This window comes from Nuphar pumila, chromosome 12, assembly GCF_984573655.1.
Source record: "Nuphar pumila chromosome 12, dmNupPumi1.hap1.1, whole genome shotgun sequence".
NCBI classification, from domain to species: Eukaryota; Viridiplantae; Streptophyta; class Magnoliopsida; order Nymphaeales; family Nymphaeaceae; genus Nuphar; species Nuphar pumila.
Window position 1 is genome coordinate 75,030,856 of NC_143260.1, and position 72,089 is coordinate 75,102,944.

The window sequence follows — 72,089 nt, forward strand, 5'->3', positions numbered from 1 at the left end:
CATCGCAGTTACAAGCAGAGAGAGTAAGGAATGGATTCTAAAAATCTGTTAGAAAGGGAGTTCAGGACATCAAAAGTGAGATCGATCACGCGATATACCAATTATTCAAAAGGATGATGGTTGAAATATTGTCTGAACAAGCTGAAGCCAATTGCAGAAAAGCTCCCACAGAAGGAAAGGCACCTGTCACTTTTCCCATGAATAAACACGACAATATCGGTATAGGAAATTCCAAAGCCAGCAGGAGCAAGAATCAATGCAACCAGGGCAACAACTTGAGAGAGTATAAAAGCCAGATTGGGAAATATTGTGAAAACTGTGATAGACCTCTTCAATACAGTCCTCAACAAAGAGGCAAGAAGCAAGAACAACCAAAGCGTAAGGATTGGAGCAAGGATCAAGATTTCACTCCTTTAGATGAACCGCTCGACAAAATCCTCGAATATATGATGTCTAGCAGATTACTCAGGCTCCCAAAAGCTGCCAACCCTTCCACAATCATGAGAAAATATATAGACCAGTTTTGCGGATACCATCGAGTAACAGGGCATGACACTAAGCACTGCTTTGATTTCAAGAATATAGTTCAAGACTGCCTTGATAAGAATCTCTTTGTCAAAAATGAAGAAGAAAAGCATCCAAATCTCCCAAGCATGCAAGCTCAGTCCAGATACTAGGCAGGGGTCAGCACTCAGCAGAAGTCAAGCAAGCCGAAGAAAGCAAAGCATAAAGGTTGGGGTTATGATCGTCAGTTTACTCCTCTAGGTCAGCCGATCGAAGAAGTTCTCCAATACCTGCTCGAGAAAGAAATGATCAAACTCCCAAAGCAGGATGATCCCTCTGTCACCAAAGGGAAATGGAAGAATCGCTTTTGCATGTTTCATCGAGCAAGGGGGCATGACACAGAGCGCTGTTTCGTCCTAAAAAACATTGTGCAAGATTACATTGATAAAGAGCTTTTGGTACCGGAGGAAAGAGAAGAGCAGACTGCAGTTCCGCCCGAACCATTTCCATACCACTCAGAGAGTTGAAAAATACCAAGAGTTTTTCGCTTTCATCCCTTTCTGTCAGTCGCTTTGCATGGGCAAGTCAACCCAGTCTTTGTGACTCTTTTTAGTTAAAATACTTGTAAATATTCAGTTTTGTTATCAACTTTTGCTCATCAATGAAATGTCGATTTTCTTTATATCTTTGATATTCAATACTTTCTTCTTTTTTTGCTATATTGGGGCATTAAATTTCTTTTTCAAAATTCGGGACAATCCTGACATCATTCATGAGAGAAATGATATTACCTATGAGGGTCTTTCAAAAATCATGAAAATTTTAGTTCAAATATTTTATTACAACCTTTTTCAAAGATCAACCCTTGTGTTGATCATATTTTTCTAACAAATTGATTTCAAATCATTGCATTTCAAAAATCAACCCTTGTGTTGATCATATTTTCCAAAGAATTGACTTCGAATCATTACATTCAAAGATCAACCTTTGTGTTGATCATATTTTCTAAAAATTAGTTTCGAACCATTACATTCAAAGATCAACCCTTGTGTTGATCTCATTTTCCAAAATTTGATTTCATTACATTCAAAGATCAACCCTCGTGTTGATCATATTTTTCTACAAATCGATTTCGAATCATTGCATTTCAAAGATCAACCCTTGTGTTGATCTCATTTTCCAAAAATTGATTTCATTACATTCAAACATCAACTCTTGTGTTGATCATATTTTCTAAAAAAATTGATTTCAAATCATTGCATTCAAAGATCAATCCTGGTGTTGATTATGTTTTCTAAAAATTGATTTCAAATCATTGCATACAAAGATCAACCCTTGCGTTGATCTTATTTTCTAAAAAATTGATTTTGAATCATTATATTCAAATATCAACCCTCGTGTTGATCATATTTTCTACAAATTGATTTTCAAATCATTGCTTCAAAAAATAACCCTCATGATGATCTCTCATGAATGATCCCCTTTCAAAGATTAGCTCTCGTGGTTAATCCTTCTTTCTAAAAATGATTTTCTCATCATCTTCTCTCATTTTAAAGATCCCACATGCAGGCAGGATCAAACTCTTTTTCTCAACTTTTATCAACCTTTTGTTTATCCATCTTTATCAATTTTATCAATTTTTTATTCATTTTATTAATTCTTCTTGATTCTTATTTTCAAAGATTTCCCTTTCAGGTTAAGGGATAAACCTGATGCCTCTTTCCCATGAGGTATTTCTTTTTCCTTCTTTGCCTCCCCCCTTTCAGGTTAAGGGATAAACTTGAAACCTCATCCTACGAGGTCTTTCTTTCTTCAGGATAAGGGATAATTCTGAATGTCTTTCTCTTTTAGAGCTTCATTAATCTTTACTAAATCTTTTTCTTCATTCAATTTTATCAGTTTTATTTCTTAATTAAGTTTTAATTCTTCCAATTCTTTATCAAAGCTTTTCATCAACTTTTGTCTAAATTTTATTCCTTTCCCATTCAGGATAAGGGATAATCCTGAAACCCCTCATAGGAGCAACAATGCTACCTGTGAGAATTCTTTTACAAAAATAATTTCCATAAAATTTCCTTGATTCTTCTCTTTTGTCAAATCTTCCATCAATTTCTATCTCTTCTCATCAATTCTTTTTTTTAATTTTTATTTTCCTCTCCAATCAAGATAAGGGGTAAACGTCTATAAGGTATTGTTGCATGTTGGAAATTACACAAGTTAGATATTGGTAAGTTGCATGTAATACAACTTATATGGAAATCAATATTACATACATGTTCATGCGAATGGCTTGGTTGCTTAGGGGTTGGTTGTTTCTTAGACATTTTCTTGCCAACCAATTCCAGTGCAACCTTTGTCCTTCGACGACGGCGATCAGAGGCAGGTTTTCTTTTGATACCCTTTGCTAGGTGAATATTTCTATCATAATCTACAATGTTTACTCTTGACTTGTCGAAGATGATGTTTACGCTTTGACACAACTTTTCATAAGGGTCAGAAGACACATGATTTTCACCTACGCTGTTAGATTCTATTTTCTTATATTAGTCTTCATGAGCTGCAACAGACTCATGGTGAATTAATTGCACTTTTTTAAGTAATTCCTTTGACACTTTTCTCATACATATATAGGATTCTTCGTTTTTTGATGCCAAATCTTCAACATGTATAAGTGACCTACATAGCTGTTGGTAATGGGAGGCTATGTGGCACTTTTCATCAACACTAGATGGACTGACATTATTTGTATTCAGCAGTTCAATCTTTGGTTGTTTCGTCCATCTTCGCATTAAATATGACTCAAGTATTTATTGTATCTTCTTTTGATTAAGTACCTTTAATGCATGATGACATAAAATACCTTTGAATTCAAACATTTTTTATGTATATTCAACTGTTCTGTTGTCAACATTGTACGTAACATGTGCTTCTTTCTTTTTTGGATGCTCTTCACCCTCCCATACAACATGATATTTGTGCATATTCTTATATTGCATACGTTCTTCTATGTTGCAATTCATGACCTGTATAACCTCCTTCTTAGTCCATTCAAATACAGTTAGTGTATACATATCTGTAGGTCGCGTCAATATTTTCATGTCCAAAGTTACAGGACGGGTGTTGAAGCATTTCACATCTTATTCAAATTCATTCTGTCTAAGACCGTCTACAAATAATTCATATTGTTCCATGAAGCGAAACATTGTTAAACATGAATACAAGGTTTTTTTTCAGTATGGCATGCATAGATTCATCTCTTTGTATGCTTATCATAGTTGCAAAAAAATATTGTCTTCCATATGCTAATGCCCACTTCTCTTTGTCTGCATATAAATGTTGTAACCACACACTGTCTTCAAGGTCGTACATCTGAATCATTTGCTCCCAATCAAACTTAAAGGTGACCTCATCTATGCTCTCAAGTACACACTTTCTAAACTTTTTATCAAACCCTGTATTCTGATTAAAAATGTAGCATATGTTCTTTGATGAATTTTAAAAGATATGCCACAAACATAGGCGATGATGTGCATATGGCCATACATAAGACACTGCAACCGTAATTGCATGATCACCATATGTAAGTACAACTCCAGGGTGCTTCCCATTAATTGCCTGTGTAAATACTCTGAACAACCACTCAAAGGTTTCCTTGGTCTGGTCATACAAAAAAGTGTCGCCTAATATGCAACTCAGTAAGTGATGGTTCACTCCGACAAACTGCACAAATGGCCACTATTTCGTATTAATCTTCACTGTCGTATAAAAAACAACCACATCATTGGAACATTTATAATCTACTCTTAACTTTGAATATGCCCAAAACATATTCACAACATACCCATCTTCATCTAGTTGTATTGCACTAAAGAAACCAGGGTCATTGCTTGAATTCTTCTGTAGGTAATCAACCAAAGAACATATTCCTTTATTCTTCATGTTGTTTGACCTCTTCCTTCTCAAGTGGTTTCTTAGATCCATAGGTGTGAATGGTACATTCTCGTGACCACCATCTATGTGCGTGTACAAATTGTATGTCTTTCTTGGTGCAATGCCGACGATATCAGCTATTTCAGCAATTGCAGCATGCACTTGAGTTACTTTAGAATGTGACCTTAATATAAGAGTCACAAATGCAGCAGCTAATTGATGGCTATGATCATTGATTAATGTATGAACTACATATTTTCCATTCAGAAGTGTTCTTAACATCATTCTCGTTGGACAACCACATCTTAAATCTGGCTTGCTCCTTGCTGAATTTTCACTTGACTTCTTCCAACCTTGTTTAGAACAAACATATGTCTTTACCACCATGACACCCTGTGCATTTTTTGCCCAAGAATACCTTTTAACACTGAAGCCAAGTTTTAAGGCATAATCATTTTAAAATTTGTATGCAGCTTTCTCATTATTAAAGTGCATTCCCTCTACGGGAACAGAGTCAAGTGTACTATCATGTAGACTTGAGGTGCCTGCACCTTTGTCAAGTGCACTATCATAATCGTCTACCTCATTATCGAATTGCATTTTGTCTGTTGGAATATTCAAGTCAAGAGTGAATCCAATGTCTGCAACCTTCTTATCATGTGCATCATTAGTGCACATATTCACTTCTTCAGGTGCATCGATAGTACGGATGTTCGTTGCTCCATGACTTTTCAATGATTGAGATACATCATCTTCACTGCAACTAGTTGATAAGCTCAACACTGTCATGAGCAAAATATCAATTTGTGTTAGCAAGCGCATACGTTTACTACAATTTATTCAAGATGCATATAACAACAACTACCGATTAGTTAAGCAAGTCAAAGAAATGATTGAATGAATCATAGTATCAAAGCAACAACATAATAGCTTACAAATTGATAATAACAGACAAAACCATATCTCACAAATTGACACTAGAAACCACATAATATCTTACAAATCGATATACGACAATTCAACATAATGTATTACAAATTGGTATAAGACAATTCAGCATAATATCTTATAAATCAATATACGACAAATCAGCATAATATATTATAAATTGATATTAACGACCAAAACAATATCTCACAAATCGATACTAGAAAATACATAATATCTTACAAATTGATATACGATAATTCAGCATAATATATTATAAATTGATATTAACAAACAAAACAATGTCTCACAACTCGACACTAGAAAATGCATAACATCTTACAAATCGATAGATAACAATTTAGCATAATATATTACAAATTGATATTAACAAACAAAACAATATCTCACAAATTGATACTAGAAAACACATAACATCTTACAAATTGATATACGACAATTCAACATAATATATTACAAATTGATATTAACAAACAAAATAATATCTCACAAATTGACACTAGAAAACACATAATATCTTACAAATCGATATACGATAATTCATCATAATATATTACAAATCGATATTAACAAACAAAACAATATCTCAGAAATCGATATACATGTTACTATAACCGCGATTTGCGTTACATTGCATATAGTGAGTGAATGGACGATACCAGATAGGGTAGAGACCCTTGCTCGCATCTGTAACCAAACATTCTTGTCAACAGATCCCACTGCCTTACAAATATCTTCAAGTTTCTAACCGTCAAAATGATAAAATCTACCTGCAATAACAAAACAATGCCTTAATGACACTGACAATGACATACGTTCTTCAACAATAGCATGATGACATGAAAAGGTACTTGATGATGCATGAAATGCACATCATGTTAACAAGTTTTTCATGCATTTTGTAATGAGTTTAAGGTTTTAAACCCATGTTTAGATGCATTTTGATAGTAAGGGGTTGTGGTTCGAATTTCAGAGAAATCAGAGTTAAAATGAGAGAGTTATGGCTATTTCAGTGTTCGGGCACAAATTTCAAGGTGGATCGGATCCATATCCGACCCAATTAGGCTGTTTGGACCTTGGATCAACATTTAAAAAGCCCAAAATCCAACCCACACGCATATCCATACCCATTTAGAAAACTTTTGCAGAAAACCCCCCTAAAAGTGGCGCAGAGAAATTATTTTTTTTATAACATTGTTTTTGCAAAATACCAAAAGTATAAATATACTTTTTCTCTCAGCCCTAGAGGTCTTTGGCATTGAGATTGGCACCCCCTACAGTGAATCTAGCTCCAGCCCCTTCTAATCTTCCATTCCACTCCATTGGCCATTGAAGATTAAGCTCATGCTTGCAATCCAAGCATTTTCTTATCTCCCTTTTCTATTCTTGTCGTTTCTTCTTCCTCCTTGCTGTGAGTACTCACCATTTTCTGTATTTTTGCAGATGTATCAGAGGTGGAGACCATCTATCTTGCTTGGAAGTGCGGAACACCCCAACAAGATGAGCCGACACTACCTCCATCCGGTTTTCTAAGCCCTCTGATCGCGAATCGGCACCCATTCCATCTTTGGTGGATCTCCAACGTGTTGCAGCTACAAAAGTACTGTTCGTGGTGACATTCCAGCATTCTCGAACCGTTCGGGACGTCAAACCAAGGTCATTGTCCGCTCTCTTCTTCCCCACGATCATCGGATCGCCCTTGAGGTAGGTCTTCTTCTATCTTTTCTTCTAGTTAAAGCCCAAAATCGTGTGTGCTGTTTTTCTTTTATTGTTTTCTGTGTGTTTGTTTTATTTTTATTGTTTTAGCCATAGTATAAAGCTCGTGCACAGACCAGCACGATAGATTAGGTTTATTTCATTGTTTTATTTGTTTGAATCTTGATTTCCAACGTTTTTCACCCAAAACGTGAAAATCGGCTAGATCCTTATCTAGCCGATTTTTCAAGTCTGTCCAGCGTGTTTTATAGTGTCTTTTTACAGAAAATCCAATAAAAAAATTTCATTTTGATTCGCTTGAATTGTTGGGTTTGATTGATTCTTGTTTCCATTGAAAAGAAAACAAAAATCGGCTAGAGTAAGTCTAGCCGATCTTTGGGTTTTAATCAGTTTAGAATCTGTAATTTTTTTCTGTGATTTTACTGTGTCATCTGCGTGTGTTCAATTGTTTCCAGTGTATTTTCTTCTCGTTTTAGGTGAAGTTGGATTTCTTATGTGTCGTATGAGAGCTTTTGTCAAAATCGTTGAGTGAATGTTTGAAGTCGTGTAAGTGCATGTGATTTCCTTGTGTACTTCATGTGGTTTACTGTTTGTTTCGCAGTTCACAGTTTCGTAAAGTTGCGTGAGTCAATTTCATTGTCGGAGGATCGTTTTAATTCTTGTTTTTGGTGTTTTCAAGTTTTAGGTGTTTTCTCTATATTGCAAAAATATAAAAATCGAGTTTTCTTGTGTTCTTGATTGTAGTGTTCAGCCGACTGTAGTTGTTCATTTAGTTCCAGTTTATTACATTAGCATAATTTGTTAATTAATATTTAGTTAAGATAAAATTTTATTTTGTGGTAACCGTGGTGGTAATTAGCTTCAATTCCTAGTGTTCTAGGTTATGCGTGTAGTTAGATTATTATTCCTGTTTCATGTAATGTTTAGTTCTAGTATTTTATTTAGTTAATGTGGGTTGCATTAGTATAATCATTTAAGTAAGGTTATTTGTTCAATTAGAATTGTCATTAGATTTTTATATTTACATAGTTTTAGATTTTGTTTTTTATTTATTTATTTAATAAATCGATTTTTTTTTAAGATCTTCTTCTTCCTTAAGGTGGGGCGTCAGCCATTGGAGCTCCATTAGAGCTCCACGGCTGTTTTTGGTAGGAATTAATTGCCATTAGGTAAGTGTATTAGGGTGTCTAGGTTCAATGTATTAGGTTTAATGCCTTAGACGTTTTTAGGATTTCATTTAGGTAATTCTTGAATTAGGTGTGGCATTTAAGTATTTTAGAAAGTTGTGTTGTCATTCAATTACTAACCTTTCACTACCCTAGGTTGAAATTAATTTAGTTAGCCTAGAACATCCTTAATTAGGTATTGGCATTTTTTTTAGAAGGAGGGTAATTAGGCAATTACAGTTGTGAAATGTTTTTTGGAAAAATTGAACTCCTCTAATTTCGTGAAAAGCAATTTAAGAAGGTTTGAATTTGGATATCCATCCAAAGTAGAGAGGATTTAATGTTTACAATTAATTCGGGAAACAAAATTTGAAGTTTCCAATTTCCTTCTAAAAGAGGTGCACACGATTTTGAGAAAGGAGTAAGAGCTATTTAAAGTTTTTTTTTGGAAGGCTAAAACCATGTGAGTCTCTAGGTTGGATTGTTTCAATTCCCAAATTTATTTGTAAAGCCAAAGAGGGAAACATATTAAATCCTTTGAGTTGGACGGATTTACTTTCTCCACTTTCCAAGTTGATTTTTAAATGTCATTAAAGAGAGCAATTCCTCTCTAGGCTGGATGTTTTTTGCCTCTTCAACTTTTTAAATTGATTTTTAATTGCAATTAAGGAGGGTGTTGGTTTTCCCAAATCCGTGTCTAGTCATTAAAGGGACCCTCTCTATAACCGTACCTAGTGAGCTAGCATAACTTAGAATTAAATAAATTAGTTAATGGTGTTAACCTTAGGTTAGTAAGTAGGTTATTAGTTAGGTAAGTTCTAATTAGGTTTTATATATTAGGCGTGTAAAGGGTATAGAGTCATTAGTGTTATTAATTAATTAGGTTTTAATTTTTAGGTTTTTATTATAGTTAGTCAAACCTAGTCTACTTAGTTGACCCAGTTAGCTAAGTCAAGACCTAACCTAAGTCTAGTCCTAGACTAAGTCAAGTCGAGCCAACCAAACCTAACCTAACCTAGTCAAGCTAAGTGACTTAGTTGGGTAAGTCGGGTAAACCTAGTCCAACCTTAAGTCAACCGAGCCTACCTATTCGAACCTAACCGAGTTAACCTATTTGACTTAGTTAGGCGTGTCATGTACCTAACCCAACTCAAGGCCCAGTCCAAATTAGAAACCTAGCCGAACCTAGCCTAAATCAACCCTTAAACCGCATCCCCTTTTGGTCTTTATTTGTGTAGTTAATTTTAGTTTAGTTAATATTAGATAGAAAGTTAGTTAGTTGAGTGGTTGTATGTTTACATTTCTTATATTTTATAAGTAGATGTTCCTTTGCATTATGAGTAGTTAGTGCATGTTTGTGGTTGGTTTCCCATTTAGCTAATCTGCATTTATTCTTAGTAATTACAGCTTCTCATTCATCTAGTTAGGTGTACACATTTAATTATATTAGTTGCATTTGCATCGGTAGTTAGCTTAGTTTTAGTCATAAATTGCATATCGTATTTCATTCATATTTCCTTTAGCATAATTGCATTCATCATCTGAATATACACTGTCATTTAGTGTCATTTAGGTTGCATTAGGTTTAAATTACATTGTTTAGTGTTTAAATAGATTTATAAAGTGAATAGTGCACTCAAAGAAAAATCTGATTTTTGCCCTATCGCACTGTCGTCATTTCATGTGCAAAAATTTCGAGTTTTCAAAATATTATTTTTCTATTCACTTTATTGGTGTGTTACTTGTCTGTAGACCAAATTTCAGCTCGATCCAAGTTGGTTTGGTTTGAGTTTTAAGCATTTTGTGAAAACCGCTTTTTCTGGTTTTTAAATTTCGGGACTTGCGATAGCCTAATTTTTCCCAGTTTTAAAACGCTTATATCTGAAGTTCCAGATATCATTTTTTCATTCTGTAAAAACTGTCAGATTTTTTAATCTTTTAGTTACATAACACAACAAATTTTGGGAAAATCGGACTTCGTTTGCCTTGTCAAACAATGGTTTTCCAAAGAGTTGTCAGAAGTCTATTTTACACTAGATAGGGGCATCTTGGTAATTTCATTCTTTTCAGCATTTTCGTACTGTTTTTAGTATTTTATGCATCTTAGGATCTGCATCTGCATCATACAGCATTGTTAGACTTAGGTTAGTTGGTTTTTGAATTAGTTTAATATTTTAATTAATTGCTTTATTGTAATTAGGAATTATTTTGCTAATTGCTTGAAAATTAGGTTTAGTTGCATTTTTTACTTGCATTATTAGAATAAATTCCTAATTCTTCATTTTACTTTGTTTTTAGGTTGAAAAGCATAATCATTTTCCAGGGTTATTGTCCAAGTGCGAAGAGTGGATAATTGGCGAAAGGACCAAAATACCCTTGGCGTGCAACTGAAGATTGAATTGCTTTTCCATTTTATTTTAGTGTTAATTTGTAATTGTAGTAGCTTTGTGATTGTAGACTGATATTTGTAATTAATAAATTAAATTTTTGAGAAATATTCTGAGTAATTCCTGTTCCCTGAGGATTCGACCCGTACTTACCACTTTGTGGAAAGTCGGTTATTTACTTTTGGTTGACGATTTTCCAAAGCTTTTATTTAAAATTATTGTTTTAAAAATACCATTTACAAAATATCAACCAGTACTCACCACACTTTAATGACATTTGTTGAAATGTTTGTTCGTCATTGCTTTTTTTCATATTGCCTAACGAAAATGAAGAAGAGAAGACTGTAAAATGAGATGGCCGACAAATCCCCCTATGACGCCCACCAATGATCGAACCAGTCGTTCAATGTATAGTTATCTCCATGAGGTAGGAACGAACCCAAAAAGGTTTTCTATCTAACACAAGGCAAAAACGAGAAGGCGGCCATGTGTTGTAACACAAGCTAAAAACAAAGGTGGAACGTGCAAATCTATATACAGGAAGCAGGAGGACATTTTCGTCCAATGCATATCTATCTTACGGGAGGACATTTCCATCAAAAGCATATCTACCTTTTTTCTATGTTATTTTATTATAAAGTCTTCGTGGGCAACATTGGCATATGAATTATTGTGGGTCCCAAGATATTCCTCAGTACACATATGAATTAATATGCGAATTTGTGTTCTGAATACAACACACAACACCCTCTCCATGCCAAGTCATTTTAAATGGGAGATGTCATGTTATCTTATTGACTTAGCACATCAGTGCCAGCCATATTTTCCCAGGAGCATTTCTCAATTCCATATTATCATTAAAAGTGTGTTTGTTCTTTTAAAATCTATTATAATTGATCCATCGACACTAGAAAACACTTGCAGCTAACTGATCCTGACCAATTTTTATAATTGACCTCAATGTAAGACTTTACTACTTGAAGAGTGAAATATTATAGCTAAATTGCTATTAAATAACCTTGGAAACGATTGATATTCGCAACAGCAGCTGATAGGACAAGAGCCAACTCAGTAGATATACCGGTCAGATACAGTTTAAGGATTGAACCGAGTTGAAGAGGCCTAGGTTGGCCAAGGCTCGGTCCTTCCACAAGTCCAATACTGGTCCAATTGAGTCTAAGTAACTTTTCTCCTCATCTTCAGACATATTTCATCGAGCCTCGCCTCTCTCCGAGACTGCCCAGATCATTTACGCTTTTTGTGCGGGTCAAAACTTACCCAAGAAGAAATTTCGTCCCCTTAGAACCGTTACAGTTATGGTCACCATTCACCGTGGCTTCGGTCGATGTCTCCCCTGTATACATGCTTTACAGTTTGCCAAAGATATATCTAGCCATTAATATGCGTCCACCATGAACTGTTTCTCATTAGATTGATAAAAGATGGACGCTTTTGTCTTAGTTTACAGACACAATGTCTATTTCTGTCTTTTTTAAGTGCAATCACATTTTTTAACATATATTCATATTATTTTCCCCCCAATTTTGATTGCTTTGAGATTATTTCTGTTTATGGAGTCATTTCTCACTAAATGTGTGTGTATCGGTGAAGAGAGGAAGTGGCTCGGAAGATGATGAATTTACCACATTGGACAACAGAGAATATAGTCCTTTATTTGTTGTAGTTTAGCGTCCAGATGCTTAATGGATTACGCCCATAAATCAATGCAGCCTTTTTTTCTCTCTCTCTTCTTGCAATTCACCTGTGCTGACTTCCTTTTGTGAAGCGTTCTAAAGATCAGGTCATATTCAAGTGTGCCAACCAGATCACATCAGAAACAAAATACAATCAGACCCAAGGGGTTTGGCGTAGTGGGATGGGGCCTAGACTTTTTGACGGGCACTCTAAGTTCAAATCCCATGAGTGTCACCCTCAGCCTAAGCCAAAGCTTGATGGAGTTGAACCCAACCAATACCGATTTCCATCCCCACGTATCTGTTGGAACTCTCCAAATATACCAACGGGGCTCCGCTTGTCTAGTAGGAGCAGCTAGTTCCCGTCACTTTGTGTTGGGACGTTGCAAGTTCAAAACCCAATGGTATAGTGTAACTGGTAGGGGTCTGCCTAACCCCAGCTTGCCTTTCAAAAAAAAAAAACCCTCCAGATATGCCAAATTGATTTAAAGTATAGATGTAGAAAATCAACTGTGTCCACGGGTTTCTTTCCTTTGTAGTAATGTGCCAACCAAGCTTTTGTGATCATGCAAAATTTTTTCTCTTGTTCCTCTTTTCCTTCTCTTTGCCTTTCTAGCCTCTATTTCCGTTTTTAAAGGGGAAATAAAAGACAGAAAAGAAAAGAGAAAAGAAAAGAAAGAAGAGAGAGAAACCCTTTTGCAAGGTCTCATTTGACCAAAAAAATGTTTTAAAAAAAATCACTCGCCTCCGTTTTGAAAAATTTGCGGAAAAATGGAGAGATGTGATTCGCTCGTCGGTACGAGGTTCAACCGTTCCTGGCGCCTTTACCAGGGGTAATCGAACCAAGGATCGAATTTATGCCTTTTCACTTTGCTAAAATATTATCTAAGTAATTATTCTAAGTCCTAGATGCACATTGAATCAGGCTTGTGCTATGATTTTGAACTTGAGAAGAATACATATTTTTAGAAATGCTTCAGAAAATTTGAGATTTTTCCAAGTGATTTTGGGAATGGATTTTGAAAAACATCCTTCAAGAAACAACCCAAAAGTTCAGAAATCGACTTAAAATTTATTGAAGAATACTATAAATTGCAACAACAATTTTCTGAAAGACGCGATATATCGCAGTACCGTAAATCGTCGGATGATTTGCTAAAAGTCATTGTAAATCGCACAATGATTTATGAAAAGACACGGTAAATCGCAATAGCGATTTATTGAAGGATGTCACCAATAAGATGACGATTTTGAAATTCAAGAATTTGAAATGAATTTAAAAGCATTGAATATGAAGATCTGGAAATCGAATTCTGAAATTGAATTCAAAATTTAAAGTTGAATTTGAAAATCAGAAGTTAGAATTGAATTTAGAAGTCAAAAGATTGAACTTTAAACTTAAAATTGAAGAATTGAAGAAGTGAAGTTTGAAATTGAAAATGTAATTGAATTGAGAGAATTAATTTGAAAATAAGGAATTGAAATTGCATGAAATTGGGAATGAAGTTAGAAAAAGGATAACTTTGAAATGAAGACTATTTTTGAAGAAAATTATTTCAAAACTCACTTAGAAATTCAAAAATAACTTGAATAATTTGAAAGATAATGATGCAATTCTATCTTAAATGATGAATGCATTAAAAGAAATTTGAAATTAGGTTTTGAAAAGCATATTTCATTCTTTAAGTGAATTGAAATAAGATTGAAGATATAATACATTTCTGACTATGGCCATAAAATGTATTATATAATAATCGTATTTAAGTTCATTTGAAGAATAAAATACATTTTGGTGCCTTTATAGAGTTTAAAATAAAATTAACTCTCAATATATCCTGACTATGGCCATTGATATATGTTTTGAGTTAATTTTAAATTGAACTCTGATAAAGGATGTAAATATTTAGAAAAACATGATGATTTTTTGAAAGAGATCCAGTGTAGACCTAATGTTATTCCATAAAAGATAAAAACCCTAAGTTTTGTTCACATTTTGACTATGGCCATAAATGCAAATCGTCAACTTAGGATTTAATCACCTTTTATTAGAATGGTGTTTGTGCCATTCGTGTTTCACCATAGTGTTATTGAAAATGAAAATAAAAATGCAACACATTGATTATGAAAAATGAAAAGTTAAACTACATGCTCATTCATTCTAATCTAAGCATAAAGTAAACTTCTCATTAATTGATTTATTACAACCTTTGAATTGATACAACAATTGAAAAGAGATAACAAAAATAGAAAATCCTGCAAAATGAGCAAACTTGTTAGAAATAAGTGTAGGCTTTTATGGATTTTTCCTCAATTATTGAAAAATTGAAGAATACATCCAAAATTAGCCTTTCATGCCTCAGAGATAAAGAAAATTAAACAAAATAAACACATATGATTCATGATTTTGTGAAAGCATTTGAAAAGGCATTCTTGGAGTTTCACATTTTTGAAATTGGTGCTTAAAAACATATAAATTCATTTTAAAACTTGAATTCAAAGTAAGTTTAACCTTGAAATTGAGATTTTCAGGAAAATATATTGAAAATGATTGAAATAAAGGCAAATAAACTCCAAAGTTTGTTTGGAATGCAGTTAAGGCATTCTAACTTGATGAAATTCAATTTTTATTTATGAAATATATGAATCATGTTTGAAAATTGAATTTAAGAGTGATAAAATGCCCATTTTGACTTCATTTTAACAAAGCAATGCTTTTTCATAGAGTCAGTTTTGAAAGATGCAATGAATGAATGATCAATGATCTTAGAAATTTTTAAAATGATATACAGATGCTTAACAATCTGATGAATGTTGTAGAATTAAAATGCCAAGCAATCATCTGAGGAAAACCTGAATTTGGATTCTCTTACTTAGATAAGACAAGATTTTGCAGAATCAGGATTTTGCAAGTGAACCTGTCAGAGCATTCTGAGTGGACAGAAGTTTTAAATGATTTGATTTTAACTCAAAATGAACCCTTGGATTCACTACACAGCAAATAAGTATTCCCTTTTTACAGAATATCAAAATCATTCTTGAAACTAGAGTTATGATCAAAACGTTAGAGCATTAATTTCAGAAACAAGAAATTGGATTTTAACAGACAGGTTTCAGTAAACTGGATGTTACACAAGTTAAATAGATCCAATTTCTCCCAAAGTTGAAGAAAACGTTGCTCAATTCAATCACAAAACCAACCCAATTTATAGAATTGAAAAATCAATTTTGGTTTGAAAATGACGACTTTGAAAAGTCACTGTTTCCAAACAGGAAATGAACCTGTTACAGAATTTGAAATTCTGTAACTAGTCTCGGTTTTTAACAGGTTTGAAATATTAAATGAGCATAGAAAGTTATAAAACTTTCAAGATATAAACTAGACACATAGAGGAAAAAAATCCTTTTTACGGATTTGGAATATGATCTTCCGTTGGGGAGATATGACTCTTACAAAATAAACTAAAAACCTATGTCACTCAAATAAGGCAAACTGATAGGGATCTGGTTTTAGATCCAAATTGGGTATCAAATGACTATAGAAATCGCTAAAATTTATAAGAATAAACTAGACTTCATAACAAAGACACCATTTTTTACGGATTTGAAATCCTACCTCTGGTTAGGGAGATATGACCCTAACAAGTTGGTCCTAATTCGGGTAGCGATTTACAGCGAATTGTATCACAAATCGCTGTAGTGTTTTGCGAAAAACACTACAAATCGCTATAGCGAAGTCCAACAATGCTATAAATCGCTGTAGGTCTCGTTGGAGACCCAAAAATACTATAAATTGTAGTTAAAAGACTGGAAAATACTGTAAATCGTTGTAGGGGTCGTTGGAGACCCGAAAACACTACAAATCGTAGTTAAAAGACCGGACAACACTATAAATCGTTGTGGGGCTCGTTGGAGACCCAAAAACACCATAAATCATAGTAGGGACTCATTGAAGACCCCAAAAATTGAAACCATGATTTGATGAATAATGTTGTCAACCAAATGGCGATTTATTGAAGGAGTGCTACAACAGTTATGATATGAGGGCCAAAATCAGAACATGTACAAAATCTAGATATAGGGTTCTGGTATTTAATCAAAATAAAATATCAATTTACCATGAAAAATTATACAAATTTACAGGAATAAACTAGACATTTAATCAAATATAACCCATTTTACAGAATTGTAAAATGATTTCTCGTTAGGGAAATAAAATTCTGACAAAATGGATCAAAATCTGAGCCGTTAAAATGACACAGGATGATAGGGTTGTGGTTTTTGACCTAAACCAAGTATGAAAACGCTATAGAAATCTCTGAAATTTGTCATGAACAAACTAGATTTAATTTAGAAAATGACCCTTTTTACGGATTAGAAAGATCATCTCTGGTTAGGGAGAAATCACTCCTGCAAGTTGATCCTAATTCTGCTAAAATCATGATGGTGCAAAATAATAGGTTCTGAATCTTGATTTTTAAAGTGAGTCAAACAAATTCAGAATGATCTGATTTTTGATGGAGAGTATGAAGACATATGTATAAAGTTGTAGTAAAAAATTCAAATTAAAATGTGCTCTGGTTACATACAAATTGATAGATGTAAAATATACTAGAATTCAAAGTATAATAAAAAAACAACTGAACATGATGAAAGCAAACTGCACATCTGTAGATGTTCAAACATGAGATCTAATGCCTTAAAACATAAATGCATGCATGGATGATGAAAAATTAAGACAGAAAAATGCATTAAAAGAAAACCAAAATGGATGAGACATAAATCTAACTTGTTGTAGCCCATTTGAAAGAAGGATTTGATCTAAAAAGATCAAACCACTTCAATTCTTTTGGCTCAATCAAAATATGTTAAACATAGATTAAAATGCAGCAAATAGGAAGATGAAAACTTAGATTCTAATCTATTAATCATGATATGACAAGAAATTTTAAGAGAATAGAAGAGAAATACTCACCTTGGCTGAAGGGGTTTGAAAGAAAGGGCTGAAAACTCCTCCAAATTTCGTAAACTCCAAGTGAAGAGGAGAGATGAGAGAGAGAGAGAGCTGACCACCAATCGCTGAATGTCCTCCCTTCCTTTCTCTTCTTATCCTTTTTTTCTTCTTCTTTTCTTGCATCTTTTCTGCTCATTTTCTTCCTTCTTTTATGCTTCTTTTCCTCCTTCGTTCCTCCTGTTTTTCTTCCTCTGTTTCCTCCTCCTTTTCTTCCCATTTTTTTGGAGGCTCCAGGGCAGAGGCAGCATCGAGAGACCTTTCTTAAAAAAAGAAAACATTTTTATGATTTTAAAGGGTTTAAAATCTAAGTTAAACAAAATATAAAGGAGGATTTTAAAAATAACGAATTTAAAAGGACATTTTTGCAAAATGATGGTTGTTTTCAAAAGATTTTTCTGAAAAGGTCTCTTTAAGCTAAAAGAGGCTTTTAAAAAGGAGGTTCCTAAAACCAATTTGTTTTTTTTTTCTATATTTTTTGTGTTTTTGAAATAAAACTCTAAAAACGGAAGGGAAATAAAGAGGTTTACAACTATATTTTTTTTTATATTTTTGAGAAATATTTACGAAAGAGAGGTTTTCTGAGAACTCAGGTTCGATTTCTTCAGAAAACAAATTTGGATTCTTGTTTTGAGGAAATATTCGAGTTTTGAACCTCGAATCGAGAAATGCAAGGCATCGGACCAAATAGACACCGGATGAATTGTGTGAGCCTTTCAGAAAATATTTTTATAAATTTAATTTAGAAATTGGATGGCGAGGCTCAGATTTGAATTTTAACACTGGGTTTGGATCCAAAATCGAGTCAGATACAGAAAATTGAATTAATTCTAGTAATACCCGAGAAATAAACTAAGAATGACTCAATTTGCTTAGAAAATGGGGCCAGAGGCAAAAAGGGAAATATTTACAACATTTTGAAAAATTTGGAGTGTTCACAAAAACCCAGTCCTCGCACTGGCTATTTCTCAAAATTTTCAATCATATATTGAGCTCATTTGAAAAATCCGGTCATCGCACCGGTAACTTTCTACATTCAGTCTTCTGATCAAAGTCTTTCCTTCTACAAGATTCAAGTTCTGTCTTGAACTTCCCAAAATTTGATGTATTCCAAAAAGATCCAATACGCGTTGGTCACATATTTCAAAAGGATCCAGCAACTCGCTGGTCATGTATTTCAAAAAAGGATCCAACACTCGTTGGTCATGTATTTCCAAAAGATCCAACACTCGTTGGTCATATATTTCAAAAGGATCCAATAAGTCGTTGGTCATGTATTTTCAAAAGGATCCAACAACCTGCTGGTCATGTATTTCCAAAAAGATCCAACACTCGTTGGTCATTGTATTTCAAAAAAGATCCAGCTTTTGCTAGTCATGTATTTTCAAAAGATCTAACACTCGTTGGTCATTGTATTTCAAAAAAGATCCAGCTTTTACTGGTCATGTATTTTCAAAAGATCCAACACTCATTGGTCATGTATTTACAAAAGATCCAACTCTCGTTGGTCATGTATTTTCAAAAGATCCAGCTCTCGCTGGTCATGTATTCCAAAAAGACCCAGCTCTCACTGGTCATATGTTTCAAAAGTCCCAGCTCAGGCTGGTCGAGCTCCCATATCAATATGTTCCAAAAATCAAACCTTCAGGGTGCAATTTCTCAATTCTATCATTTCCAAACCTTTTGATCTTTCATCTTTCAATTCCATTAAGTTCCCCAGCCTCTGGGTTGTAGCATTCTCAAAATTTCATCATTTTCTCAACCCTCGGGTTATAATCTCTCAAATTTCAATCATTCTCAAACCTTTAGATAAAACATTTTTCAAATTTAAAATCCAGTATTTTTTACTGGTCGGGATTTTCAAAATCCAGTTTCATAACTGGTCGGGATTTAAAATCCAGTATTTTTCACTGGTCGGAATTTCCAAAATCCAAGTTTTCATAACTGGTTGGAATTTAAAATCCAGTATTTTTCACTGGTCGGGATTTTCAAATCCAGTTCTTCATGACTGGTCGGGATTTTCAAAATCTAGTTTTTCATAACTGGTCGGGATTTAAAATTCAGTTTCTTATAACTGGTCGGGATTTCCAAAATCTAAAAGTCAAGTTTCCAAAGTCTGATCTTTACACTATTTCCTCCAAATTACAACTAAAGATCTCATCAAAATCCATATTGAGTAATTATTTCACGAAAGGATTCTGGAACATCATGCCAATTTGCTAAAAACATTTGTTGATTCCAATAATCTAACTACACAAAAGAATTTCCTCAGATTACCTCTAGTATTCTTTCAAAAAAGGTGAAACTTTTGCGAAAAGAGGTAAAATTCAAATCTTTTCCTGTTGATCAACTAAAAGGATGTAAGAAATGTCCTCAATATGATCAGTGAAAGACATCTTCAATGATGTTGAAAAGCCAGAAGCGAATTGATATTGATCATGGCTATGACGCATGTTTAAAATTGACTTTCTGGCAATCAGGCAGTGAAAATATCTTGAGCTATAAAAAGAATCCACTCAATCCATATCTTCTCGTTCATTTAAAGTTGCAATCAAATATCCGCAAAAGGGATCTCTCAATTGTCGTCAAGATGAAGACGAATAGGCGAGCTAGACCTCCGGGGCCAAAGAAGATTTGGATCATCTCCGAGATGAAGGAGTTTGTGACAGATCCTTCCAGGGAAAGTTCAGATCACTGTCAAGATGAAGGCGAGTGCGATGAACCTACCGACAAACCCTAAAAGATATTTGATTTATGCTATCATCTAAAGACCTTTTAAGCCAATACTATCAATATAATACCTGAGATAAAAGAAGGATCGAAACATCTCTGAAATGAAGGAGTTTGTGACGTACCCTTCCCCGAAAAAAAAAAGAGAGAAAACTCAGGACACATCCAAATGAAGGATGATGTAAAAACCCGAGAAAGTTCAATGACTCAAAAAGAGTGCAAAAAGATCATCATGGGAAAACACTCAGATATCAAACTGCCAAAATTGCCAGAAGTCATCTTTTCTTATGCGAAATTCCTTTATCAGTATCTTTTCACTACTTGCTTTTATGAAATTAAGAATATTTCTTCTCTTCTCATATCAAGGAAATGAATAGCTTCCTTGAAGAAAATCATCAGCGCTAAAATTTTGAATTTGACTCTTAAAACCGAGGAGTTAACCTCGATGGAGGAAATACTCTAGGTAAAAGAGGGAATATCTTTTGCACATACATGCACATTTTTCAAGAGTTTGAGTCAACTACAATTTTATCTTATTGGCAAAATTTTTTAGCTATTCCAAGAATGAAATAAATATTCAATATCCATTTTGATGCAACCTAGCGTTGTTTATATCTTTCCAAAAGAGTTGCCTCATTCATGAGAGATATCTCTTTCTGTCTGTGAACACCCCAATTTTTTCAAAAGTTTGTAAATATTCCCTTTTCTCCCTTTATCTTCATTTTTCGGGTAATTGAGTCACCTTTAAATCTAAATCCCATTTTATTTCCCAAAGTTTTCTGAAATTAAATTCATTTTGTATATCTGACTCAATTTCGGATCTGGATCCATTGTCCAGATCCAAATCTGAGTCTCGTTGTCCAACTTTTAAATTAAAAATTACAGAAAATACCAAAAATAGTTTTTTTAAATAGCTCGGACAGTCAATCCGGCATCCATTTGGGTTCGTCACATTGTATTTCTCGATTCAAGTTTCAAAATTCGAACATTTTCTCAAAACTTGGGCCCAAACCCGTTTTCTGAAGAAAATTCCAAAAGAAAAACTTGAACTTTAAAAAAAAAAAATCCTTCCTTTATAAATATTTTGAATTTTTTTTTAGTTTTTAGAACTTTATTTTAAAAAAATACAAAAAAATATAAAAATACCGAGAAAAGAACAAAAAAAATAAAAAATAAATGAAATTGCAAAAAAATGGTTTTTGGAAACCCGTTTTAGAAAAAACTTTTTAAAGAGGCCCTTTTTTTTGGAAAACCTTATTTAAGATTCGAGTTAGGGTTTTGAAAATCCTAACTCTCGCCTTCTCCCCTCCGCTTCCCCTCCAGAAGCTTCTTCCTTCTCCTTCATCGCACGCTCCCGCTGTAATCCCCCTTCTTCAACCCTTGGATCATCCTCCCCACGGATGGTCCGTCGATCCCTAACCTCCCCTCTCTCTCGATGCTTCTTCCCTCCCTATATAAACAGAGCCAGGGGAGCGGAGAAGGGGGGACAATTAGCAAAAAGGACATCCGGCTTCGACTCCATTGCCAGGCATCGTTTGCCATTAACATCTCCATTCCTCACACCCTGGCACCCGCCTTCTGCCTTTTCGTTACATCGATCAACACCATCACCTCTCTCCCTCCGTTCTCTTCCCTCTTTCTCTATACCCTTATTCTCTGGAGATTACTGAAGGAAAACCGGCCTTGCAGAAAAGCCAGCTCCATCTAGGTTTCCCTTTGGATCACAAAAAAAAAAGAAGCTCCCACTCCCAGCCATAACAGCAGGTCACGGTAAGCCATCTATCCCATCCTCTATTCTCTTCGTATTATTCATTTCCTTTATAATTTAATCGCATTTTTTTTTTCTTCTTTCGATCTCCGTTGAACCCATTGATGCACTCTCTGTAATACCAATTTGTATATAACAAATTGGATTATAGACAAGCAAAATAGAAAAGAATGAATACATTCTGATATTATGTTTTCTCTGTTTCTTTCATAGTTTAACGTTTCATTTTTTTTTTTTTTAGAATATCACTTGCCAGATGAATCGTGTTAACATCTCATGATTCGTGTAGTATCTTAGTTTACTCTGTTATCCACCCCTTTCAATCCATTACATATGTTTCCTTTGTCATATGAGTCTCCTCTACATTGCGATGGGTCAGTAGCAGAGTCTTTTACTCGTATTCATATCCTGCCTTTACCATTAGAAAAGGATGGAATCTGATCTGGTCCTAGATCAGACCCTTTTTTGCAATGATCCTCCGCTCATCTCTCATTTTACCTGCCAATGCATCTAACCTACCTCGTTTGTCGTCATGTTTTCTCAAATGCACTGTGTATTCTCTTTACAATAGTTGCATCATCATTTTATTAGCTGGTTAATGTATTTATCACACTATGTCTCTTTCATTTTCGTCACATTGCTTCATTTCATTTTTTCGTCATATTGCTTTCATTTCACCTTCTTTCTCTGCAACAAAAAAAAAATTATTATATTCATAGTTCACCATAATATATGTTCATAACAATGACTGTGCTTTGCTGACTGTCTGGGTTATAATCATTCGGCTTTTGGGCTTTGGTAATCACCACATAAAAAGTAGGCATCGACCCACTTTTAGTTTAAAAGGGAAAAATTCCATATGAACTTTTAGCATCCCATGGCAACGTAACTTACCCTGCAATGGTGATATTAGGGATAGTTAATAGTTTCCTGTGGAATAGGACTCTGCATATTAGCACCAACTACATCTTCAGCCTCCAGATCAGAGTTATGGAGTCATTTTTTCCATCCCATATATATAAATGTGCACCACCAAAAAAAAATTAGCATATCACGCTTTGCATTCCTTAAAACCGAGCAACCATTGCTCCTTGGCTATTGACCTAAATGGCTGTTCCGTAGCCATTTCTGTATATAGGAATCAATATCATATTGTTTATCTCTTATTTTCGTGTGGGTTACAATATTATTACTCCTCTTCTTTTATTACAGGATTTTGAACATCCCAATTATCTGTCAATAGTTGATTTTCTCATGCTTGACTGTTTGGATTCGCACTGATACTGATCTTCTTTGATCATCATAAAGAGAATCTTCTTCTGGGGCCACACATTGTTCTAGCCCTGAGTAAAAAAAAAAAAGAGCAAAAATGTTGTTTCGTTGCTCATGGAAACAGGTAGTGATGAAACAGGTTTTTTTTTTCTTTCCTTTCTGTGCCCTGCTATCTGCCTGTTACCATTTATTTCCAGCTACTTCAACACAGTCATACCATTGTACATACATCCGTTATGGTGTCTCCGTGGCTGCCTTCCTTGGCACATGCAACCTTGTCATGGTACCATGAGGAAGAATTAACATTTCAGTTTCTTTGGTCATAGGACGATGCCTATTTAAAATCTCTCTACTTGAGCGTATCAGAGGTTACCCCCCCCCCCCTGTGATTCTGAATAACCCATTCTTAGCATTTTTTTTATTATTTCTATTAGCTTCGTGGTTTGAAATCTGTGGTTCCCCTGTTATATTTTGTATGGGGATATTCCCTCAGTTGACCTACTGTTTCTTTTACGTTTTTTGTTGATCTTGATTAACAGTGATGTGTTGATTATTAATGGCATTTAAAGATTCTGTCACTTTCTACACATCTGTATATCATTTTTTTTTTATTATTTTTATGCACCACTAGTTCATCTCATTGAATCATTAATTCAATCACTCATCTTCCCTTTTAATATCCGATTCATGTATCATTTCCAATATTGTTAATAGTCATCAATCAGACGATTATCCTAATGTATAGAAGACTTCTTTGCAGGTATATATCTGAAAGTAAATCCTGATTACAGTCTGTTTTATGCAATAGTTAAGTATAGTTTTATGTTAGCCGTTGCATAATTTTTTTCTTTTTCATTAGCCAAATGGTTGTAAGGAAGTTGTAACCATTCAGACCTGCGCCTCCCTAATTTGGGAAAATTGGTAAAAGAGAGGCAAAAAAAAAAGGGGGTGGATCTCCACAACTGAAAGTAAGGCACAGGCTGCCTGTTATGGATATGGACATATCTTTACATGGTTAATATTGATTTTTTTTTTTTACCCGAGTACTCATCGTTCGGAGTTGAGTGTGAGCCATAAAGCTCTCACCATGGATGCTAAGCATAGTAGCAACTGGTTGTTGAGGCAGTCTCAGAGACGTTGCTGATTTCATTGTGTAATCAAGTGTGGTTGACAGGGTAAGTTTCCTTTGACTTCTCGAGATTGATAATAGTGGCATGATATATTGAAAGTATATTATCACTAGGATACATATCCTGGAATTTTTTTTTTCCTTTCCTCTTACTTTTGATTAATCTTGTACAGGGTGCTTTGATACTGTAAGCAGGATTGTGAATCCCGCGATAGTTGAAGGTATGTGCCTCGATTTCAATTCAGGTGGTCTCTCAAATTTCTATGTCAAATAAATATATAGGGCATTTGCCTCCTGCAACTTAAGTTCAAAAGCACATGCGCACCCTATCATGATGCAGCATTTTTTTAGCCTGTGTTCTGCGAACGAGAAATCTGTATTTGCTTTCTTGCTTCTTTTGCGCTTCAATTCCCTTCCCCTTGTTAGGGTTCGTATTTCAAATGATGGGTTGATTGATGTATGTTTGGAATTGTGATTGGTGTTCTATAGACATCATTCAATTTTACATATTAGTCTCTTTTCCTGAAACTGTAATATGCTCATATCTTGTTGATTTTCTTATTTTGGTGTTTATGCTTACGATTCAAGCCACCCCCCCCCAATCTTCATATCTGTGTGTCCTGGGTCAATATATAGCCTGACCGATGTCCAGATGTCTTGGGGATTTCAATAGAATGTAGCATTATAGTCATCCTCCACCCCCAGGTGGTAGGATCCATCTAAATATTCCAGGTGAAGGGACACGACAAAACCAATAAGTATAGGTCTAAACCCAATATTTATCGCCAAACCTGTACCAGAATTCTAATGAAGTCTCAAAGAAATCCCGCCACAACATCATTTGAGGCTGTCTAAAGTTGGTTAGCAAATTCAGGCATTTGATAAAGTCTAGTTCAGGTAATTAAACCATTATATGACCAGCTTGCTGCCATCAAAAGCAGACCATTGGCCCATGGTTGATATTTTGAAGATGATATTTTTAAAACAATAATTTTCAACAAAACTTTGGAAAATCGTCAACCAAAAGTATAAAAACCGACTTTCCACAAAGTGGTAAGTACGGGTCGAATCCTCAGGGAACAGGAATTAATCAGAATATTTCTTTAAAATTTAATTTATTAATTACAAATGTCAATCTACAATTAAATAACTAATCAAATTACAATTAAAAAAAAAATTGAAATACCAATCCAGTCTTCAGTTGCACGCCAGGGGTATTTTGGTCTTTTCACCACTTAGACGATCTTTGCGCTTGGACAATGAACCCTGAAAAAATGAATATGCTTTTCAACCTAAAAACAAAGGAAAATACAAAGTTAGTACTTTATTCTAAGAATGAAAACTATAAATGAATCTAAGTCTAATTTTTATGAAATTAAAAAAACAAGTTCTAATTATCAGAAAATAATTAAATAAAATATTAAACTAATTCTAAAATTAGCTAAACTAATTCTAATAATGCTGTATGATGCTTATGCAGCTTCTAAAGTGCAGAAAATACTGAAAACAGTCCTAAAATGCCGAAACTAAGGAAATTACAAAAATGCCCCTAATTAGTGTAAAATAGATTTCTGATAGGTTCTCAAAAAACCACTGTTTGACAAAGCAAAAGAGGTCCAATTTTCCCAAAATTTGTTCTGTTCTGTAACTAACAGATTAAAAAATCTTACAGTTTTTACAGAATGAAAAAACAATATTTGGAACTCCAGATATAAGCGTTTCAAAACTGGGAAAAATCAGAATATCGAAAGTCCCGTAATTTAAAAACCAGAAAAAGCAATTTTCACAAAACGCTTAAAAATCAGACCAAAACAACTCAAATCGAGCTGAAATTTGGTCTGTAGTTAGCTAACATGTTGATAAAATGAATAAAAAAGAATTTTCTAAAAACTCAGAAGTTTTGCACATGAAATGATGACAGTGCGATGCGGCAAAAATCAGGTTTTTCTTTGAGTGCACTATTCACTTTATAAATCTATTTAAATACTACAAAATGCAAATTAAACCTAATGCAATCTAAATGACACTGAATGTCAGTATATATGCTACTATTGAATGCACTATTACTACATGAATTAAAGAATAATCGTAAATTGAAATTTATGACTAACACTACGCTAAAATAATGATGCAAATGCAACTAAGCTACTCAATGAAATGCAATCCTAATTAAATATGTTAAATAATAAATAACTACGAGTAAAATAATCACAATGCACAACTCACACACACGAAACAAGGACAATTTACGCACACACACTTCTACACTATAACTAAATCAAATAACTAAACTAATTAGTCTAAAATCAAAATAAATTACACTTAAATGAAATTAATCCACTAAAGAACAAAGGCTGCGGGTTTAAGATAGGGTTAGAGTTAGGTTTACTCGGTTGACTCAACTAGGCTCGGTCTTGACTTGACTAGGTTCGGGTTGGCTTAGGTGGGCTCGGTTTGGGTTAGGCTAGGTTTTGACTTAGATAAGGTCGGGTTGAATTGACTCAACTAGGTTCGGTTTTGACTAGGTTAGGTTTGACTCAACTAATTAGGTCAACTAAATTAGTAACCTACTAATTAACCTAAAATTAATTCAAAACTAAACGAATTTAATGTAGAAGGTTGGAAAAATAAGGTAATAATTGTCAATGCTCGAATTTTGGAATGATTGGATAAAAAATCGCCCCAATTAATTAGGGAGTTACACTCCTGAAATCTATTTAAAGCTCACTTTAGAAAAATGAAAAGTCCAACCTAGAAAACCCCACGATTGTTGCTTTCCAATATTGAAGTAAATGACATTTATTTCTTTTTGGAAATCGTGGAACCTAAATTGGAAATTGAATTGAGTTTCAAAACACTTTCCAAAGCCAAATAGTAACTCCTTTTTTTAATGCACATTCAAAATTTAATGCTCCTTTGAATGCTCCACACGATTTTTGAAGAATCTACTATTTCCAAAAAAACTTTTCAAATCCAATTACCTTAATTGCTTTCCTTCTAAAAAATCGTCAACCCTAATTGAGCTATTTTCTAGACTAAGACATTTAAAACTACCTAGGGAATGAAAAGACTCAAATAGAAACATGATTTTCTAAAATACTACCCTAATTCCAAAACTTACTTAAATGACTCCTAAAAACGGCTAAGGCAATAAAACCTAATACATTGAACCTAGACACCTTCCTAACCTACCTAATTACAATTAATACCTTCTAAAAAAATCGACCTAGAGCTCAATTGGAGCTCTAATGGCTGCCGCCCTTCCTTGGGGAAGAAGAAGAAGAACTAAACTAAAAAAAAAAAAAATTTGATTTAACCTAAATAACAAGCAATTTGTGAAAATTAAAGTAATACCTAATCAAAACTCCTAATTACACGAATGAAACATGAACAAAACTATGCATCATGAATATATCACTGAAATAAACATCAAACACTAATCTAAGTTAAAAATCATAAGACACCTAAAACTACAAATTAGCTAAACGACTATTCTAATGAATAAAACATGAAAAATTCCAACTACTAAACCTCTTTCAAAAACAAGATCTAACTAACATCATATGACAAACCAAAATGACATCAACTTCTGATATAACAAACTATGTACGACTCTACAGCCGGCTGGACAATGCTATAAAACAAAAACAATAATAAAACTCGATTTTGATAATTTTCCCAATATGCTTAAAACTCACAAACAATAAAACAATAAAACAATCTTGAGAAATATCCTAAACTACTGAATTTAACCACACAACTGTTACGAGACTGTGAAACTACCACCACACAAACAAATCACAACTTGAAATTAAAATCACACGCATAAACTCAATTTTAACTCTAATTCAACAACTATTCCAAAACAAAGCACACGACAACCCTTTAACTCTATGCCTACTTAAAACGAATATAAATCATACAGGAAACAAATAAACAAACTCAAATGATGAAATAAAACTACAGAAAAATGATCCAAACACGCAAATACTAAACTTCATAAAACGCAAGGATCGGCTAGAAGTGGTTTAGCTGATATAATTTTTTTTCCTTTTTTTTTAATATGAAAGCAAAACAAGACACAATCAAATCCAACGAATAAAATGAATCAAAATGAAATTTTACAATTGGATTTTCTGCAAAAATACCACAAAGAAACACGTTGGAAACAAAAACCCAAATCGGCTAGAAAAACCTCTAGCCGATTTACATATTTTTAGATGAAAACGATGGAAAAATACAAATCGAATACATAATCAATGAAAGAAAACCTAATCTAGCGTGCTGGTCTGCGCACAAGGTCTATTCTAAGGTTGAAACAAAAAGAAAAACAAGAAACACACAGAAAAATAATAAAACAAAATCAACACACAATTCAGTTTTAGCTAGAAGAGAAGGAAGAAGAAGACCTACCTCTCGGGTGATCCGACGATCGTGGGGATGAAGAAGAGCGGACCGTGGCTTGATCTTGACGTCCCGAACGGTTTGAGGATGCTGTAACTTCACCAAGAACACTTTTGCAGCTGCAACACATTGGAGATCCACCGATGATGGAATGTGCGCCAATTCTCGATCGGAGGGCATAGAAAACCGGATGGAGGTAGGGCCGGCTCACCTTGATGATGTGTTTCGCACTATCAAGCAAGGTTAGTAGTCTCCACCTCTGCTACACCTGCAAAAACACAGAAAAATGGTGAAAACGCAGCAAGGAAAAAGGAAGAAACGTATAGAAATCACAAGAGAGATCGAAATATGCTTGGAAACCAAGCATAAACCGGTCTTCAATGGCCAAAACGTAGGAGAATGGAGGGGAAGACGGTGCTGGAGCTAGAGGCACTGCAGAGGGCGTCAAATCCAAGCCAAAGACGCCTAGGGTTTTTAGAAACTATAATTTATACTTTTAATATTTTTCAGAAAGAAGGTTAAAAAAATTTATTTTGCTAGGCGCCACTTTCAGGGGGGTTTTCTGCAAAACTTTTTGAAATGGATATGGATAGGCGTGTGGGTTGGGTTTTGGGCTTTCTAAAGGTTGATCCAAAGTCCAAATAACCTAATTGGGTCGGATATGGATCCGATCCACCTCGAAATCTGTGCCCGAATACTGAAATAGCCATAACTCTCTCATTTTAACTCTGATTTCTTTGAAATTCGAACCATAACCCCTTACTATCAAAATGCATCTAAACATGGGTTTAAAACCTTAAGCTCGTTACAAAATGCATGAAAAAATTGTTAATATGATGTGCATTTCATGCATCATCAAATACCCCCATGCTTGAATGTTTGTTAGTCCCTTAACAAACCCTAATTATGCTATGCAATAGAGACAAAAAATGCTAAACATGAATGCATAAAAACTAACTCACTTTCGTAGGAATCACGGTTGCATTTAGCGTATGCAACAAGCCCTTTAAACCCCTGGCTTACACCAGTGGACGAGTAAGGTCTCGTGAGGATTTGCAGAGATGCTACCCACAAACATCAATGAAATGCAGGAATGATTTTCAAAAATATTAGGCAATTAAGAGAACAGTTGGAACAAATATTTCATGCAATTGACATTCTCAAAAACAAATTCAGAAATCTCATGCCACCACAGTAAAAATTCTTTTTCCTTCACTTTTCTAACCTTGTAGCTAATTTATGATTTTCCTCAGAAAGTCAAGTATTCTCATGTTTTACTCATTTATCCTCACTTGTATATTTTCTGCACAGTAATACACACATACACCTAAGCAATGAAAATTTTCTCATTCAGCACATTCTTTTTCTTTCCTTGGATTTTCAATTTCTCACCCTTTTTTCAATTTTCATTCTTGAGCATTCTTCTCACATGAGCACTATTTCGAATATTCAGTTTTCGTGACCCGTGTAGCGGGCTTTGGGTCAGTGACTCCCAGGCTGGCCGACCTTAGGGCACTAGATACAAAGTATTCCTCAGACTTAATTGCTTGAGTAACTAGACCTTCTATTCTAATAGTTTACGTATAGTCTTCCTCTCGTCATGTGCAATGTCTCTATCTCTTAGGCTTTCTATACAGTCCATGTAACAAGCTTTCGAACCGGTGGCTCCCAAACTAGCTGGCTTTGAGGCACCAAGTGTAAAACACCCTTCAGATTCTACTTACTCGAACTACAAAGGCCACAGATATCAACTAGACAAGAAGATGATCTCCTTCGTTATCCTTTTCGTCAAAAGAATCAAACACTTCATCTCGTGTTTGAGTTCCACTACTAGGATTCACGAAGACATCAACAACTAAACGTAGCTCTATTCTTTTAACTCATTTTTCTAAAACATCTTTCCATTGCTTATTTCTTTCACAAAACATACTGTGCATACTTATACTAAAGTGATTCAAAATTTTCTAACAATCAAATACTATATTTTCTTTGAATTTTCTAATAAATAACTACTATATTCGAATCAGTTCAGAAATTTTTTTTTTTACATGGGGCTTAAAAATTTCTAAACTGTTAGATTATGCCAAAAACAATCATATATGCTACAACTTGTTCTCAAATGCCTTTTTAGCTACCAGTCATAAAAAAAAAATTAGTGTGCATCTAAACCACCCCCCCATGCTTGAATGACACTGTCCCTAGTGGCATACAAAATAAGTAAAAATGCAATGCAAATGCACACTAAAAGACCATAAGATGAATATGGGAGAAAGGATAGATACAACCTGATCTGCTCTGAGCTTCAGAATTTGAATTTCATCTGATCTTTGAATTCTTTGAAAGCTCTGCTCTGTACCTGGTAACTGATACACTAAATTTTGATTCATCCTGCATAGATCAAAAACAAATGTCAGCACAATTGAGATAAAATACTGAATAAAGAAAAATACTGAAATGAAAAACAAACTAATGTACATATGATACATCCATCTGGTCGAATCCTCATGCCTTCGTGAGATGCACTATCTCACACTCACCATCCTGCAAGGCATCTGAAATGAAGGGCTTCAGTCTTTGGCCATTAACCTTGGATGTACCTTGGGTCATTGTTATCATCGCAAAATTTTTTCCCCTCTCTTGCGAGAGATAAACGAATTTCGCGAGCCAAACTTGACCAAAGTTTTGAAAACTAACTCACCTCCGTTTTGAAAATTTGCGAGAAAATTTCGTGGAATGGGATCCGCCTGTCGGTACGAGGTTCAACCGTTCCTGACGCCTTTACCAGGGGTAATTGAACCAAGGACCAATTATGTGCTTTAACTTGACTCAAATATCTAAATTATGCTCTATTTTTTCTAGAATGCACAGAGAATCAGACTTGTGCTATGAAATTTTGAAAATAATGCAAGTTTGAGAAAATATGATGTTTGCTTTGGAAAATATGCTTGGAAAATGATTGAAAAAGTACTTGAAAATTTAATTTCTGGGAAAATCATTGAAGTTCATTGGAAATCAGAAATTTGCATTGGAAAATGAATACTCAGGAAAACTTGTACTTTGGAAAATCGATTTTGAGATTTAGATTGCTTTTCTGAGGAAATGGATTTGAGAATTCTGAGAAAATCAGAAAATCATTGGAAAAGGATTTTGAAATGGAAAATGGATTCTCAGGAAACTAGATTCTCAGGAAAATGAGGATTCTGAAAAAGTCGATTTCTGAAAACTTGGGATTTTGAAATTTGAGAATTTTAAAGCATAGAAAAATCTTGATTTGAACTTGGGAAATGCTTTGAAATGTCATTTGAAAACTTAGGATTTTGAGAAAATCAGATCTTGAGAAAGACTTGGAAATTCTTGAGAAAATTGAATTTTTTGAAATTGAAATTGGAAAATGAATTTGAAAACAATGCAATTTGAATAATATAAATGAATGAATATGAATTTGAAAAGGGAATTTCATTGAGGAATTGAGAAATCCTTTTGATGTTTTGAGAAATGCAGTGCATTTTTTAAGTTAGCCTAAGAGTGTAGGCTGAATGTGGCTAATATGAAGATCATAAATCTTGGTTTTCTTCGTATTCTGACTATGGCCATAAATACGAATCCCACCGAGTTTATAAACTCCATAAGATCTTGTGCACGTGCCATTCGTGTCAGCCATAGTGAATTTAGAAAAATGTGCATGAATGATACATCAGATATCAGAATTTGTTGAAATTAAACTATATGCAATGCAGTCCTATTCTAAGCAGAAAAGTAACTCTTATTCCAAATTATTACATATGATGTTACATTGAATTGAAATAAAAGAAATAAAAGCTAAGTCTTCTTCTTGAATGTTCCTGCAAAACTAAAAAACAGTATTAGCACAAAATGTAGGTTTTTCTGAATTTATCCGAAAATATGGGAAATTATCGGCTATTATTCAGATATAAACCCAAATTCATACCCCCTTTGATATAAACATGAGAAATAATGAATAAATTTTGAAAATAAACATGAAAATTCGAAATTGGGGTCAAAATGACCAAAATACCCCTGATGACCTTGAAATCAGAGTTTTCTGAAAGAAATTTTGTAAATTTTGAAAATTTGAAAATCAAATGTAATAAATCAAACATAATATGATAAAATATGATGATATGCATGAAATTTTGGAGAATTAGAAATTAAAATTTTGAATTTTAGGTGAAAATGACCAAAATACCCCTGATAACAAGACTATGGCCTTGAAACCAGGGTTTTCTGCAATAAATTTTTGCAAAATTGAAAAATATGAAATGAAAATGAGATTAAAATTAACCCTAATATGATTCTACATGGTTATGTACATGATAAAAACCCTAAAATGGTGAAAATATCATAAAATATCAAATTTAACCTGATTTTCGCCTGATTTTCGCTTCTGAATTTAAAGATAAACTAACACATGGAGCAAATGAACTTGGAATTAAGCCAAATTTGGCATGGACACCTAAAATAATCCTAAAAACAGAATTGAGCTAGAAAATCTAAATTTTTTGTATTTTTAAATATAAAAATTTAAATAAAAACTCTAAATTTTGTGATTTTTGCCTAAAATGTTGATTCTAAAAGAGATTTTGGATATCAAACTTCCATAAAAATTTACCCAATTTTATGGGGTGACATAGGACAGTAAATCAAGGATTTTTTAATTTTACACTTTTGGGTTTTGACCTATGGTCGGAGCTGTGCCACTCCGGCAAGTCGGATCGGAATCCGGCGACTCTAGGATTTAGAGGAAACAGATAGGTTTCGGTGTAAAATATGGGAAAAATAGCAAACATATGGGAAAAAGTCTGAAATTATGGGAAAATGTCCATGACAAATAGGGGGAAATTTTGTCTTTTGACATCATTGGGATTTGGGTTACGGTTTGGAAAAGGGCACACTGTTATCAGACACCTAAATCTCTAGAATTTCGAGATATTGAAATCTATCAGACAGAAATACAAATTTCTGGAAAAATACTGAAACAGTTTCAAAAATTCCCAAATTTTGGGAAATGACAGGAAAACATGTTAGGAAAAACGTTCATGTTGAAAGTGTTTGCAGAAAGGCTATGGATTGGGTGGACTCGGTGCATTAGGGTCTGTCTATACCCTGATGAAGGAAAATCGAGATTTTCCCAAGGAGCTGGTAAATCCGATTTTTTACAGATGTCAAAACTAATTGGAAAAACCTAAAAATTTCCAGATCATAATTAGATTCAATTATAAATCCACTGTGATTTTTTGGAAGAAAATCTGGATCTCCCACGAGGGTGATGCTGGAGGTTTTTGTCTACTGAAGATGGATCTGGAATTCCCAGTGAGTTCGAAATCCAAACTCAGTTTTGGATTTATTTAATGGGACTATAAAATTCAAAGGGAATCAAATTTTCAGCAGAAAATTAACAACAAGTAAACCTAATTAACCTAAAATTTTTTAGATTTATGAATGAGAACTCACACATGAAATAATGATAGTATTATAGCTACAACTTATAGATTCTAAATTAAATACAAACCAAAACCATACAAAATGAACAACATGAATAATGAGACTAGAATAAATGCAATACTTAAATATGAACCTACATAGAATATGAAAATAAAAAAAATAAAAATTGACAGGGATATGATTCCGTTTTGATGTTGGCTCTAAAATGAGAGATTCGATCCAACCAGTGGATGAACCTCTTATTTCACTAGCCTCAATAGACAAGGTGATTATCACATCTACTTGATTTAAAACTAGGAAAGAGACATTCATGTGATTTCGAATCTGACTTTTAACTTGATTCCATGACATTTATACAAAAGGAAATCCAAAGACCCCCAATCCACGGATTCCATGGATGAACATCGTAGGGGCTTTATTAATAGCTAATAGAAATCACAAATCAAGAGAATAGTGGCTCACCTTGAGGAGAAGTCTGCTGCAACGAAAAGGGCTGGCTGGAACAAGGCTGCAAGAAAGGTTGGGCTGCAAGCAGTATCTTGATGGTGCTGGACTGGTGGTGAAGGTAGAAGGCTGCAGTTGTTGAAGGAAGTGACTGGATTTGCTTGAAGATTTCCTTTGATGTTGCGAAGCTTGAAGGGGACTGGACTCGGCTGCAATAAGGAAGCTATGGTAAAGGCGGTTGTAGATGGCTGGAGGCTCCCTTTGATGCCGCAAAGCTTGAAACTGGTTGGATCCGGAGGAGGCTAAAAGATGTTGTTGGGCTTCAAGGTGGCTGGAAGATGTTATAGTTGTTGGAGGAGACTAAGGATGGCAGCTTGTGAAAGAGAGAGGGAGCTGAGGATAGAGGTCAAGATGCACAGCCGTATGTGCCCTTTTTGTTATAACTTAGGGAAAATAAAACCAAAGACCTATGTTTCTAATGAAAAAAATGGGTTAATGGGAGATGAAGGTGGTTGTCAAAGTGTGGTTGACGCAGGTGGCTGGGGAAGGGAGGTGCTGGTTGTTGTGGCTACAAGCTGGTGGCTGCTGTGGATCCCTGGTGGAGCTGGCTGGGCTGGGCTGGAGGTGAAGACATTGATGGTGCTTCAAAGTAGAGGCCGGCTGTTGGCTAGAGGAAGGAGCTCTGGAGGTGGCTTCAATGGCTGGGAGTTGCAGCCAAGGATAGCTGCAGCCAAGAGAGAGAGAGAGAGAGAGAGAGAGAGAGAGAGAGAGAGAGAGAGAGAGGAGGCAAGGAAAAATTCCATCCGTCTCTTCCTTTTTTTTTTCACCCTTTTATCATAACTTAGGTTTTGATCTTTTCAAGACCTAAGTTTCCTATACTATTACATGAAGGAAATCCATGTAAATGCTGCAGCCTTGTGTTCTTTGAAAAAGATGGAAAGGGGGCAAGGAAGAAAGGGGAAAGAAAAAGAAAGAAGAGGGGAAGAAGGAAAAGGAAAGGAAAGGAGGGAAAGGAAGAGAAGGGGCTGAAAAGGGGTATACGTGAGTGGCTGGGAGAGGAAAAAAAGGAGGAAAGAAAGAAAGAAAGAAAGAAAGAAAGAAAAAGGAAGAAGAAAGAAAGAAAGAAAGAAAGAAGGAAAGAAAATAAAATAAAAATAAAAATAAAAATAAAGAAAATGGAGGAAGAAAGAAAGGAAATGGGCCGGAAGGGAAGCTAGGGTGGTTGACCCCCTTGTGGGTCCCACCTTAGGAAGAATAAAATAAAAAAAATAAAATAAAATAAAACAAACAACAAAAAAAATAAAGAAAAAGATACTTTTTTTTTCTTTTCTTATAAACTCAAACAAGAAAATGCAAATGGATGGGCCATCTCACAGCGGGTCCAAATTCCACTTTTAAAATTCATTTTGATGATTAAAGGGGTAAAATAGTCTTTTCAAAAAATATCCAGACAAAATGAGCTATTTTTGGCAGTTTTTGAAACGAGCTCGGATTTTGAAGTTCAATACCTCATTGCGAAGCAAATCCAATGTAGAATTTAAAAATTTAATTTTGGAAGAAATCCAGATTGTTTTTCTCGAGAAAATACTTCCAAATTTATTTTCATACGAAAATGAGTTATTTTTGGCAGTTTTTTAAACGAGCTTGGATTTTGAAGTTCAATACCCCGTTGCGAAGCAAATCCAGTGTAGAATTCAAAAATTTGAGTTTGAAATAAATCCAGATTATTTTTCTTGAGAAAATATTTCTAAATTTAGACTCCCGGGGGTAAAAATATCAATTTTGGAAACCTGGGGTTTGAAATTGATTTCTGAAAGCTTTTAAAACTCGATCTGGATTGAAATTTATAAAACTGGAATTCTGGACTTCGAAAATGAAATGAAATGTGATGAAATGTTATGAAATGCTGAGAAATGATATGAAATGATGAGAAATGACATGAAATGCTATGCGAAATGCTAACCCTGAATGAAGAATTTTGGATTTTAAACCCTCATTGGCACTTGTACCAGTTCAAAAAGTGTTAAAATTGACAAAATTTGCAAAAATGGTTGAAGAAATAATTTTTGAGCTCTGCCAAGCTAGAGTGACACTGAAAATTAGGGTTTGAGCTGAATCAAACTGAAATGAGCTGGGTTTTAGAGTATCAGAACTCAAGTGAACTAACCAGATACAGACTCAACTGACCTTTCTGGCTAAATTTTCAAGAAAAGCTGCTATTTTTAGAGAAATGGTACGGAATGGTCACTGAAACGAAGTGAATTACGAACCTGAGCTGGGTTTTAGCTAGAACAAAGGTCAGTAATACTGACATGAACTAAAATCGAAGCTCGAACACTAGCTCAATTAACTGAACTCAGCTCAATTTCAGCTGAAAGAGCTGAAATGGACTAAAATGGGCTCCTGGACACTTAGAAATGGTTTTGAACTAAGACCGAAGTGCTTGAACTCCTGGTGAGCTCAAGTTAGACTCTGGGGAATATGACTGACTGTGAATGACTGACTCAGAGACAATTGGCTTGGATTTGAGTGAGAAATGAGCTCATTTCTGAAGAAATGATCCCACTTTGGCAGGAATGGTCAGAAATGAAAATGACCTTCTCACTGTGAGCTCAGATGAGCTTGAAATGATTGATATTCTAAATGTTCTGAACTGACGAGTGAGCTTTGTTGACTCCGACTGTCTGGGGTCCGGGATGACCTAGGGGTAAAATGGTAATTTTCCTAATAAAAATGGGTAAAGTGGTGATTTTCTGAAACTGACTCGGGGTTTGACTCCTACACTGACCTAACAGGGTTGACACTGCACGAGGAGGGTTGTTTGAGAATGGATGAGGAAAATTTGGGGTGTTTACAGATGCCCCTTTTTGCTACTAAGTTGTCTTGAAGACGAGCTTAGTGGCAAAGAAAACACACCAAATTTGGGCTATAAAAATGCCCCAGTTAGAAGGATCTAACTGGATATAAAGAGATTAGCCTTGATGAAAATGGTAGATATGAAGTGAAGAATGAAGAAGAAAGTTTTACTTCAAAAAGAAGTGAGATTCAGGTTTTGCCCTTAACCTGGATGGGACGGGAAATACCTCGTGTAGAAACGAAGCTCAGGCTTAACCCTTAACCTGACCGAAAAATGAAATACCTCATCAAAATAAGGCTCAGGTTTAACCCTTAACTTGACCGGGAAATGAAATACCTCATCAGAATGAGGCTCAGGTTTGTAGCTTTATCCTGATTGAGTGGAAAATGAATGAAATCCTCGAAGGAAGAAACCATGATGGAACCCTCGGATCTCCGCACAATGAATCCGATAGGGGTTTTGCAAAAGGATGAAATTGGGGTCCCTAAAGCTTGAAAAGGGGTTTGATTTTGGGCGCCTCATTGCTGAGACTAAATAACTTTTGAAATTGATGACCTTTTGCGAGAAAATTATTGGTGGCTTAACCTCAAGCCGAAATTGGACTGTCTATGGTGGGACAGTGGGGACACAGGGAAGTGTGCGAATCTGAGAGCCCATGCGCTCAGATTATATCAACAGAAGGGAAGGAACCATGAAAACTCCCGTTATCAAGTCCTAAAAGGGATAACAACTGATGCCATGATGCGCCAAAGATGAACCTCAAGCTCTCGCTTCACGTCAGGATGACTAGAAAATATTGTCAAAATGTTGAAAATTATTGTTGATTCAAAATAATTGAAAGTGATGCACATTGTTTTGAAAATATTCCCTCTTTTCTACCTAAAGTATTATCTCTGATTGGGCTTAACTTCGTAGAATCAAGATTCGAATTCAAATTGCTTGCAATTGACTTTCTTTCAAGGAAGCTATCAATTTCCCTGATATGAGCAGAAAAGAGAGTATTCTTGATATTGTGAAAGCAATTGGTGAAAGAATATTGATAATAGAATTTCACAAAATTTAAAGAGGATTCTTGGCAGATTCGGTAGTCTGATATCCTAGGATTCTTTTCTCATGACGATCTTTCTGCCTACTCTCTTTTTTTTTTTGTTGGCAGAATTAGAGCTCTCTTGGGTATTTGGGGATTACATCATCTTTCATTTTGGAGATGTCTTGACTTTTCTCTCTCTTTTTTTTTGGAAGGGTACATCACAAACTCCTTCACCTTAGAGATGCTCTGATCCTTCTTTTCTCTCAGGGATTATATTGACGGTTATTGGCTCTTTGGTTGGAAATCTCTTGATGATAGCAGAAATTAAATATCCTTTAGGGTTTGTCGGGAGGCTCATCGCAGTCGCCTTCATCTTGACGGTGCTCTGAACTTTCCCTGGAAGGATCCGTCACAAACTCCTTCATCTTGAAGATGATCCAAATCTTTTTTGGCCCCGGGGGTCTACTCGCCTAATTCGCCTTCATCTTGACGACAGTTGAGAGATCCCTTTTGCAGATATTTAATTGCAACTTTAGGTGATTGAGGAGATATAGGGATTGAATGGATTTTTCTGTATCACCCATGATATTTTGACTGCTTTATTTTCCAAGAATGATCTTTAAAAATGTGCCATTGACTGCGATCAATACCGATCACTTATGGCTTTGCAACAACATTGAATTTCCTTTGTTGGCCATATCGAGGATTTATTCTTCATCCTTTTGGTCGGCCAATAGAACGATTCTGAATTTTAAATCCTTTTTCGCGAAAGCTTTGTCCTTTCGGAAGTAATACTGAAGGTATTCTGAGGTAATGTTTTGTGCGATAAAGATTTTTGAAATCAACAAATATTTAATGACAAATTGGCAAAATTTTCTTGAAATCCTTGGTGAGAGCGAGCATCTGAAGCACAACGCAACGCATCCATGACAGAAATTTTCTTCTCCTTTCCCCAAAGGAGAAGATTCAGAAATTGGAAATAGGAATTACTCCTCTCTTCCCTGAAGAGGAGGTGTTTGCAAAATGAACTTTCAAAGAGAAATTAAGCTTTCGTCAAAACTTCCTAACATTAGGCTTCTCTTATGGAAAAGGGAGCCGGTAATGGTGAGGTCGGTGAATTGGTCATGAAGGAGCGAGTCCATCACACTCTCATCGAAAAGAGGGTCCTTCATGATGAAATGGCCTAGTATGAAATCATGGTCACAAGGAAAGTGAACTTCCGTCGAAGCTCTCCCCGAACTAAGGGTTCCTTGTATGGAATTGGAAATTTTGTTTTGCAAACGGTTCACAAAGACACGAGTCCCTTCAAACTCTCCCTGAAAAGGGGCTAGGTGAACAAAGGATAGCATGCGAAAAGAATGAGCTCTCTGAACTCTCCCTTTAAAAAGGGTCTCTCGCAATAGGAAATGACTGAAATTGGTATTGACTGACCAAAAGGTCGAAATTGGAAATTTAAAATTTTGAAAATTTGAAATTTGATATTTGATATTTGATATTTGATATTTGATATTTGATATTTGATATTTGATATTTGAAATTGGAAATTTGGAAATTGATATTTGGAAGTTGATTGACCCGAAGGTCAAAATTGGAAATTGGTTGACCCAAAGGTCGAATTTGAAAATTTGGAAATTGGTTGACCCAGAGGTCGAAATTCGAATTTAGAAATTTGGAAATTGGTTGACCCGGAGGTCTGAAATTGGTAATTGGGTGGCCCAAGGGTCAAAATTGGGATTGGATGGCCCGAGGGCCGAAATTGGAGTTTGATTGACCCGAAGGTCAAAATTGGGATTGGAAATTAAAATTGGAAATTGGAAATTGGAAATTGGAAATTGGAAATTGGATGACCTGGAAGCCGAAATTGAGAATTGGTTTACTGGAAAAAATATGGGTTCAATAAGAATTCAACCTAAGAACGACATTGGTTCTATTGAGAACGACATAGGTTCACTGGGAACGACATGGGTTCAATAGGGATTCAGCCTAAGAACTATCAATTCCATAGGAATTTAATTTAGGGATCACATCGGTTCAGTAGGGGTTTGATCTACGAACTATCAATTCCATAGGGATTTAACCTAAGGACCATAGTTTAAGAAGGAAGGATTTAACTTGTGAGCTTTGAATTGACCAGGTGCTAAACTAGGTTTTGAGGGAAGATTTGAATCAGAATTCAAATCTTCAAGGAAAAACTAAATGAATTGGGTTTTGAAAGAAAATTCGAGTCGAAACTTGGATCTTCTAGACCAATTACTAAATTGTAGAAAAAATTGAGTAGGAGTTCAAACCTTTAAAGGAAAGCCAAGCGAATTGGATTTGGAAGAAAATTTGAGTCAGAACTTTAATTTTCTAAACCGATTTCAGGCATTTGAATTGGATTTGGAAGAAAATTCGAGTCGGAACTCTAATCTTCTGGACCAATTCTAGGACATTTGAATTGGATTTGAAAGAAAATTTGAGTCGGAACTCTAATTTTATAGACCGATTCTAGGACATTTGAATTGGATTTGGAAGAAAATTCGAGTCAGAACTCTAATTTTCTAGACCAATTCAGAAGGAAAAAAAAACTCGGGTCGGAACTCGAATCTTCGAAGGAAAACTAGATCCATTATGGAAGGAAAAGAAATTCGAGTCAGAACTCGAATCTTGAAGGAAAAGTAGATCAATTTAGAAGGAAAAAAAATTCGAGTCGGAACTCGAATCCTGAAGGAAAACTAGATCGATTAGAAGGAAAGGAAATTCGAGTCGGAACTCGAATCCCGGATGAAAACTATACAAAAAGAAGGCAAGGAGATTCGAGTCGGAACTCGAATCTCGAAGAAAAACTAGACAAAAAGAAGGAAAGGAGATTCGAGTCGGAACTCGAATCCCGAAGGAAAACTAGACAAAAGAAGAAAAGGAGATTCGAGTTGGAACTCGAATCTCGAAGGAAAACTAGACTAATTAGAAGGAAAGAAAATTCGAGTCGGAACTCGAATCTCGAAGGAAAACTAGACCGATTAGAACGAAAGAAAATTCAAGTCGGAACTCGAATCCCGAACGAAAACTAGACTAATTAGAAGGAAGGAAAATTCGAGTCGGAACTCGAATCTCGAAGGAAAACTAGACCGATTAGAAGAAAAGAAAATTCAAGTCGGAACTCGAATCCCGAAGGAAAACTAGACTAATTAGAAGGAAGGAAAATTTGAGTCGGAACTCGAATCCCGAAGGAAAACTACACCGGTTAGAAGGAAAGGAAATTCGAGTCGGAACTCAAATCTCGAAGGAAAACTAGATCAATGTGGACACTGAATTTTAAAGTGTACCAGTGTGAACACCGAATTTTGAAAATATACCAGTGCATGCATTATGTTTTGAAAAACTACCAGTACGAATACTGGGTTTTGGAAAATTACCAGCACGAACACTAGATTTTTTTAAAAATTACCAGCACGAACACCGGGTTTTGGAAATTTACCAGCACGAACACTGGGTTTTCGAAATTTTACCAGCACTAACACTAGGTTTTGAAAATTTACCAGCACGAACACTGGATTTCTGAAAAAATTACCAGCACGAACACTGGTTTTTTGAAAAATTACTAATTGATTTTGATAGAGGATTTTCAGTCTTCACCCTCACGACGACTTGGACAACTGTCGGGGCCACAGGATTTATTCCTTATCCTGAATGGGTAATTCAGGTTTATCCCTTATTCTGAAGGGGAAATGAAGATGATGCATATGAATGCAGATGAATGCGAATGAATGCATGCAAATGCAAATGAATACAAATGATGTAAATGGATGCACATGCATGCAAAATGAGAGATTTGTGTGATCCTGCCTGCATACAGGATGTTTTGAAGATAATTTTTCAAAATAATGCCCCAGTATAACTGGGGAGTGAGAGGTTGGATGAAAGGATAAGTAATTGATATTTGAAGAATGCTTTCTGGCTTTTGATTGATTCTGGGACTCTGAAGAGGGTCATTCCTCATGAAAGAACATTTTGCAGAGTAGGAGAATAAAAGGTGACATCAAGTTTATGAGAAAAATGGATAATTTATTCAATTATTGAAGAGAAATAACAAGTTGGTAAAAAAACTGAAACTGTATTGTCCTTTAAAATGACCAGAAACAAAATGATTAAAGATGACATAGCCTTGGCATTGTCAGTTTCTTTGGAAAACTTGGCAGGAATGACTGAGTCAGAGACAATTGGCTTGGATTTGAGTGAGAAATGAGCTTATTTCTGAAGAAATGATCCCACTTTGGCAGGAATGGTCAGAAATGAAAATGGCCTTCTCACTGTGAGCTCAGATGAGCTTGAAATGATTGATATTCTAAATGTTCTGAACTGACCAGTGAGCTTTGTTGACTCCGACTGACTGGGTTCCGGGATGACCAAGGGGTAAAATGGTAAATTTCCTAATGAAAATGGGTAAAGTGGTGATTTTCTAAAACTGACTCGGGGTTTGACTCCTACACTGACCTAACAGGGTTGACACTGCACGAGGAGGGTTGTTTGAGAATGGATGAGGAAAATTTAGGGTGTTTACAGTCATAGGATCGAATAATGTAACTGCTCCATGTGGAAACACTTCTTTCACGATGTACGGTCCTGTCCATCTCGATCTCAACTTCCATGGGAATAAATGCAAACGAGAATTGTATAGCCACACTTTCTGCTCTGGCTCAAACACTTTTCTGACAATGTACTTATCATGAAACACTTTCGTGCGTGCTTTGTATAATTTGGCATTCTCATACGCATCATTCTTGAGTTCCTCTAATTCAGAGAGCTGCAGTGCTCTCTCTTTGCCAGCCTGGGTGAGGTCAAAATTCAACTTCTTGATAGCCCAATACGCTCTATGCTCTAGCTTGACAGGAAGATGACATGCTTTCTCGAATACAAGGCAATACGGGGACATGCAAATGGGAGTCTTAAATGCAGTTCTATATGCCCAAAGTGCATCATCTAAGCGCTGGGACCAATCCTTGCGGTCCGGGCGAACTGTCTTTTCTAAAATCCGCTTAATCTTCCTATTCAAAACCTCAACCTGTCCATTAGTCTGCGGATGATACGGACTGGTGAATCTATGATTGATAGAATATCTTCTCAGCAGAGAAGCTATCTGTACATTCCTAAAATGCTTGCCACCATCGCTAATCATCGCACGTGGCACACCAAAACGACTGAAAATGTTGTGCTTAATGAACTTAAGCACTACTCTATGATCGTTGGTCTTGGTTGCCACAGCCTCAACCCACTTGGACACATAAGAAACCGCCACCAGAATGTATAAATTTCCGAATGAAGGCATAAATGGTCCCATGAAATCAATGCCCCAAACATAAAAAATGTCGACTATCAAAATCGGAAGCAAGGGCATCATGTCCCTCTTGGACATGTTCACAATCTGTTGACATCGAATACAACGCCTACATAACTCATGAGCATCCCTGTGGAGTGTAGGCCAATAAAATCCTAACTGCAAAACCTTTGCAACCGTCTTTCGACTACTGAAATGCCCTCAACAGGCTAATGTATGGGAAAAATTAAGAATGGACTGGTACTCCTCCTCCGGAACACATCTCCTAATGATCTGATCTTCACAGTATCTAAACAATTCTGGTTCATCCCAATAATAGTGCCTCACCTGAGATAGGAATCTCTCACGCTCATTCTTGTTCCAATGCTCAGGTATCTGCATCGAAACCAGATAGTTCATAATATCTACAAACCAGGGTAACTGCGATGTCCTAACTGTCATGATCTGCTCGTCAGGGAAAGAATCACTGATCGGCCTCTGATCCTGCGTGGTCTCTATGATCAGTCTAGAAAGATGGTCTGCTACTACATTCTCGCTTCCCTTCTTATCTCGAATCTCAAGATCAAACTCCTGTAGTAGTAGAACCCAACGAATCAATCTCGGTTTGGTGTCTTTCTTATTGAACAAATATTTTAATGCAGCATGGTCAGAATAGACAACCACCTTCGAACCGAGTAAATAGGACCTAAACTTGTCCAATGCGAAAACTACTGCAAGTAGCTCCTTCTTTGTCGTAGTATAATTTATTTGAGCATCAGACATAGTTCTTCTAGCATAGTAGATCACATAGGGCTTCCTATCAATGTGTTGTCCTAAAATAGCCCCCATAGCATAATCAGATGCATTGCACATAATCTCAAATGGGAGAGTCCAATCCGGAGGTCTCAAAATGGGTGCAGTAATCAAGGCCTCTTTGAGAATCTCAAAGGCCTTCATACAATCCTCGCTAAAAATAAAGGGCTGCGCTTTCTCTAATAAAGTACACAGCGGTCGCGAGATTTTACTGAAATCTTTTATGAACCGCCTATAAAAGCCCGCATGCCCTAAAAATGACCGAATCTGCCTCACAGAGGTGGGTGGAGTCAAACGGGAAATGGATTTCACCTTCGCTCTGTCAACCTCAATGCCATGCTTGGACACAATGTGTCCAAGCACAATCCCCTCCTGGACCATAAAATGGCTCTTTTCCCAACTCAGGACAAGATTTGTCTCTGCACACCTACTCAGTACTCGAGTAAGTTTTTGGAGGCAATCTTCAAATGAAGAGCCATACACTGAAAAGTCATCCATGAAAACTTCCATCACATCATCTATCATGTACGAGAAGATAGCAAGCATACACCTCTGAAAAGTTGTCGAGGCATTGCAGAGCCCGAACGGCATACGTCTGAATGCGAAGGTGCCATAAGGACATGTAAATGTAGTCTTTTCCTGGTCGTCAGGATGGACAACTACCTGATTGTATCCTGAATATCCATCTAGAAAACAGTAGTAGCTCTGCTCTGCGAGTCTCTCTAAGATCTGATCAATGAATGGCAATGGGAAATGATCTTTCCTAGTTGCCACATTCAGCTTCCGATAATCGATACAGACTCGCCATCCTGTAGTGGTCCTCATCGGAATTCTCTCACCCTTCTCGTTCTCAACCACAGTGAGTCCTGACTTCTTCGGCACAACCTGAATCAGACTGACCCACTGGCTATCAGAAATAGGGTAAATGATTCCGGCATCTAACCACTTCACCACCTCGTTCTTCACCACTTCCTTCATATTGGGATTTAGCCTTCTCTGCATATCTCTCACTGGCTTAACTTTCTCATCGCAATGAATTCTATGCATGCAGAATGAAGGATCAATCCCCTTCAGATCAACAACTCCCCAGCCAATCGCTGCCTTGTGCTCTCGAAGAATAGTCAGCAATCTCTGCTCCTGCTCCTCAGTGAGCATGGACGAGATGATTCACAGGCAGAGTCTTATCATCTCCGAGGTATGCATACTTGAGTGAATCCGGTAAGGTTTTCAACTCAAGTTTCGGAGGTGACTCGATCGAAGATTTGGCGGGGGTCTCCGCAAGTGGGGGAAGAGTCTCAACGATAGCTCCCCAAGGTGGTCTCTCTGACGCCACTCTAGACACATCTACGCTATCTATACAATTATTCTTCTCTACATGGTACAAATCTAAAGAATCCTCAGTAATATACAGCTTGGGCTGCTCTTCCGATAACTCATGTGCAATATCTACATGAAAGCAGTCCATGTCTCCTGCTGGTCCCATCGCGGCATTGAAAGTATTCAGCTTGACTTTCCTATTGCCGAATGAGAGATCCATCGCTCCAGTCCTATAATTGATGCACGCATTGGCAGTCGCCAAGAATGGTCTACCTAAAATGATCGGAGTCTAGTGCTGGCTATCCACTCCTTCCATATCCAGAATAATGAAATCGACGGGGAAATAAAAGTCATCCACCTTAACTAGCACGTCCTCCAAGACACCTCTCGGTAACTTGACAGAACGATCTGCCAGCTGAAGTGTAATAGAAGTCGATCTCATCTCTCCTAGCTCGAAAGAATCAAAGAAATACCCGGGCAGAATGTTCACACTTGCTCCAAGATCGAGCAATGAGCGTTCTATCCGGATGTTCCCTATAGTACAAGCAATGATAGGGGCTCCAAGGTCCTTGAGCTTTGGTGGTGTCTGATGCTGAAGTACTGAACTCACCTGCTCAGTCAGATGGACCCTATTAGGAACTCTCTCTCTAGATTTCCGCTTCTGCGTACATAGCTCCTTCAGGAATTTGGCATATGCCGGCACCTGCTGAATCGCATCAAGCAAAGGTAAGTTGATGTGCACATGCTTGAAGATGTCAAGCATGTCCTGGATCTTCACACCCTGCTTCCCTCTAAACCCGAGAGACTCTAATGCTTTGGGATAGGGTGGTGGGGGAATATACTCGGCTGGCTCCTCCTCTTTGTGAGAAGGCTCACTCCTATCCTTCTTCTGCACTGAGGATAAAGATGATGATGATGAAGATAATGAAGATGATGATGGGGATGGGGATGGGGATGATAATGATGGCTGAGTCGACGTAGGTGAAACAATGGTCTCTGGCTCCTCTATCCTCTCTCTACTCTCTCTCTCTCTGCTCTCGACATGATACTCACGTCCACTCCTTAGGGCCATAACAGATTTGGCCTGCTGCTGTGTCTCAGTATGAAACAGGCCTACAGTCATCTGGTCCTTGCCTTTCGGGTTCATGACAGCCTGACTCAGCAATGTACCCTCGGGTCTCCTACTAATAGCCTCAGCTAATTATCCCATTTGCGACTTTAACTTCGCAATAGACTGCGTATGTGAGCTCAATATCTGGCTACACTTCTCGAAGGCATTCTGATTAGAGGTTTTCACCTCTTGGAATGCTTGGAGAAGTCTCTCCTCAAAAGATGTCTGCGGGGCAGACTCCTGCTGAATCGGGGGAGGGACTGAAGAAGAAGACTGAGAATAGCTCGGCCTCTGGAATGGCTGAGTAAAAGATGGCTGCCGAGCTGGCTGAGAGGATGTAGGCATCTGCATGGAAGACTGTGGATTCTTCCATGAAAAATTAGGATGGTTACGCCAACCCGGATTATATGTCGATGAAAATGGGTTATTCGGCAGTCTGACGTAACCCTGAGCTGCCTGAACTTGTTCTTGAACAAATTTAGGGTACTGAGCTGCCGAAGGGCACTCAGTAATATCGTGTGCCGGATTGACACACAAAGTACACACCTGCTGTGTAGTGGGTGGTCCTGAGAGAAGCTGGTCCAGCTTCTGAGCAATCATGTCTACCTTGCACTGTAGTGCAGTAGATGGACCAATCTCAAGAACACCAGCTTTCTTCTGAATGCTGGGTGTGGCTCTATCCGAATGAGAGCTCGAAGCATGGTGTAGGGAATTCTCGGCCAATGTATCAAATAACCTCTATGCTTCATCCTCACTCTTTAGCATGAATGTCCCTCCGCATGAAGAGTCGATCATCTGACGATTCTTGTCAGACAATCCATCGTAGAAGCTCTGCACCAGTTGCCATTTCGGCACCTGATGATGGGGACATTTCCTGAGGAGATCCTTCATTCTCTCCCAGGTCTCATGAAAGTGCTCACCATCTAGCTCTGAAAAGCTAGTGATGGCTCTACGATATTGGTTCGTACGACCAATGGGAAAGTATTTCCGAAGAAACTCCTACTGTAACTGATCCCAGGACTCTATTTCTACAGAATCTAAGGACTTTAGCCAATACTTGGCTTTGTCCTTCAATGAAAAGGGGAATAGAGTCAACCTCAAAGCATCATCATTGAAATTCTGTATCTTTACAGTAGAACAGATTTTGAGAAATTCATCTAAATGTCGGTAGGGATCCTCGTGACTAAGGCCATAAAAGGATGGGAGCATCTGAATAACGCTGGCCTTAATCTCATAATGAGGCGCTCCTACATCGGGTCTCCGAATGCAGGATGCCTGGACATAGTCTGTGGGAATGAAGTATTCCCTCATAGGACGTGGATGAACTGGGGGTGGAGGTGGAGGATCCATATCAGCCATTGTTGTCGAACTTCGATGAGAATGTAAAATTCTCTCTGGGTTGTCAACAAATGGATGTAATGGTGTTTCTAGACCTCGTCGCCCCTGCATACACTAGTACTAAGACCAGATGTAAGCACACGACCTAAATCTAAATCTATACTAACACATGTACTAAAATGTAAATAACACAAATAACAGCAACTAAGAAACACTATGCTAACTATCTATGTCAGAATTATATAATTGAATAAGTAACTAGCAAAGTAAACTATTCTAAAATACTGAAAAGATAAATACAGGAAATCACAAACTAAGTTTTTCTAAAACCCACATGTCTAATCGCTCCTTGTAGAATGAATATAAAGTGAATCCTAGAAAGAACAGTACGTGAATCCTATATTTACTAACTATGTTAATCCTATATTCACTTACTAATCCTACTAACTAGAAAATAAAACAACTAAGTAACTAACTAAAACAGATTAATAAATCAAACTCTAAGAAATAAAATAAGTAATTCGCCGTTCCCCGGCAAGGGCGCCAAAATTTGGTTGATATTTTGAAGATGATATTTTTAAAACAATAATTTTCAATAAAACTTTGGAAAATCGTCAACCAAAAGTATAAAAACCGACTTTCCACAAAGTGGTAAGTACGGGTCGAATCCTTAGGGAACAAGAATTAATCAAAATATTTCTTTAAAATTTAATTTATTAATTACAAATGTCAATCTACAATTACACAACTAATCAAATTACAATTAAAAAAAAATTTGAAATAGCAATCTAGTCTTCAGTTGCACGCCAGGGGTATTTTGGTCTTTTCACCACTTAGACGATCTTTGCGCTTGGACAATGAACCCTGGAAAAATGAATATGCTTTTCAACCTAAAAACAAAGGAAAATACAAAGTTAGTACTTTATTCTAAGAATGAAAACTATAAATGAATCTAACTCTAATTTTTATGAAATTAATAAAACAAGTTCTAATTATCAGAAAATAATTAAATAAAATATTAAACTAATTCTAAAATTAGCTAAACTAATTCTAATAATGCTGTATGATGCTTATGCAGCTTCTACAATGCAGAAAATACTGAAAATAGTCCTAAAATGCCGAAACTAAGGAAATTACAAAAATGCCCCTAACTAGTGTAAAATAGATTTATGACAGGTTCTCGAAAAACCACTGTTTGACAAGAAAAACGAGGTCTGATTTTCCCAAAATTTGTTCTGTTCTGTAACTAACAGATTAAACAATCTGACAGTTTTTACAGAATGAAAAAACGATATCTGGAACTCCAGATATAAGCGTTTCAAAACTGGAAAAAATCAGGATATCGAAAGTCCCGTAATTTAAAAAACAGAAAAAACGGTTTTCACAAAATGTTTAAAAATCAGACCAAACCAACTCGGATCGAGCTGAAATTTGGTCTGTAGTTAGCTAACACGTTGATAAATTGAATAGAAAAAGAATTTTCTAAAAATGCAGAATTGTTGCACATGAAATGATGACAGTGCGATGGGGCAAAAATCATGTTTTTCTTTGAGTGCACTATTCACTTTATAAATCTATTTAAACACTACAAAATGCAATTTAAACTTAATGCAATCTAAATGACACTGAATGACAGTGTATATGCTACTATTGAATGCACTATTACAACATGAATTAAAGAATAATCGTAAATTGAAATTTATGACTGACACTACGCTAAAATAATGATGCAAATGCAACTAAGCCACTCAATGAAATGTAATCCTAATTAAATATGTTAAATAATAAATAACTACGAGTAAAATAATCACAATGCACAACTCACACACACGAAACAAGGACAATTTACGCACACACACTTCTACACTATAACTAAATCAAATAACTAAACTAATTAGTCTAAAATCAAAATAAATTACACTTAAATGAAATTAATCCACTAAAGAACAAAGGTTGTGGGTTTAGGATAGGGTTAGGGTTATGTTTACTCGGTTGACTCAACTAGGCTCAGTCTTGAATTGACTAGGTTCGGGTTGGCTTAGGTGGGCTCGGTTTGGGTTAGGCTAGGTTTTGACTTAGCTAAGGTCGGGTTGAATTGACTCAACTAGGTTCAGTTTTGACTAGGTTAGGTTTGACTCAACTAATTAGGTCAACTAAATTAGTAACCTACTAATTAACCTAAAATTAATTCAAAACTAAATGAATTTAATGTAGAAGGTTGGAAAAATAAGGTAATAATTGTCAATGCTCAAATTTTGGAATGATTGGATAAAAAATCGCCCCAATTAATTAGGGAGTTACACTCCTGAAATATATTTAAAGCTCACTTTGGAAAAATGAAAAGTCCAACCTAGAAAACCCCACGATTGTTGCTTTCCAATATTGAAGTAAATGACATTTATTTCTTTCTGGAAATCGTGGAACCTAAATTGGAAATTGAATTGAGTTTCAAAACACTTTCCAAAGCCAAATAGTAACTCCTTTTTTTAATGCACATTCAAAATTTAATGCTCCTTTGAATGCTCCACACGATTTTTGAAGAATCTACTATTTCCAAAAAAACTTTTCAAATCCAATTACCTTAATTGCTTTCCTTCTAAAAAATCGTCAACCCTAATTGAGCTATTTTCTAGGCTAAGACATTTAAAACTACCTAGCGAATGAAAAGACTCAAATAGAAACACGATTTTCTAAAATACTACCCTAATTCCAAAACTTACTTAAATGACTCCTAAAAACGGCTAAGGCAATAAAACCTAATACATTGAACCTAGACACCTTCCTAACCTACCTAATTACAATTAATACCTTCTAAAAAAATCGATCTAGAGCTCAATTGGAGCTCTAATGGCTGCCGCCCCTCCTTGGGGAAGAAGAAGAAGAACTAAACTAAAAAAAAAAAATGATTTAACCTAAATAACAAGCAATTTGCGAAAATTAAAGTAATACCTAATCAAAACTCCTAATTACACGAATGAAACATGAACAAAACTATGCATCATGAATATATCACTGAAATAAACATCAAACACTAATCTAAGTTAAAAATCATAAGACACCTAAAACTACAAATTAGCTAAACGACTATTCTAATGAATAAAACATGAAAAATTTCAACTACTAAACCTCTTTCAAAAACAAGATCTAACTAACATCATATGACAAACCAAAATGACATAAACTTCTGATATAACAAACTATGTACGACTCTACAGCCGGCTGGACAATGCTATAAAAAAAACAATAATAAAACTCGATTTTGATAATTTTCCCAATATGCTTAAAACCCAAAAACAATAAAACAATAAAACAATCTTGAGAAATATTCTAAACTACTGAATTTAACCACACAACTGTTACGAGACTGTGAAACTACCACCACACAAACAAATCACAACTTGAAATTAAAATCACACGCATAAACTCAATTTTAACTCTAATTCAACAACTATTCCAAAACAAAGCACACGAAAACCCTTAAACTCTATCCCAACTTAAAACAAATATAAATCATACAGGAAACAAATAAACAAACTCAAATGATGAAATAAAACTACAAAAAATGATCCAAACATGCAAATACTAAACTTCATAAAACGCAAGGATCGGCTAGAAGTGGTTTAGCCGATATAAATTTTTTTTCTTTTTTTTAATATGAAAGCAAAACAAGACACAATCAAATCCAACGAATAAAATGAATCAAAATAAAATTTTACAATTGGATTTTCTGCAAAAATACCACAAAGAAACACGTTGGAAACAAAAACCCAAATCGGCTAGAAAAACCTCTAGCCGATTTACATATTTTTAGATGAAAACGATGGAAAAATACAAATCAAATACATAATCAATGAAAGAAAACCTAATCTAGCATGCTGGTCTGTGCACGGGGTCTATTCTAAGGTTGAAACAAAAAGAAAAACAAGAAACACACAGAAAAATAATAAAACAAAATCAACACACAATTCGGTTTTAGCTAGAAGAGAAGGAAGAAGAAGACCTACCTCTCGGGTGATCCGATGATCGTGGGGATGAAGAAGAGCGGACTGTGGCTTGATCTTGACATCCCGAACGGTTCGAGGATGTTGTAAGTTCACCAAGAACAACACTTTTGCAGCTGCAACACGTTGGAGATCCACCGATGATGGAATGTGCGCCGATTCTCGATCGGAGGGCGTAGAAAACCGGATGGAGGTAGGGCCGGCTCACCTTGATGATGTGTTTCGCACTATCAAGCAAGGTTAGTAGTCTCCACCTCTGCTACACCTGCAAAAACACAAAAAAATGGTGAAAACGCAGCAAGGAAAAAGGAAGAAACGTATAGAAATCACAAGAGAGATCGAAATATGCTTGGAAACCAAGCATAAACCGGTCTTCAATGGCCAAACATGGGAGAATGGAGGGGAAGACGGTGCTGGAGCTAGAGGCACTGCAGGGGGCGTCAAATCCAAGCCAAAGACGCCTAGGGTTTTTAGAAACTATAATTTATACTTTTGATATTTTTCAGAAAGAAGGTTAAAAAAAAATATTTTGCTAGGCGCCACTTTTTGGGGGGTTTTCTGCAAAACTTTTTGAAATGGATATGGATAGGCGTGTGTGTTGGGTTTTGGGCTTTCTAAAGGTTGATCCAAAGTCCAAATAACCTAATTGGGTCGGATATGAATCCGATCCACCTCGAAAATTGTGCCCAAACACTGAAATAGCCAATAACTCTCTCATTTTAACTCCGATTTCTCTGAAATTCGAACCTTAACCCCTTACTATCAAAATGCATCTAAACATGGGTTTAAAACCTTAAGCTCGTTACAAAATGCATGAAAAACTTGTTAATATGATGTGCATTTCATGCATCATCAAATACCCCCATGCTTGAATGTTTGTTAGTCCCTTAACAAACCCTAATTATGCTATGCAACAGAGACAAGAAATGCTAAAAATGAATGCATAAAAACTAACTCACTTTCGTAGGAATCACGGTTGCATTTAGCGTATGCAACAAGCCCTTTAAACCCCTGGCTTACATCAGTGGACGAGTAAGGTCTCGTGAGGATTTGCAGAGATGCTACCCACAAACATCAATGAAATGCATGAATGATTTTCAAAAATATTAGGCAATTAAGAGAACAATTAGAACAAATATTTCATGCAATTGACATTCTTAAAAACAAATTCAGAAATCTCATGCCACCACAGTAAAAATTCTTTTTCCTTCACTTTTCTAACCTTGTAGTTATTTTATGATTTTCCTCAGAAAGTCAAGTATTCTCATGTTTTACTCATTTATCCTCACTTGTATATTTTCTGCACAGTAATACACGCATACGCCTAAGCAATAAAATTTTCTCATTCAGCACATTCTTTTTCTTTCCTTGGATTTTCAATTTCTCACCCTTTTTTCAATTTTCATTCTTGAGCATTCTTCTCACATGAGCACTATTTCGAATATTCAGTTTTCGTGACCCGTGTAGCGAGCTTTGGGTCAGTGACTCCCAGGCTGGCCGACCTTAGGGCACTAGATACAGAGTATCCCTCAGACTTAATTGCTCGAGTCACTAGAACTTCTATTCTAATAGTTTACGTATAGTCTTCCTCTCGTCATGTGCAATGTCTCTATCTCTTAGGCTTTCTATGCAGTCCTTGTAATAAGCTTTCGAACCGGTGGCTCCCAAACTAGCTGGCTTTGAGGCACCAGGTGTAAAACACCCTTCAGATTCTACTTACTCGAACTACAAAGGCCACAGATATCAACTAGACAAGAAGATGATCTCCTTCGTTATCCTTTTCGTCAAAAGACTCAAACACTTCATCTCGTGTCTGAGTTCTACTACTAGGATTCACGAAGACATCAACAACTAAACGTAGCTCTATTCTTTTAACTCATTTTTCTAAAACATCTTTCCATTGCTTATTTCTTTCACAAAACATACTGTACATACTTATACTAAGGTGATTCAAAATTTTTTAACAATCAAATACTATCTTTTCTTTGAATTTTCTCATAAATAACTACTCTATTCGAATCAGTTCAGAATTTTTTTTTTTTACATGGGGCTTAAAAATTTCTAAATTGTTAGATTATGCCAAAAACAATCATATATGCTACAACTTGTTCTCAAATGCCTTTTTAGCTACCAATCATAAAAAAAAAAATTAGTGTGCATCTAAACCACCCCCCCATGCTTGAATGACACTGTCCCTAGTGGCATACAAAATAAGTAAAAATGCAATGCAAATGCACACTAAAAGACCATAAGATGAATATGGGAGAAAGGATAGATACAACCTGATCTGCTCTGAGCTTCAGAATTTGAATTTCATCTGATCTTTGAATTCTTTGAAAGCTCTGCTCTGTACCTGGTAACTGATACACTAAATGTTAGATTCATCCTGCATAGATAAAAAACAAATGTCAGCACAATTGAGATAAAATACTGAATAAAGAAAAATACTGAAATGAAAAACAAACTAATGTACATATGATACATCCCTCTGGTCGAATCCTCATGCCTTCGTGAGATGCACTATATCACACTCACCATCCTGCAAGGCATTTGAAATAAAAAGCTTCAGTCTTTGGCCATTAACCTTGGATGTACCTTGGGTCATAGGATCGAATAATGTAACTGCTCCATGTGGAAACACTTATTTCACGATGTACGGTCCTGTCCATCTCGATCTCAACTTCCCTGGGAATAAATGCAAACGAGAATTATATAGCCACACTTTCTGCTCTGGATCAAACACTTTTCTGACAATGTACTTATCATGAAACACTTTTGTGCGTGCTTTGTATAATTTGGCATTCTCATACGCATCATTCCTGAGTTCCTCTAATTCAGAAAGCTGCAGTGCTCTCTCTTTGCCAGCCTCGGTGAGGTCAAAATTCAACTTCTTGATAGCCCAATATGCTCTATGCTCTAGCTCAACAGGAAGATGACATGCTTTCCCGAATACAAGGCGATACGAGGACATGCCAATGGGAGTCTTAAATGCAGTTCTATATGCCCAAAGTGCATCATCTAAGCGCTGGGACCAATCCTTGCGGTCCGGGCGAACTGTCTTTTCTAAAATCCGCTTAATCTCCCTATTTGAAACCTCAACCTGTCCACTAGTCTGCGGATGATACGGACTGGTAGGGATGGCAGTGGACCGGGGGAAAGCGGGGCCCCGCCCCGCCTCGCCCCGTTTGGACTGGGGATGAAGGGTATGAAACGGGGATGGAGGCGGGGGTGAAGGATAAAATCCATCCCCGCCGCGGAGGCGGGGCGGGGGTGGACATGCACTTTTCCCCGCCCCGCCCTGCCCCGTCCCCGCCACGATCCCCGCCTAATCCTCGCCCCAACCCCGCCCCGACCACTTTTCCCCGCAATATCCCTGCCCTGCCCCGCCTCATCCCCGTTTGGACCGGGGATGAAGGGTATGAAACGGGGATGGAGGCAAGGGTGGAGGATAAAATCCATCCCCGCCACGGAGGCGGAGCGGGGGTGGAGGATAAAATTTTGAGGCGAGGAGGGGGTGGAAACCTTATCTCCCGCCCCACCCCGCCCCACTACCATCCCTACGGACTGGTGAATCTATGATTGACAGAATATCTTCTCAGCAGAGAAGCTATCTGTACATTCCTAAAATGCTTGCCACCATCGCTAATCATCGCACGTGGCACACCAAAACGACTAAAAATGTTGTGCTTAATGAACTTAAACACTACTCTATGATCGTTGGTCTTGGTTGCCACAACCTCGACCCACTTGGACACATAATCAACCGCCACCAGAATGTATAAATTTCCGAATGAAGGCGGAAATGGTCCCATGAAATCAATGCCCCAAACATAAAAAATCTCGACTATCAAAATCGGAAGCAAGGGCATCATGTCCCTCTTGGACATGTTGCCAATCTGTTGACATCACATATAGTGCCTACAGAATTCATGAGCATCCCTGTGGAGTGTAGGCCAATAAAATCCTGACTGCAAAACCTTTGCAGCCGTCTTCCTACTACTGAAATGCCCTCCACAGGCTAATGTATGGGAAAAATTAAGAATGGACTGGTACTCCTCCAACGGAACACATCTCCTAATGATCTGATCTGCACAGTATCTGAACAATTCTGGTTCATCCCAATAATAGTGCCTCACCTGAGATAGTAATCTCTCACGCTCATTCTTGTTCCAATGCTCAGGTATCTGCCTCGAAACCAGATAATTCACAATATCTGCAAACCAGGGTAACTGCGATGTCCTAACTGTCATGATCTGCTCGTCGGGGAAAGAATCACTGATCGGCCTCTGATCCTGCGTGGTCTCTACGATCAGTCTAGAAAGATGGTTTGCTACTACATTCTCGCTTCCCTTCTTATCTCGAATCTTGAGATCAAACTCCTCTAGTAGTAGAACCCAACGAATCAATCTCGGTTTGGTGTCTTTCTTATTCAACAGATATTTTAATGCAGCATGGTCAGAATAGACAACCACCTTCGAACCGAGTAAATAGGACCTAAACTTGTCCAATGCAAAAACTACTGCAAGTAGCTCCTTCTCTGTCGTAGTATAATTCATTTGAGCATCAGACATAGTTCTACTAGCATAGTAGATCACATAGGGCTTCCTATCAATGTGTTGTCCTAAAATAGCCCCCATGGCATAATCAGATGCATCGCACATAATCTCAAATGGGAGAGTCCAATCCGGAGGTCTCAAAATGGGTGCAGTAATCAAGGCTTCTTTGAGAATCTCAAAGGCCTTCATACAATCCTCGCTAAAAATAAAGGGGTGGTCTTTCTCTAATAAAGTACACAGCGGTCGCGAGATTTTACTGAAATCTTTTATGAACCGCCTATAAAAGCCCGCATGCCCTAAAAATGACCGAATCTGCCTCACAGAGATGGGTGGAGTCAAACGGGAAATGGATTCCACCTTCGCTCTATCAACCTCAATGCCACGTTTGGACACAATGTGTCTAAGCACAATCCCCTCTTGGACCATGAAATGGCTCTTTTCCCAACTCAGGACAAGATTTGTCTCCGCACACCTACTCAGTACTCGAGTAAGCTTTTAGAGGCAATCTTCAAATGAAGAGCCATACACTGAAAAGTCGTCCATGAAAACTTCCATCACATCATCTATCATGTCCAAGAAGATAGCAAGCATACACCTCTGAAAAGTTGTCAGGGCATTGCAGAGCCCGAACGGCATACGTCTGAATGCGAAGGTGCCATAAGGACATGTAAATGTAGTCTTTTCCTGGTCGTCAGGATGGACAGCTACCTAATTGTATCCTGAATATCCATCTAGAAAATAGTAGTAGCTCTGCCCTACGAGTCTCTCTAAGATCTGATCAATGAATGGCAATGGGAAATGATCTTTCCTAGTTGCCACATTCAGCTTCCGATAATCGATACAGACTCGCCATCCTGTAGTGGTCCTCATCGGAATTCTCTCACCCTTCTCGTTCTCAACCACAGTGAGTCCTGACTTCTTCGGCATAACCTGAATCGGACTGACCCACTGGCTATCAGAAATAGGGTAAATGATTCCGGCATCTAACCATTTCACCACCTTGTTCTTCACCACTTCCTTTATATTGGGATTTAGCCTTCTCTGCATATCTCTCACTGGCTTAACTTCCTCATCGCAATGAATTCTATGCATGCAGAATGAAGGATCAATTCCCTTTAGATCAGCAACTCTCCAGCCAATCGCTGCCTTGTGCTCTCGAAGAATAGTCAGCAATCTCTACTCCTGCTCCTCAGTGAGCAGGGACGAGATGATCACAGGCAGAGTCTTATCATCTCCGAGGTATGCATACTTGAGTGAATTCGGTAAGGTTTTCAACTCGAGTTTCGAAGGTGACTCGATCGAAGATTTGGCGGGGGTCTCCGCAAGTGGGGGAAGAGTCTCAATGATAGCTCCCCAAGGTGGTCTCTCTGACACCACTCTAGACACATCTACGCTATCTATACAATTATTCTTCTCTACATGGTACAAATCTAAAGAATCCTCAGTAATATACAGCTCGGGCTGCTCTTCCAAGAACTCATGTGAAATATCTACATGAAAGCAGTCCATGTCTCCTGCTGGTCCCATTGCGGTATTGAAAATATTCAGCTTGACTTTCCTATTGCCGAATGAGAGATCCATGGCTCCAGTCCTACAATTGATGCACGCATTGGCAGTCGCTAAGAATGGTCTCCCTAAAATGATCGGAGTCTGGTGCTGGCTATCCACTCCTTCTATATCCAGAATAATGAAATCGACGGGGAAATAAAAGTCATCCACCTTAACTAGCACGTCCTCCAAGACTCCTCTTGGTACCTTGACAGAACGATCTGCCAGCTGAAGTGTAATAGGAGTCGATCTCATCTCTCCTAGCCCGAAAGAATCAAAGAAATACCCGGGCAAAATGTTCACACTTGCTCCAAGATCGAGCAATGCACGTTCTATGCGGATGTTCCCTATAGTATAAGCAATGATAGGGGCTCCAGGGTCCTTGAGCTTTGGTGGTGTCTGATGCTGAAGTACTGAACTCACCTGCTCAGTCAGATGGACCCTGTTAGGAACTCTCTCTCTAGATTTCCGCTTCTGCGTACATAGCTCCTTCAGGAATTTGGCATATGCCGGCACCTGCTGAATCGCATCAAGCAAAGGTAAGTTGATCTGCACATGCTTGAAGATGTCAAGCATGTCCTGGATCTTCGCACCCTGCTTCCTTCTAAACCCGGGAGACTCTAATGCTTTGGGATAGGGTGGTGGGGGAATATACTCGGCTGGCTCCTCCTCTTTGTGAGAAGGCTCACTCCTATCCTTCTTCTGCACTGAGGATGAAGATGATGATGATGAAGATAATGAAGATGATGATGGGGATGGGGATGATAATGATGGCTGAGTCAACGTAGGTGAAACAATGGTCTCTGGCTCCTCTATCCTCTCTCTACTCTCTGCTCTCGACATGATACTCACGTCCACTCCTCAAGGCCTGTGGTCATCGCAAAATTTTTTCTCTCTTGTGGATTTCTCTCTCTTCCTTCTCTTTTCCTTTTTCAACCTCTATTTTCCTCCTTTTTGAAGGGAGAAGAATAAAAGAAAGAAAAAAGAAAGAGAAGAGAAAAGAAAGAAAGAAAAAGAGAAGCGGAACTATTTTGCGCGGTCTCACTTTACCTTGATTTGAAAAATATTTAGAAATTTAACTCACCTCCGTTTTGAAAATGTGTGGGAAAAATGGAGAGACGGGATTCGCTCGTCGGTACGAGGTTCGACCGTTCCTGGCCTCTTTACAAGGGGTAATCGAACCAAGGATCAAATCTATGCCTTTTGCTTTGCCTAAATATTATCTAAGAATTTATCCTAAATCTAAATGCACAAAGAGTCATGCTTGTGCAATGCAAGGATGTATGCTCTTTTTGAAAGATATTTTTGAAAATTTCCAAATGTTCTGAGATAAACTTGGTAAGGGAGTGAGGAAATGATTTAATCTAACTTAGAACTTGAGATAGATCAGGGAAGTTCTAAGTCTTTGAAGCAAATCAGAGTCAGAAGAATAAATCTTGATTTTTGAGAAAGAGAATGATTTGAAGGTGAGATAAAAGGAAAAAGAAAGGAAATTTCAAAATCTGAAATGGACTTTGAATTTTGGACTTGGATTTAGGAGGGATAAATCTGTGGAAAGAGAAATTTAGAATTGAGACTTTCAAAGTCATAATGGACTTTTTGAATTAGAACCGATTTTTAAGGGTCGATTTTGAATTCGATATAGGAATTTGAATTTTGAATTTAGACTTGAGAAAGAATATTGGCTTTTGAGAATAGAAGATGAATTTAGATTTGAAATGGAATCTTGATCTAATATCTGAGATGAAACTGGATCTGGGATTTGAAATAGAATTTGGATATAAAATTTGAGATCCAGGATGGAATTGAATTCTGGATCTTTAAAGGGAATTTTGGATCTGAAGTCTGAGATCCAATATGTAGAGTTGGACTCTGGATCCTAAAATGGATTTGGATCTGAAGTCTGGGATCCAATGTAGAGTTGGACTCTGGATCCTAAGATGAATTTGGATCTGAAGTCTGAGATCCAATGTAGAGTTGGACTCTGGATCCTAAGATGGATTTGGATCTGAAGTCTGAGATCCAATGTAGAGTTGGACTCTGGATCCTAAGATGGATTTGGAGTTAAATTCAGGAAGATGAATCAAGAACTTCCAAGTATAAATTGAACTTGGAAAATGAAATTTAGAATTTGAATATACAAACGAATTTCAAAGTCAAATTAGACCTTGAATTTTTGAAGTTTGAATTTGGAATTTAGGAGATGAATCAAGAATTTATAAGTTTGAATTGAATTTGGAAAAATGAATTTTAGAAATTGAATCTTGAATATACGAATGAATCTCAAAGTTGAATTGGACTTTGAATTTGAGATAGAATTTGGAATTTGAAATACAAGACGATTCTGAAGTTTCAAAGTTAAATGGGACCTTGAAATTGAATTCTTGAATCTTTTTGAGAAATAGAGTTGAATTTGAATTTATGAATAGGTTTTGATCTGAGAAAGGAAGGAAAGAACCACTTGGATTTATGAAAAAGGATTTGGAAAATATGATGCAACTCTATCCTAAATGATGAATGAATTTAAAGAGTTTGAATTTAGATTTTGAAAAGCTATCTTATTCTTGAAATGAATTAAAATAAGATTGAAGATATAATATATCCCTGACTATGGTCATTGAATGTATTATATAATAATCTATATTTAAATTCAAGAGAAGAATAAAATACATTTGGTGCTTTTATATAATTTAAAATGAAATTAATTCTCAATATACCCTGACTATGGCCATTGGTATATATTTTGAGTTATTTTTAAGTTAAATTCTGATAAAAGAAGAAAAATTCTTTAAGGAAAACATGATGAATTTTGAAAAACGGATCCAGTGTGGGTCCAGTGTTATTTTATAAAAGATAAAAATACTAAGTCTTGTTTACATCCCGACTATGGCCGTTGATGTAAATCATCAACTTAGGATTAATTTACCTCTTACGAAATGGTGCACGTGCCATCCGTGTAGCCATTTGTGAGAATTTGAAGAATAAAGGCAAAATGCATGAAAAACAAGTAATTCATGATATTTACAATGCTTATTCATTTTATCTAAAACAGGAAATGTAAGTTCTCATTTAAGATCTAACTGTTACATAAAATTTAAATTTATAACTCTAAGTAATGATACTTTCCATGTATTCCCTGCAAAGCAACTGGTTAGTATGCAAAGGAGAAGAAAATTTGTACATACCATATGGGTGTGAATAGTAAAAGAATGCTCACATGTCGAAGCATTTGAGACCTAAAAGTGGGGAAATATGATATATATTACATATATACGTATATATATATACCTATATACGTATATGCCCGTGCATGTACATATACGTATGTATCTATATATATATAGGAGGAATGGTATGATAAACAGGTGCTTCACATTTAAGCCAGAGAAGTATTGCCGAGCGGACCCGAAATCCGATTTTTCCTATGAAAGGCTGATGCTTAGTAGCTTTCGGGTTGAGTCCAATTCCTCATAGAAGTTGGGTTTGACACAATCAATGGCTAGAATTACTACCTGGGATGGTGACTCTTACTTATTGATTCATTGTTTCAACAATGGATGAATCAGAGAATCAGGCAATGAATGGATCACTGTGAAAATATGGATGGACCAATGGGAACTGCTGCTGCCATGAACTCCTAGAACACAGGAAAATGAATAAAAGAAGACTGAAGGAAGGGCGTCGGCCACAGGGGATGGCCATGGAGCCGTGGGCAAGGGCAACTCTTGGATTGCTGGGAGTGTACAGTGGAGTGGAAATTGGTATGCTTATGTGCATAAGGAAATTACAGCAATACTCGGTATTGCCATAAGTGATGAAATAAGATGAACACAATAATACCTTGGTATTGCTATAAGCATAAAAAAGACAACTACAGCAGTGCCGAGTGACTGCTATGGAGGTGGATGATGGTATGTTGGTGACTTGCAGTCAGAAAAGCAAGTAAAAGAATTTGAAAGTTGGCACAAACTTACATCGCCAATACACTAAGCACAGGTGTAAACATGCAGCATAAGAACAGAGTAAACACATTACAGCAAACTGAAAATATTGTGATTCATGTGTTGCAATTTTGGACAAAAGTACCTAACCCAGATGAATTTACTACAAATTTATAGGGCCACAAAGCAACATTACATGCACCAATGACAATGTTGGCGCTACAGACTCTTAGGCAATCCTACAGTAAATCATGTCAAAAAAAATCAACCAAATGCTGTGAGTGCTATAAAATACGATGAAAAGATGACCCATTTGAGAGGGAATTTTTGGTTTGGTAGTGATATATTGAAGCTTGATAGTTCCCTGCAGGTTTTTGTCCCTGTTAAAGTGCCAATATTCTTCTGTTACTTCTAAAACAACCATTGTGGTTATATGACACAGTGAAGACTTTCAGGATTTCTTGCACATAAAAGCAGATTTGTACAGACCAATGGGACAAATCCACCAAACTATTACAAGCTGAGTAGAGAGGAAGAACTCAAAACAAAGTTCTTGCGGCAAGTAGAACCTGGTACAATGACTAGCAAGAATAAGAAAAAGTATGCAATAAACAGTAATCAAAGTTACTCCGCCAACTTTTCTCTATGAAACTCATGCACAAAAATTTGCCTCAACTTCTAGATACCAATAGGACAACACAGGCCTTAATATTGCACATTCTCTCTCAACACAGGGACAAATCTCAGTTCATTGGCAAGCAGAGCCAAAGGATATCTGCCTTCCACATTTGATATGGATTCCAGTTCATCTAGGGCCTACAGTGCATGTGATCAACTACCACATCAACCAAAGTGCATGAGCAAGAAAGTGTCTGATTTACATAACTCACTTGTTTACAGGCAGCTTTGGTGGATGCAGCTATATAGATCTCAATCTTTTTGGAAGTTGATTCCCTTGACTCTGCAGATTCACTTGAACCACTCATGTCTTTAAGAAATATGAACTGAAACGAGCTGGTCTTTGTTTAATCTCAAATGACCGGTTGCATCCCAACTGCATGGACGCCACAGTAGGATATTAGCTCTTCATAGTCAAGCTTTAGTAAATGGATCCTTCTGCCTTTGCCATCTTACTGAGTTGTTAGATTTATGATAAAAGGTAGTGTCACTTTTGCTACAGAATCATCCACATATGGGAACATCAGCATGGGTCTTCAAACTGTCATTGCAGGAAAATTAACTGTTTTCTCAGTTTCAAATTTCTCCAACAACCTCTCATAAGTGTTGCTTGAATTACTCAGGTGCCTTGTGCAGGTGACACACAATCTGCAAAAATTTACACCAAAAGGACTTGCTTGCTGTCCATGATCATACCTGTAGTAGAAAGAACAACCAGGATTTTTTTTTTTTTTTACATTTTATCAACCACTCATCCGAGCCCATGTGAATGAATTGAGGCCCCTCCAAACCACTATCGATACCCAGAACCAAAAAGTCACACATGCTACCCCTTTAAACATCCATTCATCCCTCCCTTGGTCTTTAAATGATTCCCTACATAATGCACATATAATCTGGCTTCTTTTTCTTTTCTTTTCTTTTCTTTTTTTTTTTAACAGTAGGGACCATATTTAATACACATCAATGACTGACTTCACCTGTAAATACTGCTCCAGTATACTTAGATACTTACCATTCTTGCTCAGATCGATGATGGCACTAACAAAATGGCCAAGATCAATGTTATGGAAGAGAAAAAGAGAAAGACCCATCTCTTTTATTGCTATATGCGATGCTGGAGAAACTCTTTTTTTTTTTTGCATACCTATTCTACTAACATATCCAAGATAAGAAAGCAAAAGACTCACAAAAATCTAAAAGGCTAAACTGGGATACAGGGGAATAAAAAAAAATGACAGGGGCAGATTATTGGAGTGACGATAATGCAGTATAAACAAGCCAAACAGAAGATATGATAAATCATTTTTATGCAATGTAATGGACTATCTAACAGGGATCTAAAATAAGAAAAAAAGGAACTCAAATGCAAAAATGAGAATAAGTAAATTAATGTATAAAATAGAATATCTAATAGATGGATTAACCTGCTGGGCATTTTCCATGTACAACTTCCCATACACTCTATTAAGGCATTACCACTGATCGGATGAGTGAGCTTAGCTTTAATGTTTTCAACTAATATGCTATCTCCAGTTCCCTGTAAATGAGACATTAGTTTCAAAAGAGGAATGAGAACCGTTGATTATGGCTGAGTTGAACTCCAACTCTAAAGCTCCTCACAACTCAGTCTTATGAACTCCATGGTTAAGATGAATTGTAAGGGGTTCACGTACATGTTTTTGCTGCACATATATAACATATGATTAATAGCTGAACTTCATATTACAGGGTACCTGGATGATGGAACTGAGATGCTTGGCCAAACCCATGATGTAGGTATGGGAATATTGCATCAACGAATGGGAGTGGCAGCATCATTTACCTTTCTTAGCGCACACAGAACTCAAATCCACACAAGAGATCAGTGTTTTAACACTCATTAATCAAAGAAGATATAATGTGGGGACTGATGTAGGATAACCAGAGATCAGAATCTCCAATGAGCAACAGTTTACTCAAATTTAAGGTATGCAGATTGTAATATGCTAACATAATTTCCTTCAGATTGGCCAACACAAATGAGTTTGATAACAAATTCAAAGAGGATATTAAGATCAACAATGGATAACCGATCTCCTTCCTCTTCTCTTTTTTTTTTTTTTTGTATATGTGAATCGATGGGCCGATTCATGATGAACAGGGGGGGGGGGGGGGAATTGACCCTTGATGAGGGATCTCATGACGGAGTGCTTATAGTAACCTCGCAGCAAAACATGCATCGATTACTGCCTTCAAGATGACTGTCATCGAAGGTATTTACGTTGGTATCTTGATGAATTGCTCACAAGTTCTTGCAATACTCCAGGAGGAGCATGCATTATGCAAGAAAAACTAAATTAAATCCAGTGTATCTAATACTAAATGATGTCAACACCATGATGCGATCAGTGATAATACCCAGATCTGATGTCACGATCAGATCAAAATGCACAAATGGATGAATCTACTTTACAAACTGACTGGAACGACTAGTGTTGTTGATTGAATAAAAACTATATATGAGAACACCGACGGTGCCAGTAAATCAAAACATGAAATAGGTTGTATAGAGACAAGAAACAAATGATAAATTATACAAAAGAAAAGTCTACGGGAAAAAGAAATTTGAACAAACAAAAGGAATGCAGAAACAAATCATGGAAAGGAGAAAAATATGTTGGAATTTAGAAGAAAATTCCGTTGCTATTGCACGGAGGTGAGTTGATGTTGCACAGGCAACTCAACGTCACCGATGGTGCGTTAATGGGGCCAAAAGCAAGGAAGATTAAAGGAAAATCAGGGCTGAGAGGGGAAAGCACAGAGGTAAAGGGAGACATATTGAATTAAAGAGATGCTTACCGTGGCGGATTCTTCAGAATCGTGACCCTTCACTTGCAGCAATTTTGGGGAAGAGAGAAACGCGATGATGGATGTATGAAGAAGAGGGAAGGAAGATGCGGAGGTGAAAACGGGTGGAAAAGAGGAAGAAGATGCGAATGGGGAGGTGAAGAAGCGGTGCCCTTGAGAGGAGATGGAAAGGTTCTTTTTAAAGAGAAGGAGGAGTGTTCGGGAAGAAGTTGGTTGAAGATGGGTGGAGGAGAGCGAGTTTGTGATGGAGGGCCGAAGATGGGGAAAGAAGCTTCGGGAGGGTGATGGAGGAGAAGGAAGAAGCATCCTGCGGCTAAGGGTTTTGGTGAGAGAGGGAAAAAAATTTCATAACCCAAAAAAAAACACGAGTTTTTCTCTTTTTCGTAAAAACCCTTCTATTTTAAAGATTTTCAAAAGGCCGACTCTTTTTCACAAGCTTTTGCAAAAACTGTTTTTTTTTTTTTAAAGATTGTTTTCAAAAGTCCGAATTTTGTTTCTTTTCTATGTATATATATATATATATATATATATAAATATATATTTTGTTCTTTTCTCAATATTTTTAATTTTTTGTATTTTTGGAATGAAAATCTAAGATTTTATGAAAAAACAAAGACTAAACACTAATTTTTTATATTTTTCTGAGAAATATTTACAAAAGTATTTTTCTGAGAATTTCATACCATTTCGGGAAAATTTCTTCAAAAGAAGGGGTTTGGACCCAGGTTTTGAGAAAATGTTCGAGTTTTGATATTCGAATCGAGAAATACAATTTGATGGATCTAAACGGATACCGAACGAAGTGTCTGAGCCTTTTAAAAGGTTATTTTGGTGATTTTGAGAATTTTGATTTAAAAATGGACAACGAAGCTCAGATTTGGATCTTTTATCTGGATTCAGATCCGAAATTGAGTAAAATATATGAAATAAATTTAATTTCAGAAAACTTGAAGATAAAGGGCTGGAATTTAGATTTAAAAATGACTCATTTTGCTCAAAAATGAATTTAGGGGCAAGAAGGGGATATTTAAAAGATTTTGAAAAATTTGGGGTGTTCACAGATGCCCCTCTTTGCTACTAAGCCGGTTGAAAGCCGAGCTTAGTGGCAAAGATAACACTCCAAATTTTTGAAAATGCCCCAGTCAGCAGATATGAACTGGGTGTGGAAGAATTTTATTCGAAAGACATGGTTTTTCAGGTTTAAAACTTTATCCTGAATGGCTTGGGGGAGACGAAATCCTCGAAAATGATATGATTGAGTAGAAAATGAGGAAATCGTGATGGGACTTTAGGTGATGATCTTGAAATAATGAAAGATAGGAGTTTTGATCAAGTCTCAGGGGTGAGGCAAGATCAATCTTTTGAAATGACTCAGGTTTAGCCCTTAACCTGGATGGGGCAAATATATCTCGAAATAACCTGAATGGGGAAGGGAATATATGAGGACTTTGATGGGACATTTTTGAGAAAAATGCTTTATGAGATGAAGTTCAAGTAGGATCTTGTCCTGGATGGATATACGAAGCATGGATTCCTTGATGGGAAGAACCATGATGGGATTGGAGGAAAAACACCTCGTCGAAACGAGACTCAGGTTTAACCCAAACCTGAAAAAGGAAAATACCTCGAGGGGTGAGGTTCAGGCTTAACCCTTAACCTGAAAGGGACGACCATACGGATTTCTCGAAAACCGTGATGGGACAAGAGAGATACTTTAGCTGAATGAGACAACTCTTTTGGGAATGTGAGAGATAGAAAGTAAGGAGATGTGAGACAAAATGCATGATGAAATAAGGTAACAGGAGGCGAATCTTTAGATGGGGTGAAAGATGAATAAGGCGAACTTTTTATCAAGAAGATGAATCTCTTGACAAGGCAAAAAGATGGAAGAGGGCAAATCCTTTGGACAGGAGAAGGTAAAAGTGAAATATGAAGATGAAGACGGCAATCCTTTTAGCAAGGAGAAGGTAGAATATGAAGATATGAAGATGGCAATCCTTTTAGCAAGGAGAAGGCGAAAGTGAAATATGAAGAAGGCAATCCTTTTGGTAAGGAGAAGGCAAAATGTAAAATATGAAGAAGGCAATCCTTTTAACAAAGAGAAGGCAAGATGTGAAATATGAAGAAGGCAATCCTTTTAACAAGGAGAAGGCAAGATGTAAAATATGAAGAAGGCAATCCTTTTAACAAGGAGAAGGCAAAATGTAAAATATGAAGATGGCAATCCTTTTGGCAAGGAGAAGGCAAAATGTGAAATATGAAGAAGGCAATCCTTTTAACAAGGAGAAGGCAAAATGTAAAATATGAAGATGGCAATCCTTTTGGCAAAGAGAAGGCAAGTCTCTCGACAAAGCAAAAGACGAGGAAGGCGATCATTTAATCAATGAGAAAGGCAAATCTTTTGACAATGCAAAAGACGGAAAAGGCGATCCTTTTATCAAGGAGAAGGTGAGTCTTTCGACAAAGCGAAAGACGAAGAAGGCGATCTTTTTATCAAGGAGAAGGCGAGTCTCTCGACAAAGTGAAAGACGAAGAAGGCAATCCTTTTATCAAGGAGAAGGCGAGTCTCTCGACAATGCAAAAGACGGAGAAGGCAATCCTTTTATCAAGGTGAAGGCGAGTCTCTCGACAAAGCGAAAGACGAAGAAGGCAATCCTTTTAAAAAGGAGAAGGCGAGTCTGTCGACAAAGTGAAAGACAGGGAAGGCGATCCTTTTATCAAGGAGAAGGTGAGTCTTTCGACAAAGCGAAAGACGAAGAAGGCAATCCTTTTAGAAAGGAGAAGGCGAGTCTCTCGTCAAAGCGAAAGACGGAGAAGGCAATCCTTTTATCAAGGAGAAAGGCAAGTCTCTTGACAAAGCGAAAGACGAGGAAGGCGATCCTTTTATCAAGGAGAAGGCGAGTCTCTCGACAAAGCGAAAGACGAAGAAGGCAATCCTTTTATCAAGGAGAAAGGCAAATCTTTCAACAACGCAAAAGACGAGGAAGGCGATCCTTTTATCAAAGAGAAGGCGAGTCTCTCGTCAAAGCGAAAGACGGAGAAGGCAATCCTTTTATCAAGGAGAAAGGCAAGTCTCTCGACAAAGCGAAAGACGAGGAAGGCAATCCTTTTATCCAGGAGAAGGTGAGTCTCTCGTCAAAGCGAAAGATAGAGAAGGCAATCCTTTTATCAAGGAGAAAGGCAAGTCTCTCGACAAAGCGAAAGACGAGGAAGGCGATCCTTTTATCAAGGAGAAGGCGAGTCTCTTGTCAAAGCGAAAGACGGAGAAGGCAATCCTTTTATCAAGGAGAAGGGCAAGTCTCTCGACAAAGCGAAAGACAAGGAAGGCAATACCAAGATGTATCAAAACAGATGTCAAGTTCTTATTTCTTTATCAGGAATGCTGGAAAAATATTGCCAAAGTGATAAAATTGTAGTTGTTTCAAGGTAATTGAAGGTAAGTACTTTCGAAAGATGTTGCCTCTTCCACCTAGAGTATTACCCCCAACTAGGTTAACTCTATAGAATTCAGGATCAAAATCAAATTTTGTTGTTGGTTTTCTTCAAGGATGCTATCAATTTCCTTGATATTAAAGGAGATGAAATATTCTTAGCTTCATAAAAAGTAATTGGATGAAAAGATATTGATAGAAGAATTTCACATAGATAAAGAAGATTCTTTGCAATTTGGGCAGTTTGATATCCTGGGTATTTTCCCATGATGATCTTTTTGCACTCTTTTTGAGTCATGGGGCTTTCTTGGGCTTTTACATCATCCTTCATTTTGGAGATGTTCTGACTTTTCTCTCTTTTTCGGGGAAGGGTACGTCACAAACTCCTTCATCTTGGAGATGTTCCGATCCTTCATTTATCTCAGGGATTATATATGATGGTATTAACTCAAAGGTCTTTAGATGATAGCTGGAATCAAATATCTTTTAGGGTTTGTCAGTAGGTCCATCACATCCGCCATCATCTCGACAGTGATCCAAACTTTCCCTGGAAAGATCCGTCACAAACTCCGTCATCTTGGAGATGTTTCAAATCTTCTTTAGCCTCGGGGGTCTACTCGCTTAATTCGCCTTCATCTTGACGACAATTGAGAGATCCCTTTTGCGGATATTTGATTGCAACTTTGAAGAACTGAGGATATATATGGATTGGGTAGGTCCTTTTTTTTTTTGACTGCCCAGGATATTTCCACTGTCTTACTGCCAAAGAATAATCTTTAAGAATGTGCCATAGTTATGATCAATATCAGCTCATTTATGGCTCTTCAGCATCATTAAATATTTCCTTTACCGGTCATGTCAAAGATTTTTTCTTCATCCTCTTGGTTGACCAACAGGAAATTTGAAGTTTGAGCCTTTCTTCACAGAAGTTTCACCCTTTTGGAAGGAATACTAAGGAGATTTGAGGAAATTCTTTACGTAATAAAAGTTTGAGATCAACAACTATTTTATGGCAATTTGGCAAGATATTCCTGAGATCCTTGATGACGAAACCTTTGCTTAACATCGAATTTTGACATATCAGTGGGATTCTGGGGAAGAATCCAACATGAGGCTGAATTCTGAAGGTAAATGTGAATTTAAAGTTCTGAAGGTAAGCTTGATATAAAACTGGATTTTGAAGGTAAGCCTTTGAAGGAATATCCGAATCATGACTTGGATTCTACAAGGAAAACAGGAAAAATTCGAGTCGAAACTCGAGTTTTTAAAGGAGATTTTTTTTTGGTTTGTTGAAGGAAAGAAAACTCGAGTCCACACCCAAATTTTCAAAGGAAGGCTGAAAAGTTCGAGTCAGGGCTCGAATCCAAAAGGAAATTTGGAAGTTCTTTTATTGAAGGCAAGAAAACTTGAGACAAAACTCAAATTTTTGAAGGAAAGCAGGAAGGTTCGAGTCAGGGCTCGAATCTCAAACGAAAAACTTGAAAGTTTATTTATTAAAGGCAAAAAAACTTAAGACAAAACTCAAATTTTCGAAGGAAAGCAGGAAAGTTTGAGTCAGGGCTCGAATCTCAAAGGAGAAACTTGAAAGTTCATTTATTGAAGGCAAGAAAACTTGAGACAAAACTCAAATTTTTGAAGGAAAGCAGGAAGGTTCGAGTCAGGGCTCGAATCTCGAAGGAAAGAGTTGGAAATTCGAGTCAAAAAACTCGAATCTCAAAGGAGAGTTGATGAGAAGGGATAAGAAGATTGGCAGAATTTCAAGGAGAATTGAGGAAAGATTGTAACATGAAGGCTTGAATTTGAGATTTGAATGACCCGAAGGTCAACATTGGATTTAGAGCTTTGATTTTTGATGAAGGGTCAGTGCAAAGACTGATCCTGAGAGGCTAATTGATCGGTCAGCCAGACACTAGCATGAGTGCTAGGCTTATCTGTATGAGTACTAGATTTTCCAAAATATATGCCTCAGTGTGGGTACTGGGTTTTCTGATGGAGATTTGAAAAAAAGGGGACACCGACATTCTTTAAGATACTTGAGATTTGAGCTAGAATGATTGTCGGCGTTTTCAGGATTTTCCCTCATCCTGAAGGGGAAATGGAAGACATTTGATGAGAATTTAGAAAGGAATGATTCAGGTTTACCCCTTAACCTGAAAGGGGAAAAGAATAAAATTTATAAAAATGGAGAAGAAGAAAGGAAAGATATTTTAAAAATTTATTTTGGAAAAGAATTTTCACAGGTAGCATTGTTGCTCCTATGAGGGGTCTCAAGATTATCCCTTATTCTGAAATGGAAAAAAGAATAAAATTTAAAGAGGTTTAATGAAGGGAAATTGATATAAATCTAGAAAATCAACAAAGATTGGCAAAACTTGTATTTACAAAAGAATCCTCATAGGTAGCATTGTGGCTCCTACGAGGGGTTTCAGGATTTTTCCTTATCCTGAATGGGAAAAAGAATAGAATTTGAAGAGAAATTGATATAAATTTAGAAATCAATAAAGATCGATAAAACTTGTATTTGCAAAAAGAATTCTCATAGGTAACATTGTTGCCCCTACGAGAGGTCTCAGGATTATCCCTTATCCTGAATGGAAACAAGGAGAAAATTTAACGAAGGAAAATTGATATAAATCTAGAAAATCAATAAAGATTGATAAAACTTATATTTATAAAGGAATCCTCATAGGTAGCGTTATTGCTCCTACGAGGGGTTTCAGGATTTTCCCTTATCCTGAATGGACAACGAGGGCCAGGTTTAT